Source organism: Terrapene carolina, unplaced genomic scaffold (assembly GCF_002925995.2).
Source record: "Terrapene carolina triunguis isolate 2854851 unplaced genomic scaffold, T_m_triunguis-2.0 Scaffold62, whole genome shotgun sequence".
Lineage (NCBI taxonomy): Eukaryota > Metazoa > Chordata > Testudines > Emydidae > Terrapene > Terrapene triunguis.
In genome coordinates, this window is record NW_020664413.1 from 36,857,447 (window position 1) to 36,929,535 (window position 72,089).

At 43.1% G+C, this 72,089-nt stretch overlaps 2 protein-coding genes across 2 annotated transcripts; both read left to right on the top strand.

The window, feature by feature from the left end:
- Window positions 1-3,675: 3,675 nt before the first annotated feature.
- SP5 (Sp5 transcription factor) lies at window positions 3,676-6,022 on the top strand. Its single transcript, XM_024201132.1, has 2 exons — window positions 3,676-4,227; window positions 4,973-6,022. Exons 1-2 carry the CDS (start codon window positions 3,676-3,678, stop codon window positions 6,020-6,022), a joined length of 1,602 nt encoding a protein of 533 aa, XP_024056900.1.
- A 9,881-nt stretch (window positions 6,023-15,903) lies between these two features.
- Window positions 15,904-58,623, top strand: ERICH2 (glutamate rich 2). Its single transcript, XM_029910517.1, has 13 exons — window positions 15,904-15,966; window positions 18,707-18,838; window positions 20,752-20,785; window positions 24,154-24,190; window positions 27,850-27,883; window positions 28,174-28,222; window positions 28,458-28,494; window positions 32,457-32,546; window positions 33,626-33,720; window positions 43,660-43,856; window positions 47,192-47,249; window positions 53,482-53,553; window positions 58,233-58,623. Exons 1-13 carry the CDS (start codon window positions 15,904-15,906, stop codon window positions 58,373-58,375), a joined length of 1,041 nt encoding a protein of 346 aa, XP_029766377.1. The 3' UTR covers window positions 58,376-58,623.
- The last annotated feature ends 13,466 nt before the right edge of the window (window positions 58,624-72,089 follow it).

Here is a 72,089-nt window from a genome sequence, read left to right on the forward strand (position 1 = left end):
TCTTTGGAAGAGGCTGCTAGAGCCCTGACCAACCTGCCTGGGCAGGGCAGTGCAGGGGCCGCCACTTAGGTTATTTATGAAGTACGTGGGGTGTATTGTTGACACATGGAGTCTCACTCCATGGAAATGCCTGCCCCCAATGTACTGTTTGAAGCTAACTCACTGCTGGTGTGCTACAGGACATTCCCCCACCTCTCCTCTCTTTCCACAGATCGCCTTGGTTCACGGTTCTCTCTGCTCACTGGGGAAGACGTGTGAATGCGCACTACCCCCACGGCTCCACTCTTCTGCTGGTCCGGGAGATCGCCTCCTGCAGGGCTCGCTTTGCTGCTGCTCTTTGTGGTCCCTACAGCAGGCTGCAGCCATCCACAGGGAGGGAAATACACACACACACTGGGACAAGTTACAGCTGCCGTCTCCCAGCTGGGTCTGGCCTTAGCCCTTGCTGCTTTAAAACTCCGTTCCACTAGTACAGCCTAGTCGTTATGCGGTGGAATTTGGGTTTACGTAGAAGTGTCATGTTTCATCTGCGTATATACCGCAGCATATGTATTAGCTCTGTAACCCAGATAATCACTGTTTGGATTGACCCTCTTCTACCCCCTCATTGAGTGGGTTTTGGTTTTTTGTGGTTGTGGAATCCTAGTCAATTCTGCCTCTTTTAAGGGCTGGTTCATGTATTGTTCCTGATCTTTGATGTCTCTTTACTTTACATTAGGATGTAGCAGCAGCCCATTTCTCATGAAAATAGTGCTTTGTGTAACTGAATTGACATTTGGCCTTGATACCTGTATCTCCTGATAACTGAAACAAATTTCTAAAATAAATATTGTACTTTGATCTTCCAGTCCTGCATTTTTAATGACAGCTCTGAACATCACTTCATTAAGAATACATTTCAGGAGACCGAAATGCTCCGAGAACACTAATTATTTGTACAGAAAATTACTGCTGCAACATTTCATTGTTCTGCCCATTGTTTGTTCCGGAAACTAGAAATTCCCCCTCGATTTTTTAAGTCAATTGCTTCCATCCCTGCAGAGTTTATGGCATCCGAGGTATGGATTCCGTATAGGAACTTAATCCAACTTTCTACTAACTGTTTTGCAATGTAACAAATCATTCTGGATATTCAAAATACGTGGAGGAATAATTTATGTGAACGGGAAAGGGAAACACCGGCGCGTTCAATTGCTTTAAAAATTGTGCCGTTGACTTCCATTTCGTTTCTGAATTTTATTATTCACATTACTCCTTAATCAAAGATACAATTCACGCGTGAAAAAGATCTCGATAAAAAACAGATCAAACTTTTTGTAAAAGTTTAGGGACGGTGAAAGTGACATAGCCTGACGTGGGTGGTTCGCTTATTACATCCCCAGGAAAGGTACGTGTCATCAGAATGGGCAGGAATGAGGATCCTATCCATCGTGTGCTGTGTCACGGCAACTCGAATCTCTTGTTCTGCCCTGGAGCTTCTGGAGTAAAATGGGATGCGCGTGCTTTTCTGTCCCTTGCCTAAACAAAACGGGAAGTAGGCTTACCCTGGCTGCGACCAAGGAGCCCCGGGCACTGACATGTAAATGTGTGTGTGTTCAAGTCACCCGGGAAAAGCCTTCTCTGAAATATCCCGGAGCCCCCAAAGCACCAGCGGGACGACTGGGGAGATTTCTAAGTGGCCCAGAGTGAGCGCCTTGCCCCTGATCTCCAGCGATTCGATGCCTCTATTGTTGGAGCGCTGGAGCTGCTGCATTCACTCGCATGTTTTCAATCAGATGTAAACATTTCGCAACTCTCTGGGAGGAGAGATCACACGCAAGGGACGGCCAGCATTTGTTTTTAAGTTTGCTTTGGAACTCATGTGTCCCACTTTACGGCGCTCTTCGATTGTTTGTCACAGCTGTTACCATCCTAACCATGGGTGCTGGAGACCAGTAATTACCAGCTCCTCCTCGCCCTCTGTTATCAAGTGAGGACAACAAGAAATGACTGCCCTAAAACCATACTCTACATTTCAAACATAAAAACAGACCCAGATGTCAGCTTCCCCGAATAATTCACCAAGTTGGACGCGTCTTTATCTCTAGGTTATACATGGCAGAGAAGTCTTGAACATCAGCAATGGGGCTGAATCGATTTAAAGGCTTGGGAGTGTTGTGCTCATTTCCATAGTATCGATCTGATGAAGCATTTACAAGTCACAGGGAAGAGCCTCAAGTGACTCATGCCTTAGGGGGTCAGTGTTACGGAGTGGGGGGAGCAGCGGGAGCCCATACTTCTCCCCAGGACTCAATATGGAGCCGTGGGAGAGGACTTGGCACTTTAATCCCTTCAAAGAAACCGATCTAATTCAAGCCCTACCACTCTTGGAAGTCGTTGAGAGGCCAGTGATTGTTTCTACAGGAAAGCCAGATAAAGATCTCTGTGTGCTGCCGTTTAAAAAGGCTTCCTTGGCAACGTGAATACAATTGAACCCGACGGCTACTGGGAGGATCGAGTTACCTGGGGAAACAGTTACAGAAATGTGAGCGAAAGGAGGGGCAGGGCACTATCTGCTCTAAAGTTTGGCCAAGATATTCATGAACGTCTTTGTCTGTCACGTGTCCGGATCGGCCGCTGTGTATCCCGGGGATGAGATCGCATCAGAGGGGCTACTTCTGCCGGCGGCGAAGGGATTGCGCCGTAGTGCCAAAGCACCGGGCAGAGCCCCGCGCAGGAGAAGGCGCGCGAGCGTGACTCTCGCATACACCGAACGGAGAGCGCGCGGCGCTCGGGTTCACCTCGCGCTCTCCGGGCAGCAAGCGCGCAGCTGGGAGAGGCGGTGGGGTGCCGCTGAGATCCGAGCGCCGGGCCGGGAGAGGCTCAGAAACCACTGGCGTGTTTGCTACGGAAAGTCTTCTCGCCCACGTGGGCCAAAGCCAGTTCGATTTTAAAACACAGACGGAGCCCCAGAGCTGGGAGGAACAGATTCAGTGACGCTGCGGCCAACTGCAGGAGGTCAACAAGCGGCTTAAGCGGAGATCTGAGTAATAGTTTCCAGTTTCCCAATGTTGCCACCCGTACCATAGTTCCAACAGTTTAACGGAGCCAGCCATACTGGGAGGCATTTTACACACAAACACACACAAAACGCTACCAAGAGAGACGCTCACCTTCATGTTTAAAAAAGTCACGTCTTTTACACACCTTTATATCACCCTCCTCCCCCCAGGAAAATGACACTTTCTCTGTTATTTTCGCAGGCTTTAAGTTTTAATACCGATTGCACAAAGTAATACCAAATAACCCATTTTAACTCCACTACATCGACCTCTGGCTTGAGCCCAGCGCCACAGTAATTACAGAAAACACAGGGAGCACAGATTGCTCTTCCTGAAACCAGCACCAGAGCGAAAAAAGTGTGCGTTTGTGGAGTTCGCTTTTCTCAGCTTCAGGAGAGAGAGAAAAAAACTGTAGGGAAGTTTTCCAGCTGGGATCTACCAACCTCGCTCAGGTGAACTTGCTGTGTTTGTATTGTTACTTTGAGTCATCAAACTCTAACAGCGGAATCCGCAGGCAGATTTCTCTGGGGATAACAAAGATACATTGTCACTTTAGGGCTCTGCTACAAATCCTTAATTGCAAAAAAAAAAAAAAAAACAGCAAGGGTGGGGGATCCAGTGTCTTGAGCATCCAATGCGTGGGTCTCCCCAGGCGGTAAGGGGCCCTTTGATCAAGAAAATCCAATTATTTGTGTATATACATTTCCCACATAGTGATTACTTCATTAATTGTCCCGCCTTTATCTCCTCCCTTCCCATCCCCCCTAATAATCAGTTCTTTTATCCAGACCAACAAACACACCATAGGAGCTTTGTGGATTCAAAGGATTTGCTTTCGCTTCTGAAAGAGCCGCTATTCTTTGATGATTGGGTAGCGGCAAACTTCAAAGCCATAAATCTTCCCTCTGACTGGCTGGCGGCCCAGCAAAGTCCTTATCAAATTCTTGGAGGTGATCCTGGTGCAGTCAGACAGTCCGCGCAGATCTCGCAGCGCGGGGGGGGTGGGCCGGACGCAGAGCAAAGAGATCAGAAGGAAGGAGAGAGAAGGAAGCTGGGCAGCTCCTCGTCTTCCCCTTGGCGTCTCCATGCCTCGGCACTGCCCCGGTGTCCTCCCCTCGCTCCGGGAGCAGTAACCATGGCCGCAGTGGCCGTCCTCCGGAACGACACCCTGCAGGCTTTCCTCCAGGTCAGTACCGGCGCCTCCCAAAGAGAGCCCAGCTGGGGTGGGGGGAGGCGGAGGCGGAGGATCGCTGTGTGTCTCACACTCTGACAAAGACGAACATAAGTTTGAAGTTATGAGGGAGACCGCTCCAAGTAACGCTAAAGCAGGGAGCAGCCAGGCTACTTTGATCTGGGGATCGCGGAGGCAGTGTCAGCCCCTACCCGTAAGAGGCTTGCTCCAGTTGAAAGGACAGGTCTCAAGTAAGCTAAAGAAATCTCCTTGGATTAATAACTCCCCACTCCGTTTAGAGTCCGGCTGGCCACTAGATGAAGAAGATCCTTGGGGGCTCAAAACATTCGCTTGCAGTGGGCGCTGTAAACAATCACCCCCGGGCTACGGAGCAGTGTCGGGGAGTTGAGTGGTGGGCATTCACTTTTGCATGCGGGACCTAGAGTTACTTGGAAGATCACACAGCACAGAGCGGGCGTGTGTTTAGAGAGCAGGAGAGACGCTTGTTGTGGCCTGCCTTGCTGCTGACTCAGGCTTCTTTTTACAGACAGCTCAGTATTGTTTGGGGAAAGTTTCTGCCCATGTGATGAGCGATCAGAGCTCTCCGGTTCCCTGGAGAACACACAGAAACTTTCCTGTTCCTTGAGCTGCAGCGTCTGCGGTGGGTGGAAACGGGAGATGATCGCGGGGTAGGCAGCGACAGCAAATGCTCTGGGAGCGGTTAGTGACCTGGCCTTTCTCCTCCCTCCCCCACATGCAGGATCGCACCCCCAGCGCCTCTCCAGACTTGGCGAAACACTCGCCCCTGGCGCTCTTGGCCGCCACCTGTAGCCGGATCGGACAGCCGGGCACCGCCCCTTCGGATTTCCTGCAGGTCTCCTACGACCCAGCTCTGGGATCCCCCTCCAGGATCTTCCACCCGTGGAGTAGCGAGATGCCAGCCCATTCCCCCGGGGGGCTCCCCCCTCCGCATCCCAGCCTGGGGCTCACCCCCCAGAAGAGCCACCTGCAGCCTTCCTTCGGGGGCGCTCACGAGCTGCCCCTCACCCCCCCGGCTGATCCTTCCTACCCCTATGAGTTCTCCCCAGTCAAGATGCTCCCTTCCTCCATGGCCGCCTTACCCTCCAGCTGCCCCCCGGCCTACGTCCCCTACGCCGCCCAGGCCGCCCTGCCTCCCGGCTACTCCAACTTGCTGCCCCCGCCGCAGCCCTGCAGGCAGCTCTCCCCCAACCCGGCCCCCGAGGACATCCCCTGGTGGAGCCTCCAGCAGGCGGGGGCGCCGGGCGGCTGTAGCCACCGCTTCCCTGCCGCCGCCCTGCCGAGGAGCCTGGTGCTGGGCCCCTCGGACCTGGCCCAGTACCAGACGCAGATCGCCGCCCTGCTGCAGACCAAGTCACCCCTGGCGGCCACGGCCCGGCGCTGCCGCCGCTGCCGCTGCCCCAACTGCCAGGCGGCGGCGGGAAGCGCCCCGGAGGCGGAGCCGGGCCGGAAGAAGCAGCACATCTGCCACATCCCGGGCTGCGGCAAGGTCTACGGCAAGACCTCGCACCTGAAGGCGCATCTGCGCTGGCACACGGGCGAGCGGCCCTTCGTCTGCAACTGGCTCTTCTGCGGCAAGAGCTTCACGCGCTCGGACGAGCTGCAGCGGCACCTGCGGACTCACACGGGCGAGAAGCGCTTCGCCTGCCCCGAGTGCGGCAAGCGCTTCATGCGCAGCGACCACCTGGCCAAGCACGTGAAGACCCACCAGAACAAGAAGCTCAAAGCCGCGGGCGACGGCGTGAAGCGGGAGGACACGCGGGGCCTGTGACCCGGGCCCGCCGCCCGGCCGGAGAGATTGGGGACCTACTGCCCCGCCTGAGGGGCCCCCGCTCCCGGAGGCCTGTCCCGGGAGACTGGAGGACCTGCGATGCGGGCCCCACAGCCCTGGGAGGGGCGGGAGCCGCGCCTGCATCCGCGGCCCTGGAGCCCTGTTCGAGGAGAGCTCTGGGTTTGCTGTCTTCTCCCAGGAGGTGCTCTAGCCCTGTGAGGGCGACCGAGGACTTGCTCCCGGCCCGGGAGGGCCTAAGGTCTGCACCCCGGTGGGGCTCTGGGAACTGGAGCCCTGCCCTGGAGGCTTACAGGGCCCCCCCGGCGGCACTGCCCTATATACGTCCCATTGTCCTGAAGAAGCCCTTGGACAAGTCCCCTTCTCTGGCTCCAGGGCAAAGATGCGGGAAATACGTGACTCCTTTACACCTTGCTACTGGCATCAGGATCTTTCTGGCTGCTGCTCAGTGGGAGTGAAGTGCCAGCTGTTTCCAGCTCTCTGTCCCGCTCCTTTCCAGGGGGAGCTCTGGACGCAGACTGGGCCACGGGGTCACTCCCCCACTTTGGAAACGGGGTTACTTACAATGGTCTGCTCTAAGACAGTAAATAGGAGCAGCAGCGTTAGTCTGGGGACCTGGCTCTTGGGTCCTCATTTCTTTCAGGGGAAGACTGAACTTTTGTGTACAGGTTATTTAATAACTTTGTTTGAATAAAAGTGTTTTTTCTTGTCCTTGGCTCCACGCGGGGGCTCCAGCATGAGATGTTTCTGTAAAGCGACCTGCAACTGCAGCGTGAAAATAAATACATTAACACTGGGTTCACATTGGGAAGATCCCACTGAGTCGGTTTCATTTGATCTTTTCTTCCTTCTGAAGGCTTTACAAAACGCCGCAGTTTGAAAAACTATTTTATCGTTTATTTAGTCTGAACAAATGCATCGGCCACATTTATTTGGTAAACACCCAACTGTTGCAATAGCTTAAGCCACAATCTGTTCCCCACATTTCATGCTCCCAGATATCTTTGCCAAAACAAGACAAAGTTTTTCATAGTATTCCGTGGTATTCTACAGTAATAGAAGAAAGACTAACTTCCGCTGAGTGCACTTTACCTATAATACGGATGTTAGTCCAAAGTTTAGCAATGTTTAACATTAAACTTTAACAACAGAGTACGAATTCACATTGATTTAGGAATACCAATTGAGAACTTTGTAAATGATCTAAAACATGGGGTCCTTTGGGCTGATGCTGCGTTCACTAGTTCTGGTAAAGCCAAGCCATAGGCATAAAGGGGGAACAAAAGATGAAAAAATAATTAAATCTTCGCAGAGCCGATGGTACAAACTATATTCTGAATCCCAGTAAAGGTGGGAATAGTCACAGTTAATACACCCTTCTTATATGAAAAGAAATGCATGACAGCATGATATTGTGGTCAGCTTTAACTAGCCATTTCCTGCCTTTTGTTGGACTATGTCACAGCACGATTAAAAATACTTTTGATATTTTAATTTTCTTTTTGTTTAACCATTGCACTATTTTGGGGGTAGGGTATATACAATGCTCCCTCTCCTATCCAAGAGGCCAAAATGACTGTCAAGTAACTTGAGTAAGTCAAGATCTAGGGATTTTTTTACACACAGTTATACATTTGAAAAATGGTATTTACCAATAAACTAATACAGCTCCAGTTGAGGCATTATCAGTCATGTATGTATGTATTTAGGCACTGTATACTGTTGCCAAATGTCTTTTAAAAGTACCGTAGTTACTGTATTTTACATTAGGCAGTTTGCTAATAAAAAAATTAAAGTCATTATAAAAAAAATCAAACCCATCAGGATCTTTGACTAATCACTTGCTAAATTTCACTTTTAAAAATAGGGACTAATATATTAACAATTCTCTACTGGATATAAACATAAACCTCCATTAATTATCTATAAAATAGTCAAAGGTTCTTTTAACAAATTGGTCAAAATTTGTTTTTAGGTTGAATATTACATGTCAAATTTCAGGCTCAAATAGACCTGCGAAGTGGCTATTGTAATAGAAGTTCTGGGACAACCTTAATTATAAATACAGATATTGGTTGCCAGACAGCTTTTAATCAAGTGTTGGAGTTAGCAATTGTAAAAATATTTATAATGTTTAATGATAGTAAATGTAAAATTGATGGTGTTATATATTTGTTAAGATTTGATCTCTCTATGAAAAGAGTTCAAAAGTACTCCAGTGAACCTTAACATCTGAAACACTTAGGAGTTCCTGTCTAATTTGTAATTCTCTGAAACTGCATATTACATCTATAGGAGAATATATTCATTTGTATGATCCTAAAATAATTTCTGCAGCAATAATTTCAGGGTTAAAGTATTAAATTAACGGGATATAATGAGCTATTGGCTATTAAAGATTCTTGCATATCTACTCTATAATATCTTATATGACAGAAATAGTTTAGTTTTAATGAATGAATGAAATTCTGTTGCTAAATATACATTTAGATATAACTTTAGGCTGCTGATACTACTTAATGACATTATTTATATTGTAAAGAAGAAAGCAACAATAACAGGGAAAATGATAGGCATACAGAGGGTCCAGATCCAGAGGTCCTCACTCAGGTAACACTTTCACTGAGACAAGATCAGGCCCTGAATATGTTAACTATGTAATGATTTTCAATTTTAAAAGATTTTCTGGTATGAAATGCCTTCTTCTCATCCTTCCTTTCTTTGGGATTAAGTCATATTAAGTGGTTAGTACAATTAACTCAACCAGACATAGAGAGCCTCAAATTTAGCCCTGGTTTAAATAGGAATTTGTTTCACAAAACAGGGAAATGACCAATTTTTAAAAAATCATTCAATTCCATGTACAATTCAATTCTATTTGCAAAGGAAACGGACAGTGCTGTTGTTGATAGCAATAGGGAGAAAGGACGTAAAGTTTTACAGTGTGAAAGCTCCACTCAAGAAATAATATAAAGGACTTTGATGTTGCCACAGTACAATGGCCTTTTGCTGCTAAAAAATGGCAAGACCAAAGTGAAGCACAAATATGAGGTGAATTAACATTGTTGTTGTTTTATAGCAGGAGTTTGGTCTGTAAGAAATGCAGAGAAGGGCTCCTATCTGTGACAGTGTTCCATTCCAATGCCTTTATCCTGTTATACTAAACAAGGCTAACATAAATAGCCTGATGATCACTGATGCAGCAGAGTGGCAGTTTCTAAACTAGATCATTATAGATAAAAGTGTATTCTAATTGAATTACAGCGTGGATTTGATCTGTATCTAGCTAATCAAAAGCCTTGCTATTTGTAACTGTTCATTTTTATAAGTTTACTTTTTTATAATTAAATTGGTCTTTAGTTAGCTGCCGTTCTTATATTTGTGGCTACTAATCAGATATATTACTCAGAGTGGGTGGGACACATTATTTCATTTGGTATAATATACTTGGGGCCTGATCTTGCTTCCAGTGAAGTCAATGGCAAAACTCCCATTGACTTTGGTGTTGCAGGATCAAGCTCATAGTAAAGTGGCATGTGCTGTTTTGGCTGGTTCCTGAAGACAAAACTGTTGAAGTAGATAAAGTTTCTCTGTTGACTTAATTGGTAGCAGGATCAGGCCATAGGACTTTCAAGTGGTAGAACGGGGCCAGATAGTGCTATCACTATGTCATTGGGGATTTCTGCTAAAAAAACAAAAACCCTGAAGGCTTGATGTAGGCCATACATTTTACATGGTACCCACATGTAAAACAGGAAAATGTGCAAATTAAAAATATAGAAAGTCAACTTTTATAGAATGTTTGTCAGGACAAAATATGCACTAATTTAAAACTTTATGTCAATGCTACCTAAAATCTTAATCTGTGTGGTGGTCAAAAAACCCAATCCAAAATCTGAAAATCTGGAATCAGTGACAAATGTAAATAATGAAGCCTCAAGAGTTATGTAGAATTTAACACTCCAATGAATTTTGTGATATAAGGAACAACACATTGCATACATTTCTAGAATTTATTTCTACCTCAAATTGTACACTACAATAAAAGTAACTGTATTAACTTTGCATTCCTAAAATACATTGTGCACCTATAATTGCTTGCAATCAACTAGCGGTTAGTTTTATAAAATTAAATGCTTAATATTCTTTAATTATAAATGTTGAGTATGTGTGCTATTTAAGGTCAGTTCAGCTCTGAACTTTAAATCTTAGTTACTATAACAGACACATCATATAGGCTAATTTATCTCACAGTTAATTCAAATTAATTTATAAGAAAAATACATTATATGGTCTCAAAAATTAAATCTTGAAATGTTTTCTGTACAGTGTTGAAAGGTGACTTTCACACCTGGGGAAACTTGAAAAAAGAGAACGTTCTATATTAAAAGAAAAAGATATATTCCCCATGACTATTATTAGCTATAGGGCCAAAACCTGCAATCCTGACTCAGGCCTTGAGCCAGACACAACTCATATGACTTCAGTAGTAGGACTCATGCCTAAGTGAGGATTTCAAAATGAGAATTTTAGTCTTTACAGATCACATTCCCTCTCTGCTTGATAATCCAACAAAACCATAATCTTGGGTTTACGAGGATCTCAGCCTGTTACTGTAGAAGTAAATATATCACAATTTCAGCTGCATAACTTGACTTCCGAACTGAGTAGAAGGAGAATGTAAATTATGAAGGGAAATCTCTTCTTTAAACACACATCTTAGGTAAAAAACAACAGTGACAATGAAAATTTTTTAAAAAATGAAAGGTAAATGATATATTTTTAAAATCTTTCAAGTTAAAGTGATGTTTATAAAGTTGTAAAACCATTGAAGGTGATGTAGCTAATCTAACAGATTATGATTTATTAATAGCATGACTGGTAAATTCAACCCACAATAGGAAGTTCTGCATAAAAATCAGTGTCGGAATAGATCCTGTGTTATAAATTATTCCTAGGCATTTTTTGTGTTGTTTCAGATGGATTCTATCTTATGAGGGTTAACATTTTATTACCCAGACACCTCTTTTTTTCTAAGCATAATATCAATTTTTTTCTGTTGTAAATTTCTCTTATACATTTGCTAGTTATACTGTGTTGCATCTGAATCAGATTAGTTGCTACAGGCAGCTATTTTTAAAAGTCTCTTACTGGATTGAGGTATCCAGTAAAATAATGTCCACATGTATGATTCTTCCCTCCATGACAGAAAACAAATAGATGTAATTTGTTAAAGATTTAATCACATAATTGGGGCGTACTGGGATTTTTGCAGATATCTATAGGTTACATTAATTTTAGAGTAACTCTAGCTCACATATTACAAATTTGAACATTGTCATTACTAATATCTCATCTCATAGACTGTTGAATATGGGAGAAACAGGCAATATTATATACTTGCTGTCATCTTGATAGCTTTATTTATTAGACATGATGTACATTCTACCCTTCACTTTATTATGCTGAAACATTATCCCCAATAGTATTTCAGGCTTTGGTATAATCATTAGACATGTGGCAGTCCATTTGTAGCTTAGGTATTATTCATTATATTCACTCCATGCAGAGGACCAGAACAGTACCTATGCACCTTTAAGTGAGTCTTAAGCAGTGCATAGGCATTGTGCTGGTCCTCATCTGGGTGAGTTTCACTCTATGTGTAGTTAAGTACACACATAGAGTATCCAGTTTATTGAAAAGAAAGTTTATGACTTCAGAATAGATCCTCTATTCTTTTTTTTATTCTTCCAACTATTTTAAAAGATGTAGGTTTACTCATTAATTATATACCCATTTTAGTGAAGGTTAATCTGAATTCTTATTTAAAGATACGCAGATTTCAGTTACCTCAGCAGATGATGAATTTACCTGCCAATCCACAGGTCTGGTAGATTTTCATGCCAAACTTGAGAAAAATATGTCATGCATCTACTATAAGAGAAATCCACTCTAGCTTCCCCTCCTGGCTTCTGGCAGTTCAGAATTGCCCTTAGCATGGGGTTACATCCCTAACCATCTTGGCTAATAGCTGTTGAAAGACCTATCCTCCATAAAAGTATCTAGTTCTTTTTTAACCCAGTTATACTTCTGGCCATCACAACATCCCATGACAATGAGTTCCACAAGTTAATTGTGCATTATGTGAAAAAGTATTTCTTCTTGTTTGTATTAAACCTGATGCCTATTAATTCATTGGGTGACCCCCTGGCTTTTGTATTGTGGGAAAGGGCAAATAACACTTCTCTATTCACTTTTTCCACACCATTCATGATTTTATAGATTTCTGTTATGCCCCCCTAATAGTCTCTTTTTTAAGATGAACAGCCCTAATCTTTTTAGTTTCTCCTTGAATAGAAGCCATTCCTATCCTTGATCCTCTGTTGCCTTCTGTGAACCTTTTCCAGTTCCACAATATCCTTTTTGAGATAGGGTGACCAGAACTGGACACAGTAGTCAAGGTGCAGGTGAACCATGGCTTTATATACTGGAATTATATATATGCCTTATTTTCTATTCCTTTCCTAATAGTTCTTAACATAATGTTAGCCTTTTTGACCGCAGCTACACATTGAGCTGAAGTTTTCAGAGAACTATGCACAGTGACTTCAAGGTCTCTTTCTTGAGAGGTGACAGCTCATTTAAAACCCATCATTATATGTGTGTAGTTGGGATTATTTTTTCCAGTATGCTTTTGTGATTGGGTGGACAAACCCCACACTAGAGAACAAGGAGTTAAGAAGCAACTCTGGGCCCAGGTGCCCCCAACAAGCCACACCTGCAAAGCCTGCACAAGTTGGAGATGGTGCTTAAAAGGGGAAGCAGAGCTAGTCAGAGGAGAGCAGGCAGTGGAAGGAAGTAGATCTCTGCTCTGAGCAAGTACTGTCCCAGGAGTTCTCGTAGCCCGAGACCTGGATAAACAGACCTTATACGACCTACAAAGGAGAGATGGTTGACTGATTGGGAAGGTTAGAGACTGTGTTTGTTGTTCTATAATTTACTCCATAGGAAGAAGGGAAACATGGTTAGTAAATGGTTCCGGGGGTAGGCAGCTGCATAGCACCCTAAGGTGCAGAACATGACTGCCCACCAAAAGTCCTAGGGGAAGCTGAAGGACAGGACTATAAGTGAGAAGGAGTAACCACCTCCTGCACCCCTGTCTGAGCCCTAAGTGGCACTAGTGGTGAGCATTCCCATTTTACAGCATTACTTTGCACTTTTCAATGTTGAATTTCATCTGCCATTTTGCTGCCCACTACTTCAGTTTTGTGAGGTCCCCTGTAATTCTTCTCAGTCAGCTTTGGACTTCACTATCTTAAATAACTCTGTAACATTTGCAAACTTTGACACTGTTCACTCCCTTTTCCAAATCATTAATTAATCTGCTGAACAGCATATGTCCCAGTACCGATTCTTGGGGGATCACTCCCCATTGTTTATCCCTTCCCATTGTGAAAACTCACCATTAATTCCTCCTCTTTGTTTCCCATGTTTTAACCAATTACTGATAATTGAGAGAACTTCCCTGTTATCCCATCACTACTTAGTTTCCTTAAGAGCTTTTGGTGAGGGACCTTATCAAAGACTGTCTGAAAATCCAAGTACACTATATTGACTGGACCACCCTTATCCACATGCTTGTTGATACCCTGAAATAATTCTAATAGATTGGTGAGGTATGACTTCCTTTTACAAAAGCCGTGTTGACTCTTCCCCAACAAATAATGTACATCTCTATATATCTGATAACCCCATTTTTTGCTATAATTTCTACCAGTTTGCCTAGTACTGAAGTTAGGCTCACCAGTGAGGATCGCCTCTGGACCCCTTTATAAAAATTGGTGTAAAGATAAGGCAGCCTGAGGCTGTCCAGTGGGCATTCTGTGCCATTTCTCAGGGAAGGGAGGCAATGGCCCCACCTCCTCTCATCCCCTTCTGGGTGATTTGCTCCCTAGAGAGAGCAAGAACAGAGCACTCTCTTTTTGCAGTGACTGCGCTTGTACTTTGCCCTTGCAGGGCAGTGGTGGAGAGAAGGTCTTTGAAGAGCGCAGCAAGGGTCAATCAAAATCTTGACACCTGATTACTTTACACTTTAAAAAAAATTGCATGTTGGCTTGATTCTTTATTATACATTATTTTACAACAGTGTAACTCCATTGACTTCATTGGAGTTACTCTTCATGTACATGATAACACCCTGGCTATGATTCTCCTCCCAGTTCTGAACATTTTTCAGTAGTCAAAGGTAATCATCTTTTCCATTTTCCCCAAATATTAACCAAATCTTCTTATATGTGCCTAATGAGACCAAATCTTATGAGCTTTTTAATAAAAAGATTGTCAAGGTCATTATACAGCTTATTAAATCTACAGTATTTGCAAAGGAAAGGTAATAGAGGGTATGTTCAGTGTTTGAATAGTTAAGTTAGCCAGAGATAACAATCAGACAGAACTGTGAGCAGTGTTATCAGAGTAATTAGACTGACTGATACCATGGGGTACTATAAGTAAAACTGACTTTGGAGCAACACCATAATGTATGCAAACTCTAAAATTGCTACACTAATATGTGGCTCTACCCCAATCAGTTCTTGGAAATGACATGGAGGACTGCAATGAGCATGCTCAGTGCACCCCCAACATCCCACCAAAGGCAGGTTCTTCCCTCCCCCACCCCTGTCAGCTGAAGACATTTCTTGAAAAGGGTCACATACCTCAAGAAGAGAGATAAGAGAGGCAGGGGTCTGAGGATTATAGCCCCTCTAATAATCCAGAGGGTGATGGAAAAGAGAAGGAAATAGTTTTCATTGGGGAGCGCTCACCTTTGGACAAGAATCCCCCTACCTAGCTCCCTGCAGGATCCAGTAGAGATGAATAAAATAATCCCTCAGCCCATATACTCACAAGTATGGTTCTTAATAAACAGTACAGAATGAAGAATCTCAATTCTCTTCTCTCCCATCCCCTTGGATCTCACAAAAGGCAAGAGCCATACATCTGTAGTAATTCCCAGTCCCTTGTGTAGCTCTTAGCATGAGAGAACACAACCAAGAAAATGTAGGAGGTCTGACTGGAGTAAGAAAGCTAATTTGTATGAATTACTTGTTCCCTTTCAGAAACCAGGTGAATTTCAGGTAGGATCCCATTCAATAAAGCTCACCAGTGTGCAGCTGGCTTATGTTGTTTTCTAGGGCTTATGTGCTCCCAAAGAATGCAAAACATTATGCATTTAGGCTATTGTGAGTTATAGATACATATTGAGAAGACAGATCCCAAAATCTGAAAGGTAATCTTAGTGAAATAAGTGTCCACAGAGGGGTTTATACTGGTTTAACTAAATCGGTTTAAAATCACATCTGTAGTTTTCATCGGCAGTGTAACCCTCTTGTGTAGACAAGGCCCAATTTACACTCATGCTTCTCATGGCTCTGGGCAGTCAAGAATAGCTAGAATGCAGCACAACATGTTCTGGCCATGCAGTCTGTTGCTAGAATCTACAATGGGAGGATGCAGCATAGAGCTAGCTATTCCACGGGACCTTGAAGAAGCTCTACCTTGGCAGAGGAAGCAACTTATAGAAAAGACGTACCCTACCTTTCAGTCTGGAGATAAGCACATTAAAGTTAAGCACATATGTAAATATTTGCAGGGTCAGAGTCTCATTATTAAGAACAAGTATGTTGCTTTTCTAATTTGCTCATGTGCCCAGAGAATTAATGTTCTATTTCTTCTGTCCTGAGCTTTGAGACTTACAAAGTTTGGCTCTCTTGTAGTTGTCCTGACGGGGCGTGACAGGGAGTTATCACACAACATATAATTTATTTTGTTTTTGCTTTTGAAAAATGTGTAGTCACTCTATACCGATGAGAGAGAGCTCTCCCGTCAACGTAATAAAACCATCTAAACAAGCAGCAGTAGCTATGTCGGTGGGAGAGCGACTCCCGCCAACGAAGCACTATGCACACAAACGTTTATGCCGGTGAAACTTATGTTGCTCATAGGGTTGCCAACCCTCCCGGACTGGCCGGGAGTCTCCCGGAATCAGCCTCAATCTCCCAGTTGCTATTGAAATCCGGGAGATTTTAATAGGCCAAAAATCCAGTCGGCAGGGGTGGTGCAGCAGAGCTAAGGCAGGTTCCCTATCTGCCCTGGCTCCATGTGGCTCCCTGAAGCAGTGGCATGTCCCTGTGGCTCCTAGGCACAGGCAGGGGCGGCCAGGGTGTCTCTGCGCGCTGCCTCCATCCCGAGCGCCAACTCCGCAGCTCCCATTGGCCGGGAATGGCAGCCAATGGAAGCTGCGGGGGCAGTGCATGCAGGCAGGGGCAGCAAGCAGAGACCCTCCTGGGTGCCCCTGCCTGCGCCTAGGAGCTGCAGAGACATGCTGCCACTTCCAGGAGCTGCCCTAGGTAAGCACTTCCCGGCTAGAGCCCGTACCCCACACTCCCTCCTGCACCCAAACTCTCTCTCAGAGTCCACACCCCTGTCCCAGCCCTGAGCCTCCTGAACCCAAACTCCCTTTCAGAGCCTGCACACCACACCCCAACCCCTAGCCCCCTCCTGCACCCAAACTCCCTCCCAGAGCCTGTCCCAGACCGGAGCCTAGGGTGACCAGATGTCCCGATTTTATAGGGACAGTCCTGATTTTTGGGTCTTTCTTATATAGGCTCCTATTACCCCCCACCCCGGTCCCGATTTTTCACACTTGCTGTCTGGTCACCCTACCGGAGCCCCCTCCTGCACCCAAACCCCTGCCCCAGCCTGGAGAAAGTGAGTGAGGGTGGGGGAGAGAGAGCGAGGGAGGGGGATGGAGTGAGCAGGGGCAGGGCCAGGGCCACAGAGAAGGGGCGGGGCCTCCCACTGATATAACTGCCATGCTATGCTGAATTAATAACTCCATCTTCAGGAGAGGCATAAAGTAGGGTTACCATACGTCTGGATTTCCCCGGACATGTCCGGCTTTTTGGTACTCAAATCCCCGTCCGGGGGGAACTGCCAAAAAGCCGGACATGTCCGCGGAAACAGGGAGGCAGCATAAGCCAGGGTCCGCCTGGCCCCAGCACGACCCGCCGGGTCTGCAGCGCAGCCCAGCCGCCCGGCTACATTGTAGCGAGCTCGGGCGGGGGAAGGGGGGGCGCAGCCGCAGAAGGCGGCGAAGGGGCCGCTGCTGCCCCCGGAGGCCGGGCGGACCGCGTGCCCCAGCCGAGCCCGCAGGACCATGGGGAGGCCGGGCCCAGCCAACGGCTCGGGCTTCCCTCACGGGCGGGGACTCCCCGGCCACTGGGGGACCCTTCCTGCGGCCCCATCACCCCGCGTGGCAGGAAGGAGGCTGCGGCGCGGGGCAGGGAGTGCGGCGTGTGCCGGGGCTGCAGGGACCCGCGCTGCCCTGGTCGCCGCTGAGCATCCGAAGCCCCCGCCAGGCAGAGGCTGCCGGGGGAGCTGGGCAGGCGGGGGGGGTGCAGAGGCTGCAGGGCGAGGAGGAGCAGGGCAGGCAGGGGCAGGGGGGCGCAGGGGCAGGGCAGATGGGGGCACAGAGGCTGCAGGGGCGGGGGGGTGCAGGGTGAGTGGGGCACGGGCTGCAGGGCGAGGAGGAGCAGGGCAGGCAGGGGCAGGGGGGCGCAGGGGCAGGGCAGGCGGTGGGGTGCAGAGGCTGCAGGGAGAGGAGGAGCAGGTCAGGCAGGGGCATAGAGGCTGCAGAGGCAGGGGGATGCAGGGGAAGGGCAGGTGGGGGGCGCAGAGGCTGCAGGGGCGGGGGGTGATGCAGGGGATGCAGGGCCAGTGGGGAGCAGGGGGCACAGAGGCTGCAGGAAGGGGGGGTGCAGGGGCTGCAGGGCGAGTGGGGAGCAGGGAAGCACTTAGCAACCCCCAACCAAGATCAGAGCAGGAGGGAAGAGGGGGAATGTGGGGTGCTCAGAGGAGGGGGCAGAGTTGGGGCAGGGACTTTGGGGAAAGGGTTGGAATGGGGGTGGGGAAGGGGCGGAGTTGGCCGGGGCCGGGGCGGAGTTGGGGCGGGGCTGGGGGCAGGACCGGGGCCCTGGAGTGTCCTCTTTTTTAAATGTTTGAATATGGTAACCCTACATAAAGTCACTGTTGATGTAGTTAGATCGATGCAGTGCCAGTGCAGAAACCGCATTGCTTACACTGACTGTTACTGGCTTTGACACGTGACATAATGTTTAATTAAAAATCCATCTTTAATGCCTAGAGACTGCAGGACAGTCCTAGAGGTTGGGAACCTAGCTGCACCCTGCACCTATTCACTGCTGGCGGCCGGGCGGGGAGCGCGCTCTCTCTTGAGCGGACCCCCACCCACCGCGCGCCTGCCTTCTGCGGGGCACCCTCGCTGCTTTGCCGCCCTGAGACAATCCGGGCCTGTCTGTTTGGGGACCGGCTGCCACGCGGGCCCCGCAGGCGTCGGGCTCCCCGCTGCCCGCCCCCAGGGAGCGCTCGCCGGCAGCTGGGAGGCTGCGGGCGGAGCAACACCGCCCCGGGCCCCTTCGTTCTGCCGGAGCGTTGCAGGCCGGGCCCTGTTCTTGGCTGTTCTTTGCCTTGGCGCCGCTGTTGCCATGGCCACGCTCCGGCAGCCAGGCCTGGCTCCCGCGCTCTGGTTCTAGCTGGAGGGAGCCGGTCATCCCGCCAGCGAGCTCGGCCTGCGACATGAACAGGTAGCGGGTCCGCTGCTTCTTCTCCGGCGCCTTTCCGTGCCTGGGGAGTGCGGCCCTTGCTTCTAAACACCCTGCTTTTGTCTTCAGGTGTAATGCGGTCTGGGGCCCAGGGACTCCCAGGACGACAACCCCCAAGGTAAGAGATTTCTCCTCCCCCCACCCAGGCTGCCCACTGCAGCCCCCTAGGTAAGAGATTTCCCCCTCCCCCCACCCAGGCTGCCCACTGCAGCCCCCAGGTAAGAGATTTCCCTTCCACACACACCTCTCTCCCACTGCAGGCACCAGGGTAAGAGAATTGGGGAGTTTGGTGCCTAACCTGCTTAGATGCTTTTGAAAACCCAATAGACACCTTAATACCTTTAAAAATCTACGCCGAAATCTAGTCTCTATGACTCAATTTATTCATCTGTTAACAGGTCTAATATAATTGCCCAGCCTCATAGGTTGTGAAAAACACATCATGGACCATGAAATCTGGTCTTTTGTGTGCTTTTACCCTATACAATACAGATTTCACAGGGGGGACTGGCGTTTCTCAAATTGGGGGTCCTGACCCAAAAAGGAGTTGCAGGGGGGTCACAAGGTTATTTTATGGGGTCACGGTATTGCCATGCTTATTTCTGTGCTGCTTTCAGAGCTGGGTGGGCAGAGTGGCAGCTGTTGGCTGGGCATCCAGCTCTGAAGGTAGCACCCCCCCAGTAGCAGCGCAGAAGGAAGGGGTGGCAATACCATATCATTGCCACCCTTACTTCTGCACTGCTGCTGGTGGCACCTCTGCCTTCAGAACTGGGCTCCCGACCAACAGCCGCTGCTCTTCAGCTGTTCAGCTGAAAGCAGCACCACCAGCAGCAGCAGTGCAGGAAATTTCACTGTGAAATTTCAGATTTAAATAGCTGAAATCATAAAATTTGCAATTTTTAAAATCCTATGACCATGAAATTGATCAAAATGGACCGTGAATTTGGTAGGTTCCTACTCATAGGAGTGATTTGTGGCTTAATTAGTGTCAAATTCTGCCTTCTAATGCATGCACATTATGGGCATTAGTAATTGCTGTCCTAATCGAGAGTAGAATTTGTCTTTTACTTTGATCTTCCTGGTTGTGTAAGGCACTATATACTTTATTATATGAATTATTTATTGTTTTCTGTTCTTTAAAGTCTCCCCCCCACACCTTAAATGTAGTCTTGGTAATACTCCAATAATTGATGGTACTTTATAAATGTAAATGATCAAATTTCATCTGCTTTTGTGGCATGCATGGCTGTTCTATTTTCAAAAGTTAAGTTCCCCTTTTTTGATAGACAGGATTTTCAAGAATTAAGCACAAGACACTTGATGCAAATATCCTTCATATCTCAGATGTGCATATAGCAATCAGGATCGCAGGAATGCATCCTGCACAGTTGTGATTCGTACACATAGTTACTCAATATCTCTTTGGTGAAAGCCACTTGACATCAAGACATTTTTATTTCAGTGTCTTGTTAGGCCTAATTTTGTTGTTAGTATCTGGTATTATATCATCACAGTTCATGTTGTTGAGAGTTAAGATTGTGTCAGCACTTCCATTAGAAAATCCTATTTTTCAGGACTTAGGAAATTTTCTGTAAAATCTCCTCTACACCTAGGCAGAAATTTGGTATACCAAGTCTAAAGAAGCTATTTTTTCCTTTGTTAATAGAAAACTTTTTAAAACTGAGAATGAAATATATGGGTTTGCTGGTTTCAAAAGCATATAAAAATATGCTTGTATAACTTGAAAGCTAATTTAGTTTAAAATACAATCTGACATGTGAATAGTCCCAACTTCACTGCAATCCCTCTTTTGTATATTAAAACAAAGGTAAAAGTTGTTAATGTGAGTGGTAACCTTTGTAAAGGTGCTTAATTTCTATAAGAAACAGACTGATTCCATTTAAAAGAGCATTTTGAAGAATTATCTAGTTGGATGAATATCGAGATGCAGCTAACAAATTTGTTTACTGTCCCCATAAAAAAAAAATTTCTTAATGATAACTTGAATTATTTTCCTGTCAATTTTTTCAGGTCTCTGGAATGCTGGAAGTGGTTGGACCAGATGGTATTTGTTATAAGTTATCCATTAATATAGTTTTTTTAAAAGAGAAGAATTATGTTATTTCCAACATTCGAATTAAAAAAACTGTAGCTATTATATTTGCTTATAAAATTATAAGTAAGCATATTTTTTTTCATCCAGCCATTTTTATTTTCTCGAACTTAAGGTTTTTTTTTTTTCATTTTTTAAAGAAACGTCCCTCATATTTGCAGCTTGTCTTTCAGAGTGGCCACATTCACACTTTTTCAAAGCTAATAACAGTGTAGCGATATGGATCTACCTAGTGGTGTTACCCTGTGAATTATGTAGTTCACATCTCTGCTTTCCAGGAAATTGCACAGACCAAGGAGTAAGAATCTGCTAACAAGCTTAGAGACCTAGTATGGAAATATATATGAGAATTCCCAGTCCTGTTCCCAAGTTCCAAATTAAAAATGAAGGGAAATCTTTTCAACACCTCGCCTCACAGTAAAAACATACATTCAGATCATGAATTTGTGTGTGATCCGCGATGGTACTTAGGCAGTTAAGTCGCATTTTCAGGCACCACTATTATCCATAAAACTCCTGCTCAATTGCCTTCTAACCCTGTAGGTGCCTCAACTCATTCAGTGCCTAAGCTTTTATCACTGGGCATGTGTGCTGCAGTCTCACTAGGTAGCTGGGCGCCCATTTCCTCCTTGAGTCAGGCTTCAGTGCGCATGCTTTAGTTACTTGGGTGTTTATCTCCTGCTTAAGTCCCAGAGCAAGTCACAAACTGGGGAAGATAGGCATTCAGCTGCCTAAGTTGCGTGTAGGGTCCTGATCTGGTAGGCGTGGTCAGAGGCCGCCTAACAGATCTGGCCCCTCAGGCGAGTTCACACAAAACAGCCAGGAGTTGGGGTCAGAGGAGGACTTCCCTTATAAACTATAGCCTAGTGGATAGGCTATTCACATAGTCCCCTCTCCTGCTGAGGGGGACAGCGGATTTGAAAAGGGATTGTCCACCTCTCAGGTGACTGCCCTAACCACGAGGCATTGTAATTCTTTCACTGGCCCAATTAATATTTAATTATTCAATTATTTAATAGAAGTGGAACAACTTCAACAGGCAAGATCTGAGGGAGACCCACATTGGAATATTTCATAACACACGTCTGTTCAAATCACTTCTACTCAGAAGGAGGGTGTACTTGAACTGAGGGCCTCCCACATCCTGGGTGAGTATCCTATCTGCTAGGCAAAAGGGTGTAAGGGAGGTGGTCCTCCTCTCCCCCCCGCCACCCGTCTGTTTTGTATTAACTCACCTGAAGGGTCCGATCCAGTAGATAGTCTCTGAGTAAGTCTACCAGATTGGGCCCCCGTGCATGATTTAGGCATCTGAATGCCTGTCTTCCCTGGTTTGTGGATTGCAAGCAGAGATTGGCACCTCCCTAGACTTAGGCACCTATCTCCATGATAGGGACAGGTTTTAGCACACATCTGGTTGATGATGCCCACTGGCTGGCTTTGGTGGCTCCTTACCTAGTATGCTGGCTTTGTAGATCACAGTCTAAGGCTCCTCTCTGTCCCCATTCATTGTATAGGAGCTTAGGTGCTTAACTCAGGCTTTGTGGATTGCAGTGCTATTCTTGTGATGTTTCTAGAAGCCTAGAAGTTAGGTGTTGCGATGCTGAGCATTGTAGCACTTAAGTCCCTTCCTGCATCTGGGCCTTTGAAACTGTACTGCACAACTGGCTGTGTCATAAAACTGAAACTCCGTGTACCGTATGCAAACTTTGGAAATTAATTGTCTCACAATCTGTATTTATTCAGATAATTGCACATACCTCTTACATTTATAAAGTCATCTTGCTTTAATTTTTTTGGTTCAGTGATCCTAAAAGGTTTTTAATTGTCTGTATTTATTTATATAATTATACAATTTTTTATAAAGAAAACTGGCCCTATTTCTGGTTTATAATTATTCAGAAGGAAAAAAGGTTGTTAAAATATCCTCTTTTGGCAGTTGCTGAATACAATGTTAGATAGTCTATACCATGCATGTTCTGTCCTTTCAGCATAGAGTCAATGGTTCGGTATAACGTGTTTGGAATATACAGCAAGCCATTGAGCAAATGCCATTGATGACCAGGGACTCCATTGAGTATGCTTAGGTAGATGTTACTCTAGAGTACTACAGTATTTCACATTTCTAAATGTGAAATGGCTGTTTTCTAAATTTGATCTCCATTCATTCACAGGAGAGTGTTAATGAACGAATAGTTCTAAAATCTTTAGAAAGGAAGGAAGACCATACAGAATAACAGGACTTCACAAGATTTTAAAAATCCCCTTTAGTCTACTGAATAAATGTTCCTTGTGAAAAATACTTTAGGTCTCCTCTGAGTGATGTCAATGAGAATTTGCCATTGATTATATGGTAGCAGGATTTGGTCTTTAAACTTTCCAGAAAAACTGAATATAAATTGGCTTTATGCACCCAAATTGTTTTACAATAACATTATGCAGAACAAGAAAAATTAGTGACCATTATGCACTCAACAAAGATTCATATTACCTTATACTGTACACTTAGACTGTTTTATAACTGAGGAAGAGAATGTTGACAAGACCATGGGATTTATCCCTGACTCTGAAAGTTCTGTGTGAGTGATTAACTTCCACTTGGATAGCCATGTGATATAGACAATATGGACCCGGTTTAATGTCTCATCAGAGGTACAGTATCCTTAATTGCATTTTCAGCACTGGTTATAAGCCCTAATTCTAGTATGAAATTTGGACCCACAGTCTTCTGGTCCAAGGATGAGTGCTACCAACTGAATTATAATGGAACTAAGAAAATTGTAATTAAATTTTTTTTAAATTATATTTTACAATAGTTTGATATCAAAAAGGGAATGTACAAAGAGAAGATTCTAGAGGTACTCTCACATCACCAACATTAAGTCTGTTCTGTGTAACATTTACAAGTCCTCCATATATAAAGGCAAAGAAGACAGATAATACAGAAACATTTTTAAAAATGGCATTGTATTAGAGATTTTTGAACACCCAGGTAATGTCAAGAAGAAAATTAATATCTAAAATGAAAAGTACTAATGTAATTTATAAACTGACATCTTAGCCATCCGTTAATAGCTCAGTGTTTTGAAATATTCAGTGCTTCAAAAATTTTCTGTTGTCTGGTTTTATAAACCATTTTCTTATAAGTTCACTAATAATTCTCAAGTGCAATCTACATTGGTAAATATATAGAAACTTTGACAGCCCAACATTAACTGTATACTTTGATAATGAACTAATTGTGAATAGAAAAATATACAGTTTAAGAAAACATGGTTTGTTCTGTGTTGTGCTTAATACATCATGTACATCTTTCTGTTTAGATGGATTTATTCTAGAAGCCTGCTTGACAATGTCAAGGTAAGAAAAGAAAGACACAGTCTTGGCCCCAAAAAATTTCCAGAAGTTTTCTGTTGTGTGAGGCAAGCTGTAAAGGAATGTGAGTTGGGTGAATTTGGGGAGACCTGGTGGTGGAGGAAGAGTCAAGGCGATCTGCTGATGACCTCCCACATCCACCATTTATTGGTCTATTCTTTCCTTTATGTGTATTTAAAAGTAAGTGAAATGAGTTTTCATTGGATCAGTATATAATAATATGCAATCTTTGGGGCCAAAAAGCTTCCTTCTTTAGGTTTTGGAAGTTTGTACCAAACCATGATACACCTCTACCCCGATATAACGCGACCCGAATTATAACGCGACCCGGGAACACGAATTCGGATATAACGCGGTAAAGCAGCGCTCCGGGGGGGTGAGGGGGGCGGGGCTGCGCTCCGGCAGATCAAAGCAAGTTCGATATAACGCAGTTTCACCTATAATGCAGTAAAAATTTTTTGGCTCCCGAGGACAGCATTATATCAGGGTAGAGGTGTATATATAAAATAGATTGTTTTATTTGTTTACTGTGATTTGCAATGATACAATACAAAGTGTTACATTCAACTATCATTTCATATATTAAAGGTTCTTCTATTGCATTAAATTGATCAAGCACAAGAGGAGTCATGCACAGTGGTCAAATCAAAATTTTAATACAAAAAGGGCACATTGTGAAAGATAAAAAAAGGTTAAATATAGCATTTATTATAATTGTTGTGATATGACTGTAAAATGTCATATTTTCAAGCACTTTCTTAACAGTTAAATTCACATATTGTACTTCAAATATTATAGATTTGTACTAGTGATACATTTTTCTCAACCAGAACTACCAGTAAGCATCTTTTCAGTTAACTCATGCTTGTTCCTGACCCAAAGGAGACTTTTTTCTTCTATTTTTTTTAAATATTTTGAGACTGTCCCATATTGATTAAGTCCCTATCACGGTGCCTTCTGGCCAGGATGGATAAAAAGCAATGTTTTTTTTTTTTTTTTAATTATTGTTTTTTATTTTTGATAGGTTTTTTCCCCAAAAAGCATTTTATCTAAAGATAGTTTTAACTAAGATACATTATAGCTCAAAGATATCTCATCATGGAATAGGGATTATAAATTCTAATTCTATAGTATGAGACAATATATTCATGTTATGTTTAAGAAAAGTTTTGTAAATGACTTCTAATAGTTCATGGATTAGGGACCCAATCTTATGGGGTTCCACAGGCTTCTGTATAGATTATTTAGGTTAATCTTTCTATCCACCCAATGGGACTCAGTGCTCAGTCTAGAAGATACCATCAGAGATACTTAGTTTTGCAGTTCTCAAACTGTGGATTTGTGTCTCCAGAGGTAACATGCTTGTTAACAGCAAAAATGTTTTAAAATAAATAAATAATATATAGAGGTGAGAAATAACAGACCTCAACTCTATTGTCCCTCTGCAAATTTGTGTACACAGAGTCAGTCCCTTACCTCTCTCTAAAAGTGCAAAGTTTCAAAAAGTTCAATGAATAGAAGATTGTGGGGGGTGGAATAGATCTGGACAAGGAGAAGAAGTCTGGAGATAAATGCGAGAAGCGAGAGACATATGCTTATTTTGTTAAAATATTGTATGTTTGCTGTTGAAGAAAAAAATCCAGAATACTTAACGTGGTGGTTTTAGTTAAATAAAATAATTTAAATGTCTGTCTGGTGATGTTCTCCTCCTAATACAGCATGGCAAGAAAATCCTCCAAATATTAGTGATTAACCTGTTGAATTGGAGACAGTTCACCTCCCAATGACTTCCTAAATATCTCTTCAGTTACCTTTGGTAAATGAAATAACCAAACAATCATTCATTTTCTGATATAGCTGTAAAACTAATCTGAAAAGTTTTCAAAATAAATCACTGTTTAAAAATGTATAGTGTGTACCTTCTAAAAATGAAACCTACATCTATCTCTGAGTTGTGAATATGTGTTAAGGTTATAACAACCAACAAGAATGCACTTTTATGTAGAAAACCATGATTAAATTGAGTCTTCCTGACTAGTGATTTAAATCATGATTTAAATCAATTTGATTTAAATCATGATTTAATCAAATCCACCCTGCTTCTGGGCCACAATAATTCTCTGACCTTTCTGTGTTGCACGGCTCCAGAGGCTGCTCCTGAATCTGTGAGCTATCTCCTCTATTTGTCAGAGATAGAATGCCACGCAAGCTTTCATAGGAGTAGAGTGTTGTATATATTTGTTCTTGATGCCAGACAGAAGAAATATTATTTGACTCCTCTTGCTCCCTCCTCCCTCCCACGCACCCCCCCACCCCACTAGTTTAATGAACAGGAGCTGTCTGCCACCTGTTGTCTCTTAGATAAGTTTTAGAAATGTAAAGAAGATTAAAGAAATATTCTTAGCCATTAATAGAGACCAAAGATATGTCTCCCCAGCTAGTTCTGGAGTAATTTTCTTGTGTAGGTCCAACCACATGTCTTTAATAGGAATGGAGAAAAAAGATGACTAGATGGACCCAGAAAAGGGAGTCGTAGAGCATAGGCGCCGACTCCATGGGTGCTCCGGGCCTGGAGCACCCCCAGGAAAAAATTGGTGGGTGCTCTGCACCCACCGGCAGCTCCCCGCTCAGCTCGCCTCCGCTCTGCCTCCTCCCCTGAGTGCGCCACGTGCCTGCTTTTTCCCCCTAGCTCCCAGGAGGAATGCGGCGCGCTCAGGGAAGAGGCAGGGCCGGGGCGGGGATTTGGGGAAGGGGTCCAATAGGGGCAGGGTGGGGGCGGAGTTGGGACTTTGGGGAAGGGGTTGGAATGGGGGCAGGGCAGGGGCAGGGAAAGGGTGGAGTCAGGGCCAGGGGCAGGGAGACTCGAGCACCTACTGGTGCTGGGGAAAGTTGGCACCTATGTCGTAGAGTGCAGGGCATGGCAAATTTATTTTAATGAATCTCTAATGGTGAAAAGACTGGTGTAAATTGGACGTTTTAAAAAAATCACTCTGTGGGTTAAAATGCCTGAACCTGGTTACATCATTGCTGTGTGGTGGTGTACTGGTGCTACACAGTATAAAAAGTCCTAGCATAGATAAAGGCTAACCTATACTGAGGAAAGTTGGCTCACAATGGAGACACAAGGTTTTCTGAAATCATATTGAAAATGGCTGTGCCCTGTCTACACTAAATAGCTTACTTACAATATTAGTAATACCATTGCAGCTGAAAGTGTTTTGTACCTACTAATATTCCAGTTCAGCAAAGCTCTTAAATACATATTTAAGTCCTAGTGAGCTCAATAGTAAAAACATAAGGGATTTACAGAATAGGGGATAGACTTCAGCGTGGGCTTAAGTGTTTTGCTGAATCAGATCGTAAATCTGGTTATAATTCTTTCTAGTGTGGGCACTAATGCCAAAGCCACCATCCAGGGCTTGTACAAACCCGGGAAAAGGCCTGGGTATTTTTTGTTGAGTCAGACCTTAGAGTCCAGATTAAGTAATTGTTTGCAGTAATTGCAGTTGTGTAAGAATTCGGTGCCTTCTAGATTTATTTTATTTTGTTTTGTTTTGTTTTGCTACCACATGTCCACTTGAACAAACTGAAATTCCAGTGTTCAAGGAGTATTTGTTCATACAAATGTCTGTGTTTTCTACTAGGCAGAACTGTTTAGAAAGGACAGATGCCATAAAGGTAAGACTTAGTTTTCCATAGGATTTACTTCGGCATCTTTTTAATGGGTAATTGATGTGTTTTGTTCTTTATTTAGCTATTGTTATTGGAAAAACAATAGCTACTGCTGTTTGAAATTTTCGTATGTGTGGTGAAGAAATTTCAAAGCTCCAATTCTGAATCCTGATGTGGAATTCTGTTGAAGTTACTGGGAATTTGCATCACTGCAAGAACCCTCATTAATGCGGGATGGGTATCTTAAGTAATTACAGTGGTTTTCATTTTTAATGTTACTATTATTGTTATTTTAGGACCAAAAGAATGGACAAAATGGCAGATTACATGTGTTTGGTCCAAAAGGTAAGTGACCTAATAATGATTTAGTATTTGGAAGATTTTTATTATATGCTAGCTTTCCCTGATTTAAAAAAATCCAGTAAGCAAGTTTTTGAGTTGTTTAGCAGTTCAAATTTTAATTGCAACTTTGAAACATTTTACAATATCTGTCACAGTCAAAGAAAGTTTAGAATTGAAAATCAGAATTTGTACTAAGTATATCAGAACTTTAAACAGCTGTTGTTCATTTGTTTTTTAGAAGAAGTGATTATTGAACCAATTCAAACAATGCCACGGTAAGATGATCTCTTTGGTTTTGCAGCTGATCTATTACATGCCTTTTTAAGCAATTAGAGATAGATAATGAAATCATTTGTCACCCAATTAATTTTGAAAGGCTGGAAATGCATGGATTAACACTTTAACCTTTGGTTCAGTTGGCACCATTGTTATTTAGATGGGGTATTTAAAATAGAATTTAAATTTTGATGATATTGTAGAAGTACATATTGTTTAAATTAAGGCCTTTACATTTTGAGTTATTGAATAGTTATTTTCTTTCAGTTTGATGTTTTTACTGCTGTAGAATATACTTACATAAAATTTTCAGAAGCTATGAAAACATTTTCTGTTGTGCATAATCTTTTGGTTTGAAAATAATAATAGAATTCATGTATAAACTAAAATTAGAAATATTGATTAAAATTAATGGAAGATTTATCTAAGGGCCAGATCCTGTATCACTGAAGTCAGCAAGAGCTTTGCCATTAGCCTTAATGAGTGCAAGTTCAGGCCCTGAATGATCTCAATTGCTTTGAAAATATCAACCACTATATTTAAGATTCTTATGAGGTTAAGTGAAAACTGTGAAAATTTTTCCAAAATAAGTTACCATGGCCATTAGACTGCTCCCATAAAAGTCCATAGAAACATCCCATCAACTTCAATGGAACAGGATCATGCATCGTGACAAGATCCCTTCATCCATGTAAGCAGTCAAAAGGCAGGTGTCGCAGTACAGTAAATGATCTAAGGTCACATTTTTTTAGAAGTGGTTTGTAAATTTGGAGTGTATGTTTTGTACACATGAAAAGGTATGCATGAAAAAATGTGAATATTCTTGTTAAAGGCTGTCTGAAAATTTGGCCCCTGGTGATTATCCAAGATTGCTCCAAAATATCATTCCTTGCTTTATCTGTCATGTCAGTAAAACTCAACTTGGGGTGCCAGTTTTTTATCTCATTTACACAAATGTAAACTTGGAGTAACTCCAAAGACTAAATGGGTCACATTGTTAAAAGGGAACTCTTGTTCCTGGATATATGCATTTTCACAAATATTTTTGTGCATGCAAACTGTATTTGCACGTGTAATCTGGTAGGTAGTAGGCAGCTGGACTTTTGACCTCTCAGTTTTCACACAAATATAATTTACTTGGAAATTGTAAAATAATAAATAATAGAAATAAACCAGTAAATTTTGCATGGGTATGGAAAAGCTTGTAGATGCAATTTTTTAAAGCCACTTTTTAATACTTGGTCTTAAAATTCCTGCCAAGTGGACTGCTCTTGATGTTATGATACTTCTCTTACCATATGACTCTATAAAATTGCTTTAGTTACTAGGTTTTTTTCATTGCTGGAATTGGAATAAATTCCATTTGTGATTTCCCCCCAACAATCATTATGTAAAATATAACTGCAATTCATTACAATGTGTATATTAAATAAATCACTAAATCAATATAAAAAATTTGGAATATTCATCTCTAGTAAAAGAGTAATTATATTATAAGAATGGGTATTGTCTCTTTTTCTAGCACTGAGCTTTATTACAGGCAGTTAATTGAATGGAGGTATTTATTATATGAATATGTAACCCCTAGTTTGTATAAGTATGTTGAGACTGTCTCCATATTTTACTGAAGTTTGAAAACTCTTATTCAGTTAAGGGTACTCTGTAACACCTAACACAGTTGGAAGAATTACCTGTACATTTTCAAAGTCAGTTCACAGCTGCTTGTTTCCTGTGTTAGAAAATGGGTATAAAAGATATGAGAACATCTTCCCTGCAATCTGGATGCGATCTATTTATTTATTCTCATTCAGTTCCATGTAGACTTTATCTGGTGAATCTTCCAAAAAGTTCTTTTGGAAAAGTCATCTTAAATTAATAGAAATACTACATTATAATGGTCTTGAACAATCAGTGTAAACTGGTTAGTACCTGTAGTAATAATCACAGGCATAGAACTTATTTTAATATTTAATTAAAAGGAGAAAATAGGAGTTAACTGCTATATTGCATTTGATTCATTCTCACTCACTAGAAAGGCCTATTCCTAATCAGTTATGTATAGGCCTTCTTACGTTTTGTATGGTATGAATTTGCAAAAGTGATTTTTGGGTGTCCACTTTAAGATACTTTAAAGGAGTCTGATTTTTCAGAAGGTATTAAGCACCTGCCCTTTGAATATCAGACACCTTTTAAAGTGGTTCAAGTTGGGCACTCAAAATCACTTTTGGAAATTTGGTCTAGATTCTTAAGCAAAAGCATTAGTTAAAGACAACGTCAGGCTAATGAACCAAGGTATATAGGAGTTATATCATATATAAGATATGCCAATATATAGTTTGTACAGACAACATGTTGCATTTTCTCCATTTGTATGCATCTACTCTCATTTTCTCAAAACTAAGTAATACTTTATTATTTAAATCCAAGAGCGCCTTATTCAGTTTAATTCTTGTTTTTAGTTGCATACTGTCTATATCAATATTGTTGAGGAATAGATATTAAACTCCATCTGTCCATGGATTTTTTTGTTGTATTCCGTGTCTGAGTAGCTTCATCACCTATGTGAGCTAATGTAATTGGATTTTAAAAGTGTTTGGGATTTTGAAAGGTAATAGGAGGTACTAGACAAACATTCCCTTAGACTTTGTAACTGGAGAAAATACTTTTTTCCAATGAACAATCTGTCATTATTTGTTAAATGGTGTCTACTGGAGTTTCTATTTTCTGAAATAAAAATGAAGATAAATAATGAACTTGGCACTCAGTTAGCTGGCAGCTTCATATGTTCACTGACTTAATCATGCTGATGATGATTTGGTTATTTGTGGAGACTATTGATGTTATTGATCTACTTTCAAGACTTCAAATGACATGCTGTTTTGGGGATTTGAAGATTCAAGATGCAAAAATCAATGTTGAAAATGAATTTCTCTGTGATCCCAACTTTATATTTTTGTGCTTTAATGTAGAAAGCTACATAAACTCTTTTTGGGAAGCATATTCAGTTGCTTAAATCAGTTGTCATTGTCATTCTGAGAGAGTTATTAAAAAGGTACAGTAAATGTTTGTGAGCTGTAAACTAGGGATGTAAATACAGTTTAAAAAGTTAACCGTTTAAACGATTTAAAAATATTTTATTTAAATGGTAAACCAGCTGGGGCTGCTCTGGCCGGGCGGTGCGGCTGGGGCCGCTCTGGCCGGCCGGCCTGGGGGTTAAGAGTGAAGGCAGGTTAACGTTTTAGATCCCTACTGTAAACACACAGGGAAGCTGATGATATATCTGAGAACTGATAATCAATAAATGTGATTTCCACTACTAATTCATTTAATCAGCACATGCCATTAAATAAAGTATATTTTTTTTCATTAACTACAACATTTAATATGTGTAGAAGAACATGGGAATATTCTCAGCATGGATGGGGAACTAATCAGGTAAAATTTGTCTTCTGTGGCTTAGTGAGGCTAGTTGCTAAAGATTGTTCTTTACGGAGATTGATATGCTGTAGGATGGTAGTCTTGTACCACAAAGATGTGAGGATAAAATAATTTACAATTTTAGCCATTTTATTGACTGTCAAAGTTTGAAACAGCTATTCAGCATTTCTTATACATAAACAGAAATACAGTTATCTCTGTTGTATATAATCTATATTAAGAAAGACGTAAATATTCAGGTTAGTGACTTGCCTCCAGTGAGGGCTAAATTCAGCACTGGGTTTTTATATCACAATATACATTTAAATGAAAGGGAAAAAATAGCATCATGTATTGAGGCCATTGTACAGATCACAGCCTTTTTGTTTGTTTTGATTTTTAGTGGGGCAAAGGGCAGATGGTACAAATCTTGGATAGCCACAAGTTCACAAGTATCAATGGAATGAACATAATTGTATTGCAGTTAATGGCAATATTTGATTTGTGTTTCTTTATGTGAAAAACCATTTTAATTTAAACCAAGGCCGCATGGATTTGGACCAGAATCTACAAACAAAGTTTATACCCCAACAAAACAAATCTCATTATGTGCAGCTAAATCAACTTTTGGAAAGTAAGTCTTTTATCTTTGTAGCTCGCTAGGTGCATTTAAGAAAAATGGGCTATTAAAATATTAACGTTGTGCTTTTTAAATAAATAATTTTAACCCTTTGGATTAATGCTTCAGGTACTGGCCAGTCAGGAGCACTCTGACAGAGGAGGATGGATTTATGGTCACTGGGAGGAAATGCTGGGCTGGAAATCTTGCTAAAATGAATATCAAATGGCCCTGTGTCCCCCATCACAAGTTAATGACCACTTCCTTGGGCTGGAAACTAGCAAGATTTGGGGGGATGTACATCAGAAGGACAGAAATTCTAATATGAAGCCTAGGTTGGTTTGGTGTATAGGCAAGACAAAAGCACGCTGATAGCACGAGCATTGGTTAGGCAGCTCAGATGACTGCAGCCAGCGTGGATTGTCAGTGCGTAGAGTGAGCAAGAGTGAGCTGGGCAAATAGTATCCTGAGCTGCCAGAGAATAATCAGAAAACATTAAACAGTGCAGTGTAAACACTAAGCAATGTAAAAACACAGCACTGAACAAGCTACTGACATGGCTACCAAAAAGCCCTACTATACCAAACCTGAATCAACCTTAATTTTTTTGTTGGAGACCCAAACTGAGCTCCAGGTTGTCCTTGGATTAATTATCTTAAAACAAAATGGGTGTAGTAAAGTCCCTGGAAATCCAAGGCAGTGGAAGGAGACTTCTTGGGATGAGAGCTGAAGCTCCTGCTGCTGTGGGGAAGCCATGGCAGAAGAGAAATAGTAACTAAATTTCCTTTGCTCCCTTTTGTTAATTTATAATTTTTATTAGGAGAATTCTTAATCTCACCATCAATTAAGGAATATATCTTATGTCTAGAAATATCCATCATGTCCTTCAAAAAGTGCACAGTCATCCAGCAGGCAAATCACTTTTCCATAAGAAGCAGTTATTAACTATGACAGGGTTATCATAACTGTCTTCTTATTTTGGTGCTGCTGCTGTTACATATCTGAAAAAATTGGCTTAACCTAGAGATGTTATTTTTAGTCTTTTTATGATGCTTATTTTATTTTTTTTACTGTAAATAATATCCAACATGTAGATGGGACGCTTCTGCAAAAACTATAAAAAAGAAAAATTCATCTAGGATTCAAGAGACTAATTTAAGATCACCCCAGTACATACAAGAAACTACAGGTAAGATTTGCACTTTCTTCACTGAGTTACAGATAGGTCTCTTATTCAACCACCCACATCCCCAAAAAATGTGTAACAAATGGGTAAGGACTAGAGATTATAAAGTGATATTAGTTCCTGTGCTGTATGATTGTGGAAAGAATAGGATTTTCTTGTAAGGACTGAATGTGATATCTTAGGCCTTATGCTCCAGCTTTTTTGCTGCCCCAAGCGGTGAAAAAAAAAAAAAAAGATAAAGCCCCAATCAGCGGCACTTCAACAGCAGCTCAGCCGCTTAATTCTTCGGCGGCGGTCCTTCGCTCCGAGAGGGACTGAGGGACCCGCCGCCTAAGACCCGGACCCGCTGCCCCTTTCCATTGGCTGCCCCAAGTAGGGTGACCAGACAGCAAATGTGAAAAATCGGGATGGGGGTGGGGGGTAATAGGAGCCTATATAAGAAAAAGACCCCAAAATCGGGACTGTCCCTATAAAATCAGGACATCTGGTCACCCTAGCCCCAAGCACCTGCCTCCTTCAGTGGAGTTAACTTGTTCCGCCACTTGTGCAGGGAAAGCCCCTGGTGGGCTGGGCTGGTTTGTTTACCTGCCGCGTCCGCAGGTTCGGCCGATTGCGGCTCCCAGTGGCTGCGGTTCGCTGCTCCATGCCAATGGGAGCTGCTGGAAGCAGCGTCCAGTACATCCAGGAGCTCCCATTGGCCTGGAGCAGCGAACCGCGGCCACTGGGAGCCGCGATCGGCCGAACCTACGGACGCGGCAGGTAAACAAACCAACCCGGCTCACCAGGGGCTTTCCCTGCACAAGTGGCGGAACAAGTTTGGGAACCACTGCTCTAGAGAATATCTACAGTGTTCATGGAAGACACTGTTCTCAGTTAGATTGAAAAGGGGCTATAATTTCATGGCTATGACACAACAGAACAGCACATGCCATCATAGAGCATGTATAATATATTATCTGACTTTGGAGGTTCTGAACTTCTAGAACTCTGTTTGCTTCAGTAATATTGTATTGCATACAAGAAGACTTGACCACATGTAAAGTGGTTCTGCAAAGGAAACTCCACATTAGGTTGTGCAGATTTTTCTTTTGTTTAATAAATGTCTTCATAGAATACCATATATTATCCTTTCTCTTTTGGAAATAACATTAATTGCACAATAACACTGCATTTTTTTTTATCCCTTGTTTGTTTTAATTTTATAGAATTTTATACACATGAGCAATTAAAAATTGATTTACACAAACTACATCATGAAACAACAATCAGTGAAGCTAGGACAGATAGTATCAAATCAGAAGTCGTTGGTTGGTTCAAGTGAAATGTATCTCTGAATCCCTGACAATTCTCCATGCAAATATTTTCTATTCAAAGTTGCCTTTTATTATTTCAAAAAATGTTTTTTGCTTAGGAGATTGGTATGGGGAAAGTGTAGTAGTCTGAGGCTTAATTTGTACCTTTTAGACACAGCCCACAATAAGGGATGGATCTCAACCACACTACCCCAAAAGGAGCACTGGTGGCCTTCTGTCTTTGGGGAATGCAGAGGCTGCACCTCTTGCTATTGCTCTTTTTCTTTGGGTGCATCTGTCTTTTCCTCCTGCAGCCAGCTACTCTGTGTTTTGGGTCTGAGGAAAGGGACTGATTTCTGCTTTGCCTTTAGCCCTGGTCTACACTACAAAGTTTTGTTGGTATAATTATATCACTCAGGGATGTGGATTTTACCAACCTAACTCCCAATGTAGATAGTATGTCAACAGGAGGGCTTCTCGCATCAACATAGCAGCTGCCTCTTCGGGAGGTGGAGTACCTGTGCCAATGGAAGAAGGTCTCCCGTTGGCGTAGGCAGCGTGTTCGCTAAGTGCTACAGCTGCGCAGCTGCACCTGCTGCTGCAGCGCTGTAACTGTAGACAAGTCTTGATTTAGGGTGGGCAAGGGGGTTATGCATGTGCGCAATTGCATATGCTGTGCACTCATATCAGGGCCAGGCACAATTTGGCCCAAGGTTTATAAATTGCCTCCAATCCTCTACAGACACTTCAGGCACTAAAAAAACAAAATAAATTAATCAAAATAACATTTAATAAAATACCATATAATGTTAAAGTAATGTTAAGGTTGCATAGTTAGAAATACAAGAAGTCACAATATGCAAAAGTTAAGATTCCAGCAATGTGACTGTATTAATATTGCTGTTGGGACCCATAACTTACACTTTTTCTGGTGGTTTTTTTTTTTTTTAAATGAAAATAATATGGGAAATCTTTAAGGTCAGTAGAGAATATAAAATACTGTTTCTCAGCATGGTTACAGATCTACTCTAGCTCCACTCTAGCAGTAAAAAAGTGTTATAACACAGACACCACTAACTGTGGCAGAGAACTATGTGCCAGCACTATGCTTGTAGGGTATATGGGCCATTAAAAATAGATCCATTGTGCTGTTCACTAAATGCTAAGCTAGCAATTCAGGTTTTCAGAATAATCTAGAATCAACCAAGAAAATAATACTTATTATAATTGTAAGTCTATTTTTTTAAAAATATAAAGTAAACCTTACAAAATAGCAAAGTTATTTTAATGATTCTTTCAGTGGAGTTAACATCCTGTTCACATTGTCCTCTGTAAATTACAAGCTGTTTCACTTTCTGCAAGCCTCATTTCTTGGCTGCAATGGCAGCACAGTAAGCAGCCTTTTATTGTGTGGTTACACAGAATGGGAACATAGGATGCAAAAAATAGATTTAAAAAAACTTCATTTCTAATCTCTATTTCTAATGAAATAATGTCTGCTCAGATGTATGCAGTTAGTTTAAATAGACCTATAAAAGATCTTTTTTGTAGAAAGTTACAGGGCACTAAAGTAGCCTGAAATAAACACGGTAAAGGAGTAAAATTAGAAACCAAGAGTAGAAATCCCTAGTTTTTAATGGGAACTGTTTTATAATATTAACTATAGCTGTTGCTACTAGTGCAATTGCTGTAATATAAAAACTAAACAAAGTGAAATCAGTTACTAGTAAGTGTAACCTATTCCTGCCATTTCTTGTCATCTGCCAACCAGTCATCGGGCGGCACTTTGTCAGAATGTTACCTTCCTTTCAAAGACATACTGTAAAACATGACTCAATTGGTCTGATCAAAAATAAAATATATTAAGTAGAGAGAGAGAGAGAGAAAATCCAGTTTTACTCCAAAGAAACAGCCTGCATAACGTATTTATTCTTAATTTCTAAACAACATACGTAGGTACAATTAAGGACATTACATTTTATGAAGAACACATCCTCTCTGGTGAGCTTCTCTCTTTCTCCTCTGCCGCTTTTGCTGAGCAGGTTGGCAGTGAAACAGTCTTTCCGCTCCAGATAACTGTCATCCATCCTTCCTTCCTCCTCAAGTATCTCCAATCCCCCAAATTTTAGTCAGTGATCCTTTTGATGTTCCAAGGTGTTAGCCTGTTCATCAATCCCAGGCAAGCAAACAAAGATGTTTACAGACATCCCTTTTGAGGGCATATGACACGTTCTTATAGAAAGACCTATATATTTTAAAGACATTCACTATTATAATGGTTGCCCTTGTGTAAACAAGTTTGGGTTTTTGTTTATGCTGCTGTTACACTTATTTTTCCAAATGTTCCTTTGAAGGTATAGTCACACAACACATGACTCAGCCCACATTTGCATCCTCATCAGCTCTCACGTGATTGTTGTTGGAAGAAGCCATTTTGGCATGATAATTTGACTTCTTTCAAATGTGTCTGACAGAAAGTGTTAACCTTGAAAACTGCTCACTGTTTACTTGTTAGAGTTCTTAGTGATAAAGTTCCTTTTTACCAGCATTTCAATTCCGTATCAAATATTAATTGACATAGTATGTAGCACAGTTTTACTGCCCTTTAAGGGAATCTTGGTGATTAATATACAATTGCTCTGCTAGCACTTATACTCCCTTTTATGAGCTAGCATATGATATCATAGTTAAGTCAAGGCTAGTTAATAAAGAACTAAGTTGATGCACACTTGAAACTCTCTCAAACCTGGTGAGAAGGCTACTGAAAGATTCTATGGAGCTGCAGTCAGCAATAGAAACTGGGATAGTTGGTGAGCTAACCCCAGTATAAAGTTTAAGAGATCTTGTTCTGTCTTGGGGCCTGAGCCAAAGTCCTCTGAAGTCAACATATTCCCATTAGCTTCAATTGGCTTTGGATCAGACCCTAACAGCATTCCCAGACAAGCTAGTGCTGCCCTTCAGTGGCTCTATGCATGCTGTTAAGGCATTTTAGTGTCAGTGATCTTAGATTCTATTAAACTGACTTTTAAAGACATTCTAGATTTTTCACACACACACACCCTCGTGGTGTCACTACAGGGCAGAATTGAGGTGCCTTAACTGCATTTCCATAACTTAACATGTTTGGCTTTCTTTTAAATTTAACTTTTAACTCTGAATTTCCTGGATTTACAACAATTGGGTTGGTAATAATTACAACATCCTTTAATGTATCTTACCCTAAATTACTGATATATACTCTTAACCTACTTAATATAATTTTTTCTGGAATGTCTGGTTTTGTTTTTTTAAATTTCATACATTAACTCCAACCAAGAAACTCAAAGATAATGCTATGTGATACTTCATATCTTCAAATCATTAGAATTACCAGCTTTAAATATTTTTTTTAACAATTTTAACTTTTTATAGTCAGATGCACTAGTATGTCCTGATTGCTTTACTCTAGTCTGCAGCAGTAGGATGCAGCCAGAGCATCCTGGCCAGTTAAACTGTGTCTACAGCTGCTTTGTTTCACCAGAATAGCTCAAAGCAAGTGGGGAATTACATCACAGTTTCCTTCTTCTTCCTATCCTCCAAATTCCCCCTCCTCTTCTACTTCTCTATGTTCCTCTGCACATGTGCACACACACCATTTCTCCCTCTCTCTGTTTACATGTGTGCCTACTTGCACACAAACATGGTTCCCTTTTCACTCCTGCCCTCTTGCTGGGTAGATCTTGAAAATAAATATTTAGCATTAAAGTTCACTTTTTGCCGTTGTATTTCATAACTGAATGTTCATTTGTCAGCAGAGGCTTGTGCATAATATCTTGTCCTTCAGAGAAATACCTAAAAAATTGCTCTCTTTCAAAATGGTCAGTGCATCCTCTTATGCTGAGTGAGAGTGAAGCCAACCTGCCTTCAGCTGGTGGCCCTGAGCTGTTAGGAGATGGAGAGTAGGATTACCATATTTTAATATTCTAAAAGGAGGACACTCCATGGGCCCCGCCCCCGCCCCAACTCCGCCCCTTCCCCACCTGGCCCCACCCCAACTCTGCCCCCTCCTCTGAACGCTCCGACCCCCCCTGCTCCTCCCCCTCCCCTGCTTCCCGCGAATCAAATGTTCGCTGGAAGAGTGAGGCAGGCAGGCAGTAGGTAAGCTGGGTCGGGGACGGGCGCGAGGAGGCGCGGCCCAGTCCGGCCCCCCCGGCCGAGCGGCTCCCTCCGGCGGCCGGCCCCGGCCAAGAGGCTCTGGCCCCGGCGTCTCCGGTCCGGCTCGGGCCCTGGGGCGCCGGCCTCGGTTCCGGCCGAGCGGCCCCGGCGGCTCCGGCCCTAGCAACTCCAGCTCGGCTCGGGCCCTGGGGCACCAGCACCGGCCGAGCAGCTCCGGCGCCGGCCAGCGGCCGAGCACCCCCAGCCCCAGTCCCAGCGGCTCCGGCCTGGCTCGGCTCGGGCCCCGGTTCCGGACGAGCGGCTCCGGCCCGGCCCCGGCCCTGAGCGAGCAGCGCCGGCCAGCGGCCAAGCACCTCCAGCCCCGGTCGCAGCGGCTCAGGCCCCGGTTCCGGTAGAGCGGCTCCGGCCCAGCCCCGGCCCTGGCCGAGCGGCGCCGGCCGGCGGCCGAGCATGGCCGGTCCCAGCGGCTCCAGCCCGGACCCAAGCCCCACGACCCCTCCCTATTTTCCCGGACATGTCCGGCTTTTTGGAATTTCCTCCCAGATGGGGATTTGAGGATCAAAAAGCCGGACGTGTCCGGGAAAATCCATATGTATGGTAACCCTAGTGGAGAGGAACACTTAGAGCTTGTGTATGCTGCCTCAGAGTTTGGACTTTTCAAAGAGAACTACATTAATACAAATTATGAACCTTTTAGTTTGCACCCACAGTGTCCACATGGGGGAGTTGCAGTGCAGCACTTTGGGCTGGTCATGCCCCTTTTCTTCCAAACTGCAGGGCAGTGTAAACACAGCCTCAGTCCTGTATAGATACAGTCTCAGCCCCATTTGAGAACAATGGGAGATAGAGGTCTATGTCAAAATGGCCACTTGAGGGCAGCCTATGGCTTCAATCCCATTGAGAATAGTGCAGCCATTTTGAAAGAATGCAAAGTTTGTGGAATAATTGGGGTGTGTGATGGGATCCCTGGGGTACAACCTGGAACTGGGGTACTGCTGTGCCCCCTTAACTCTCCAGTCTGGGCTCTTTCTCACAGTGCTTTGCTAGTGACAAGACACAAACCCCTCCAGGTGCTGTTATCACGCAGTACAACAGCTTGTGGAGCCTGACACCTAGCTAAATTGCGTGACTGCTCCCTAAGCCATTCATGAATCACACAGAGAAAGGCACCAGCAGATCTCCCAAGCCCCCAGCCTTTTACCCAGAACTGGACCATCTAGCCCTGGTCAGAAGCCTGACTAGTGTAAGTTCATTACCCAGTCTGCCCCTCCCTCGATGTGGAGAGGACACACACTAGCTTTTGTAAACTGAGCTGAGATTTCCCAAGCACTTCTACCATAACACACTGTTTTAGGTAAAATATAAAACAGATTTGTTAACTACAGAAAGATAGATTTTAAGTGATTATAAGTGGTAGGCATGAAAGGTCAGAGATAATTACCAAAGACAATAAAAGGTAAGCATGCAGTCTAAATTTTGAATCGTATTAGACTGAGCAGTATTTGGATCAAGCAGTTTTTCTCACCTCACTGGATGTTGTAGTTTACAGTACTTAATACACAGACTTTCCATTTAAGCCTGGGACCAATCTCCTCAGTTCAAGTCTTTGTCTTCCCAGCATTCTTGTTGCTTCCAGCCTAGGTCGGGGAGGAGAAAAGGTAAAAAGCAAGATGTCACTGTCCTTTATTTTATACCCTGAGTCCATGTGCCGGGAAAATACTAGCCCAGACATGTCCTGGTGGGCCTTGCTGAGTCACAGTGTTGAGCAATCCCCCATTGCTTGTGGTGCTTGTGCAACTCTCTTACAGCATTGTAAATCCCTTGTTTACAATTCCCCTGCTGATTAATGGTCATTTAACAGCCACCGGGCTGTGGATCACCTCCTTTGTTGTTACTGGAGAACTAGCAGTGGAGGACTCCCAAACTTACAATATATTTTAATAACAACCATACAGCAAAGTCTCATGACTTCATACACACTAACAATATGCATATTTTGACAGAACCATGGGTTTCAGGAGATCATGACCTTTAATATGATATCTTACATGGCATGCTTTGTATTGAAATATCATAACCATATATGAATGATGAACATGGAGATTACAGGGTGCTATTTTGAGGAACAGTGTATCACAGGGGCAAATGACCATTAATATTAAAAAAAAAACATTTTTTCAAATGTAGCCTACACACAGTGAAGATTTCAGTAAGTAAACCATAGGGGAAATTTTGAAAAATATGCATTATTCTGTTCATAAGATCATTTGGGACAAAAAGTCTGGCAGCAGGTGCTGAATTTCTTATCTTTAAATTTAATTTTAATTCCTAAACTAATTATCAAAGGAATGTAAATTAATTCTATAATCAAAGAGTAAGTCCTGGTAAATTTGGTTAGGATACACAATTTTTTATATACATAAGCAGTTGAATCTCTGATTTAAGTGCAAAACAGCTCAGCCTTAATAATGGAGCTGCAACTGCCCCCCCCCCCATAACAAACTATTGGCATTCATTAACTTTATGAATTCCAGGGTTTTTTTCTAATTAGAAGTTGTCTTTTCTTCAACTTTCATTTTTCTTCCTTATTACTTTGTTCTGTGATATCTGCTGTTAGCTAGATTGCTCTATAGGAGAACCTCTTAAGGATAAAATTGGTACAATTGATGTCCCTATAAGACTCTCGTTCTGTAAAACAAAAATGTACTGCATTTTTGGCTTCCAGCAGATCAAACATTGTTATAAGCACCACCAGTACAATGATTCTTCTTTCAGAATATTTAGCTGAAAGAATGGTATTACAGCTGAGGTAAAATTTTTGTACCAGAACCCATACTGCTTTTATGATCCTGATTCAGAGCCCACTGAAGTCAATTAGAGTCTTTGCATTGACTTCAACAGGACGTGTGTTTGTATATGTTTCTGCACTTTGTTAATTTGAAATCTCAGAAAACTTTCAGACCTGTTACCACAATTTCATAGTACTTCTCCTCAAACACATTAGCTTGTAGTTTATGTATTTAAGCTGAGAGATTTGGCTAAAGAAGGGCATATATTGCAAGCAGGCACAATCCAAGCTTTGCCATCTAGTCTGCCAGTAGCTCATGCCTCCTTATTTCAATCTTGGGACTTTGCAGGAGAGGCTGTCAGCTGGACTCCATTAGGTCATGGTTCAATGATGTGAACAAATACCCATTAGGACTCAGCCAAGACCAGCAACCTTTATTGACCTCTCACTGATTTTAAACTCAAAAGATTAGGCACTAATCTGTGTGTTCATTTCAACATATAGTCCTATATATGAGACCTGAGAAATGAATTCCTTCATTAGTGAATAAGTCCTTGTAAAATTATGCATATAGATGTGCTTATTTGAATGTGCATTCAATCACAATTCTTATTTTCTTTTCATTCTAAAGCACCTATGTGTTCAGCCAGTAGATCATTTGATTAACTGGACATTCTAATACCTCTTAGGGAAAAGAGATATCATCTTATGCACTTAAGCCTCTGTGGACTGTTCCATTGTATTCGTGCTGGAAGAGAGCTTTTATCTTTAATAATAATAATAATAAAAACACCCTCCACACCATGGCGTTTCAGACCAAGACAGCAGCTTTTTCAAAATTGCCAGGCTGTATACTCCTCTTCACTAGAGGAATGGTGTAAACTTACTAATGCTTTATAATACTTAAAAGTGACAGATGAGGTTGTTTTTGTTTTGTTAGGCAAGTCCAAGAAATGCTAGTCTGCAGTTTGTGGTATTAGGTATTACTCATATATGACATGGCAGCAATTTAAAATACCCAAATTGTACTCATGGGAAAACCTTTACAAATATAATGAAGAAGAAATTAAATGAAAGAAACAATAAATACTTAATGCACTGTTATGATTGAGAATATAAATGGAACAAAAGTTAGAAAGGTGAGAGTTATGGTTCCCAAAGCAACTATTACTTTCTCAAATTTTGCATTCTTTTTAAGGTAAAGTAGTTATTCTTTAGTGCTTTTGAAGACATGTAAGACTCTCTTTCTGTGAAACAAAAATATACTTCCTTTTGGCTCCCAGCAGATCAAACATTGTTATAAGTACCATCAGTACAATTACTCTTCTTTCAGAATATTTAGCAGAAAGAATGGCATTACAGCTGAGTTTCTGTAATATAACACGTTTTAAAATGGAGTTCCAGGAAAGAGACGTTACATTCAGCGGGCCTAATTCTTCCCTGAGGGGAGCACCATATAATTCTTATTTTCTTCAGTGGTAATTATCTTAGTGTATATGAGGGCATAGTTGAGCTCAGTAATGTAAGCATTAACTTTTTGATGTAAGAAGATAAATATTTTCTGTTTTTCAACTGTATGCAAAAATACCTTGTCAGTGATCCTCATTAACTAGTTAATGCTTATGAATCACTTTGAGCACATAAAATGCTCTGTAACTGCTAAGTATTTTGTTTTTATCGCTGATATAATATTAATTTTGAATTTAGATGATAAAGAAAAAAATTCCAGAAATGTAGAAAAGCCAGCAAATAATGAACTCAGCACTGAATTTCAGACAAATAGTATTGAGGACCATAATATTGATGAGCAGCTGTCAGAAACTACAGATGACGATGAAAGCAGCAATGAAAATAGTGAAAATGAAGATAGAAAAATAAATGCACCAATAGAGTTGCTGGGAGAGGTAAATTTCACCTTTCCCCTCCCCCCGAACAATGTGAACATAGACTGAGGGACCCATGTACTCTGCAGCACAGTGGGACCCAATTCTGTAGCAAACACTCCATAATTCTGCCTAATTCTGCATCAGTGTTGATTTATTGTATCTGTCGTGCAAACATGCTTGCGACCATGTTTCAAAATTGAAAATACTCATTGATGCACAATTCATCAATGATTATTTTCAGCAATGACTATTTTTTATATATTTTTTGTTTTGTCCTCCAGATGACCCAAGTCAGTGGGCTTCAGTGGTTACAATGTTGTCTGGGCGTCTCAGCTCCCAGTCTCTTTTCCCTTCATCATGCATGCCATCAAAAATGGAGAGCTTATAGTCCGATTCAGTGGTTCATCTGAGTTCCACAGGCCTCTATTCTTTAGACAGTATAGCTGCCCAACCTGGATTCTGGTTTTCCCCCTGCTCCCTGGCAGCAAATTAGGGTGACCAGACAGCAAGTGTGAAAAATCGGGACGGGGGCGAGGGGTATATAAGAAAAAGACCCAAAATAGGGACTGTCCCTATAAAATCGGGACATCTGGTCACCCTACCGCAAACTGGTCTCTAGCCCTTGCTCCCTGAACCTCTCTTGTCTTTTCTGTAGAATAGTGATGCACTATAATCAATTAATTCACCTTTGTGGATAAAGATGCAGAGTGAGAGGTAGCTTCAGGCAGGTCCCAGCAGGACAAGATAACAAAAGAACTCAAGATGCTAGGCATCTGGCTACAGCAAAATAGTATTTTTGTTGCAGAGTTTACTGAATTCTGTGATATCTTGGAAAAATGCCAAAGCCCACAGTTGTACAATCAGAGTCCCTGGAGTCCAGAGTGAAATGACTGGGGCCATTCACATCTCTCAGAAGTATTGTTTTCAGGCTTGTAGACTCAGATGGCCACGGTTCACCCTTGGCTTACATTTTTTAGATTTGCATACCCATAAGGGCTAGAAACATAATTTTTTAATAGAATTCTAAACCACAGTTGTGCAGCAAGTGGTGAATTATGGCAAGTTCTGCAGTTGTGGAATACTTGGGGCTCTGCGACTGGCACTGTAATGGTAAATACTCTGTTGAAAACTAGTCTTTTATGTATGTACTATGCAAACAAAATCACTGCTGATACTGTCAAAAACAATTTTTCAAAAAATATTCCTGTGTAAAAGATGTGTGCCTGTATTTAGTTGTTTGAAGAGGGAAAACAGTTTAGTCAGTTTGTATGACGGCTTCTGTTCTAAGGCCTGGTCCACACTACCCCCCCCCACTTCGGACTAAGGTACGCAAATTCAGCTACGTTAATAACGTAGCTGAATTCGAAGTACCTTAGTCCGAACTTACCGCGGGTCCAGACGCTGCAGGCAGGCTCCCCCGTCGATGCCGCGTACTCCTCTCGCTGAGCTGGAGTACCGGCGTCGACGGCGAGCACTTCCGGGATCGATCCGGGATCGATTTATCGCGTCTAGACAAGATGCGATAAATCGATCCCAGAACACCGATTGCCTGCCGTCGGACCCGGAGGTAAGTGTAGACGTACCCTTAGTGCTGCAAGAGATCCTGAGTGCCCACGGTGTGTTTAATACTCATTTGGAGTACGCAGTGTATATGGAGAAGAGTTTTGTTTTTTTTCTTTCCTGTTACCTAGACTTGAATATCAAAATGTTTGGGAAGTGGTAGATGGTATGTTTTTTTCAGCTAATTGGTTGTGTTTGCTCAACATCCAGTTCCTCCTTTTTTAAAAAACAAAAAACAAAGCATGAGATATGTAGAGTTGCTGTCAAATGCCCCAATGGAGCAAAGTACTTAAGCATATGCTTATGTCCCATTGATTTCATTAAGAGTTAAGTATGTGTTTTAAAGTTAAGACTGTGCTGTCATTGTGATACTAATACGCTTACAGGTAAAATGACAGTGCAGTAAGAAACGTTCTGGAATAAGATTTTTGCACGGCAAGCTGAAGAAAACTTTACTCAGCTCCTCTCTTGGGGGGACTGAGTATATCTTTGCAGTAGCTGACAAAGCCTTATTAGTTGCTATTGAGAGTACAAAAGGTGGGAAGGGTCAGAGACTTAAATCTAGATCCTATGCTGTATGAGAGGCATGGGCAAAACTCAAGTAGTGTAGGTTTAGGCTCTGCCAATTATGAACATAGCTCCAAGAATTTAAAGAGAACTGTTGACTTTAACAACTCTCAGACTGTCTACTTGACTTCAAATGAAAGAACAGTAATAATATTCATTATTAAAACAATATCCAGCAGTTACCACACAGTGCTGTCTGAGATACTCTGTTGTCTAAGAAGAGAAAATGATGATACCTCATAACTTTTTGCCAATGTTGATTTTTTTTTAATTTTATTTTTTTTATTTTTTAGTGGTGACCACTGTATATATCATGTTTGCTTATGTGGTAATTAGTTTTTAATATCCTGTCATTAATTATATAAGTAGATTTTTATACTGCTTTTAACCATTGTCTCACTATTCTGATAATGCCACCTCAAACATCAATTAAATGAGTCTGTTGTGGATTTCCATTTGTTAGTTTAATATTACTACTTGTAGGTCATTGAGATCTTTGTGGATTTATGTTTGGTTTGGAGTCCCCCTCCCCTTATTTGATAGCAATGAATGATAGCATGTTTGAGATCCAAGACTGTTCCATCTGATGCCAAAAATAAACTGTGGACCCAACAGGTGTTGTCAGGGCTTGATTCAAGTCCCTTGTCCACACTGTGCCATACTGACAGTGAAGCCTTGTGTTATTTACTCTTGTCAAATACATCTCTCGGGGCTATTAATTTTTACCTTATTATGTGAGCACAGGTGTTACTTAGGATACCTGTTGTAAAAAAAAAAAAAAAATCAGTTCTCACATCAAACTTAGGCCACAATCCTGAAGACATTTAAGAGCGTGCATGACTTTACTCATGTGAGTAGTTCCACTGGAGTCAATTGGACTACTCATTTGTAAAACAACACACGTACCTAGATGTTTCCAGAGTAACTTGGCTGTGTGCTCAGAGTAACACACTTACACAGAAATATAATCCTCAATTCTAAGATGTAGTAGCTGAGATGGAGTTTGTACAAGTAATGGTGGGACTAGCAGTTGTCCACTGTCCCCTGGTGGATCTACTTAGAACAATAGAAAAATTCTGCACTTTATAGCTGTTGGGAAAATTGATCAAAGTTCTCACTAAAGTATTTTTATATAAAAACTGACCAAACTTGGAACTAATTCTCAAAGTGTGCACATCAACAATTCTCTATATTAACTTTCATACTAAACTGTATTGTTCTTTTAGTTCCTGAAAGCAATTATGGATCAAGACTACAGTCTCTCAAAAAAACTTTGTCAGATGAGTAAGTACTATATGTATAGATAGATAGATAAAACTTTTTTACATTTTACCTGTTTCATTTTATTATTTCTCCTCATGTCCATTTTCTTAATTGCTGATAAATACTTGGTCACCTTGATCGATCAGTCCATCAGCCCTAACAGAGAGAGAGCCAATCACAATACATCATTCTTGTTGTTCTAGCCATTCCTTCAGCCACCTGCTGGCCAGGCTGTCAGTGGCACCGGACACCTGATTAGCATAGCGCACTGCAGCCCAGAACCCTTGAGTCCAAGTGATTCGCCAGCATCAGCCTCCCCAGTAGCTGGGATTACAGGCACGTACCATCGTGCCTGGTGCTGATAAATAAATTTCTTAATTGCTCAGGTGGCTTTCATTTTGGATTTGGCTTACATAAAGTTGCTTTGTTTTCAGTAACATGTGCCAGCTTCCTCCATGGAAAATAATTCTTCTTCTCCATGCAGGAGAGAATTCTGATGAGTATAGACAAGACCAGTAATAAATTAACAAATAGTGAAGTTATGACACCACAGTTGACAGTTGCTTAATAGTCAAGTAATTGAGAGAGGGGTTGGGTTTTTTGGTTAACAGCCATTTAACTTAAATATCTAATGCACATTTTGGAGAAAGGATGTCTTTGTTAAAGATTCAGGCCTTGTCTACACTACATAGTTTTGTAGATGCAAGTTATGCCGACAGAAACTGGTATAATTACATCACTTGTGCATGTTCACACAACGCTCCTTCTATTGGCGGAGCGCATCCACACTTGGTGCTCTAGCATCGAGAGTGAGAACAGTGCACTGTGATTAGCTACCTCACTGAGCTACTCGCCACCTTCTGCAGCTAGAAGTTGTGGGAAGGCAGATTGGATCGCAATGCATCATGGGTGTGGGTTCAACATCCCATGATGCAGTTCTTTCCGTCCCAGCATTCCATGGGCTTCCAACTGCATTTTGCTGCATTTTTCAACAGCCCATTTACTGTGCGCCCGCCATTTCTGGTTGAAAGCATGTATCCCACACTGCTCTTTACTATTGTGGTCACTGTTATGAACACCTCGGGATGGTCATGAGCTTCCAATTTGAACAGGAATCAGAGTTGCCTGACCTGCTATGTGTCCTGGAAAGAAACAACACAAGATTACTTTGGACATTCATGGAGTAGCTGAACACGGTGAACTGTCACTTTTGGGCTCGGGAAACAAGCATTGAGTGATGGGATTGCATAATTATGCAGGTCTGGGATGACAAGCATTGACTGCCAACTTTTGGATGCGGAAAGCCACTTTCCTGGAACTGTGCAGAGCTCGTCTCAGCACACCAAAATGAGAACTGCCCTCTCGGTATAGAAACAAGTGGCAATTGCTGTGTGGAAGCTGGTGACTCTGGACTGCTACCGCTTGGTCGCGAATCAGTTTGGAGTGGGGAAGTCCACCGTTGGGGCAGCATTAATGCAAGTTTACAGGGTCATTAATTGCATCCTCCTATGAAGGACTGTGACTCTTGGAAAAGTGCATGAAATATTGGATAGCTTTGTGGCAATGGTATTCTCTAACTGTGGAGGGGCAATAGATGGCACGCATATTCCAGTTTTGGCCTGGACCATCTTGCAATGGAGTACATCAGTAGAAAGGGGTGCTTCTCTATGGTACTGCAGGCGCTTGTGGATCACCCTGAGCACAGTGGGTTTCACTGACGTCAACACGGGGTGGTCCAGGAAGATGTATAATACATGCATCTTCAGGAACACTGGTCTATACAGAAAGCTGCAAGCAGGGACTTTCTTTCCAGACCAGAAGTTTCAAGTGGGGGATGTTGAGATGCCCATAGTGATCCTGGGAGACCCAGTGTACTCCTTACTCCCGTAGCTCATGAAACTTTACACAGGACACCTGGACAGTAACAAGGAGTGCTTCAACAATAGGCTGAACAGGTGCAGAGTCATAGGCGCTGACTCCGTGGGTGCTCCGGGGCTGGAGCACCCATGGGGAAAAATTAACGGGTGCTCTGCACCCACCGGCAGCTAAGCTCCCCCCACCTCCTCCTCCCCCGAGTGCGCCGTGTCCCCACTCCTCCCCCTTCCGCCCAGTGCTTCTCACCGCCCCACCACTTAACAGCTGTTTGGCAGCGCTTTGGACTTTCCGGGAGGGAGGAGGAGGAGCGGGGACGTGGCACGCTCAGGGGAGGAGGCGGAGAAGAGGTGAGGACTTTGGGGGAGGGTGGTGCAGGGGTGGGGCCAGAGCGCGGGGGGGTCGAGCACCCACTGGGCAAAGAGGAAGTCAGCGCCTATGTCCAGAGTGACCATAGAATGTGCCTTTGGCAGATTAAAAGCGCACTGGCACTGCCTTTATGGCAGGTTAGACCTAAATGAGGAAAATGTTCCCATGGTCATAGCAGCCTGCTGCACACTCCATAATATATGTGAATCTAAGGGTAAAAAGTTTCCTCCCAGCGTGGAGCGCAGAGGCCAATCAGCTGGCTGCAGAATTTGAGCAGCCAGATACAAGGGCTATTCTAGCCCCGTTCCCCTCTTCGAATCAGGGAGGCTTTGAGGCAACATTTTGACAATGAGCATCAGTAATGTGTCTTTCTATACAGTGCTCATGCTGCATTATCTTGCCGCCTTGCATTAAAGTTGTGATAATTCCTGACCAGGATTTGTAGTGAGCAAATGATCAAATTGCCACTGTGTATTTCTACCAGCCGCAACCACATGTGGGACAGTTTGCTTTTATTAAATAACAATTAACAACACACACAAAAGGATTGGTGGGAAGGGAGATAAGAGTGCAGAGCAGTGTATGCTTTCATATCTGTGTGTAACTCCAACTATCATTTTGGAAGCTGTCTGAAGGGGTGGAGTGAATGAGGTACCGAGACATTCTGGGAAGTTGCAAGAAATGTGTGGGAGGAGTTTTGGGGGGGGGGCGTGGAAAACAGTTCTGTATTGGCTGCGGGTAGGGGGGCAAGCATGCATCTGTTCTGCCTGGAGCATGATTAGGGACTTCAACATCTCTGTTTGCTCCTCCATCATTTTTGTCATCTGCTCCTGGTCCTTTACAATTCGCTCCTTGCTCTCCTTTCTATCCTGCCTTTCTATTTTAAATTTTTCCTTCAGGGTCTCTCTCCACTCCCTGCGTTCTCTTTTTTTTTTGAAATCCGAGGATTGAAGCACCTCCTGGAACATGTCCTCCTTGGTGCACTGTGGTCGCTTCCTTTTCCGGCAGAGGTGCTCTGCCAGTGTGTAGGGGGTTCCCTGGAAGGCCCCATCTGCAAAAGCACAAGAAACAATACACAGAAGCATGATTGTTAGTTCATGCACAACACTGAATCATTATAGTAAAATATACCTCTTTTCACATATGAATCACTTTCTCGCTGTCCCTTGGCAAGCACGCATCTCGGTGAACACTCTAAACATGGTGAGTTTGGCCCAGGGAGGGAGGGCGGTGTTGGATGTTGAAGATGAGGCAAAGGGTCTAGGTTTTTTTTAAGGGAATAAGTGCAGGAGAGTATGGACAATATTGCAAATTCTGCCCCCATTTTCCACAAACAGGGATAATTGATGCCGATATCTCACTCCTGAGGGTATGCAAAGGTGCATCTCCTGCATGCTTGCAGGTTCAGACCCGGTTCCTATGCTGCTCGCCCATGTGCCGCTTTGGTCCCTGCTCAAGGAATTGCCGATTGGTGCAGGAAAGTTTCCTACAATGTGGGAAGGAACAAAGCAGCTCTGCCAAGGAACTTTCAGCAGAGGATTGCCGGGTACCTCCAGGAAAGTTTCCTAGGGCATGGCTACACTTGCAGATGTAGAGCACTGTGAGTTAAACCCGCCTTCGGAGAGCGCAGTAGGGAAAGCGCTGCAGTCTGTCCACATTGACAGCTGCTTGCGCACTGGCGTGGCCACATTTGCAGCACTTGCAGCGGCATTGGGAGAGGTGCATTATGGGCAGCTATCCCAGCATGCAAGTGATTGCAACGTGCTTTTCAAATGGGGGGGTGGGGTGGAGTGTGACAGGGAGTGTGTTGTGTGTATGTGGGGGGAGAGAGTGAGGTTTTGGGGGGCTGAGAGCATGTCAGCATGCTATCTTGTAAGTTCAGACAGCAGCAGCCCCCCATTCCCCCCCACACCTCTCTCTCTCTCACAGCATTCCACACTAATGGCTTGCATGCCGGCTGTCAGAAATGGAGCTTTGAAAGGGCATTTCCGCCTTCCTACAGGAGTTCAAAACAATGACAGAGTGGCCACTTGACTTAAGGGGATTATGGGACGTTTCCGGAGGCCGATCAGAGCGCAGTAACCCAACACCTCGTTCACACTGACGCCCGTGCGTTGTAGCCAAGGCGCAGCCAACGTTACTCCTCTCGCCAAGGTGGAGTACCAGCAGCGCTGTAGCCGCGGAGTCAGAGCACTCTACGTGCCTTGCCAGTGTGGATGGGGAGTGAGCTAGTGCGCCCGGGGCTCCTTTATTGCGCTGTAACTTGCAAGTGTAGCCAAGCCCCTAGAGATCTCGCAGGAGGATTGCCATGTAATCTCGGTGTGCATTAACACACTGTTCCACTGCACTACTTAGCTGCACAAGGCTATGTGGAGCACACGCAAACACAGCTAGTCTTGTACATTTCTATCCCTTCACCCACTTTTAGAATATTCAGAGCAAAGGACAGCTCTACCTCATATAACTGAGCAGCATCAACTCAAAAAGATCACTTACCAAGGCTATCCTCTACTGCATGCATGCGCGCCAGAGACTGGCTGCTGGGACTGGCTAGACCCCTCAGGAGTGGAAAAGAGGTCCTGACTCGCCACACCACTGGACGACCCTGGCGTGTGCTCCATGTCGTCCTCAATCTTGACTTTCTTGTCCATAACCTTGTCCACAGGGTCGAATCCCCTGTCCGCTGCCTCCAGCCTCACTGAAGTATCCATGGGGCTGTTGGCAGTGGAGGTGGCGTCAGCGCCGAGAATGGCATCCATTTCCTTATAGAAACAGCAGGACTGTGGCGCAGCACCAGAGCAACGATTTGCCTCTCTTGCTTTCTGGATGCCTGCCTCATCTCCTTTATCTTCGCTCAGCAATTCTGCATGTCCTGTTTGTAGCCCTTCTCCAACAAGCCACAAGAAATCTGCCCATAGGTATCGAAGTTCCTATGGCTGGAGTGGAGCTTGGACTGCACAGCCTCTTCTCCCCACACTGCCAGCAAATCCAACAATTCAGATGTGGTCCAAGCAGGAGAGCGTTTGCTGTGTGGCGCTGCCATGGTCAGCTGTCCACGCCGAGCAAACAGGAAGTGGAATTTCAAAAATTCCTGAGCCTATAGGGGCGGATGCCTGTGTATCTGGGTGCAAGGCAGCGGAGTTTGAACTGCTGACCAGAGCCATCAGGATGGGCATTGTGGGATACCTCATGAAGGCCAATTATAGTGACATAACCAACCGCGGTGTCTACACTGATGATATAACTTTGCCCCAAAAAGCTCTCTCGCATCGAGGTGGTTTTATTTTGTTCGCAAAGCAAGAGAGTTTTGTCGGCAGAAGGAGCATTGAAGTGTGCACACTTCCACTATTTTGTCTACAAAAGGCAGCTTAATAATCATTTCATGTGTTTACCTATTTATTTTTAAATTGTGAATGAATTTAGTGCCCAGAAAAGTAAGGGGCTAATAGTACTGATATGACTGAATGTGGTATAGTATGGCAAAGTGCTGTTGTAACAGGGATCAGTGAATAAATGTTTCCTGTAGGTTTCCATACAGTAACTGTGTATGTGGTTCCAGATTAGATTTTACTAATTTTTCAATAGATTAGGTTTTATAAATATTTTTTTCCTCGTGGCATCGCTACAGGGCTCAGTAAAAGCATCCAAACAACATTAACTCAGCAGCTTCATGCCTGAACATGTTTGGGTTTATTTTATGTTTAACTTTATATCTGAATTTCTTGGGTTTGTTATGCCTATTTCTTGTGTCATTAATAAATTTTTTGTAAGTTACATATTTACTGATATGTACTCAACGTTAACTCTAGCTTAATATAGTATTTCATGAGGAAATATAAATACAAATAACCGAGAAATCATTATTTGCATTTTAAGTCTCTGAAAACAAAATTATGCCACTATCTGACAGCATGCACTTTAACAATATGCCTTGAAATTGTTCCGCAGTCTGACTGTGAGTTGCTATTGTCACCATATAGAATTATTAACATATCCTGTTGTCAAATTTCAGTTCTAATCTATGAACCAGAAAATACTGAGGCCAAGCAGTTTCTTCCACTTCTTGAAGAAAAGTTGCTGATGGGTGAGTTTGACAGCAGTAACCATTATATGTTGTAGAAGCATTCATGCTTTTCACAAGTGAACAATATTTGGGATTGCTGTAACTACATGGATCCTATTTTATTTTTAAAAACTATAGGGTGAGAAATATTTTTATCACTTTTGTGTTTAATGTGTCTTAAGTGTGATACATTAGGCCAGTGGTTCTCAAACGGGTCCAGGGCCCTCTGGGGAGGCTGCAAGCAGGTTTCAGGGAGTCTGCCAAGCATGGCTGGTGTTAGACTCAATAGGGCCCAGGGCAGAAAGCTGAAGCCCCATTGCATGGGGCTGAAACCCAGGGCCCCGAGCACCACCATCCAGGACTGAAGCCAAAGCCTAAACAACTTAGCTTTGTGGCATGGGGCCCTGGGCAATTGCCCTGCTTACTACCCACTAACATGTCCCCTGGCTTTTATATGCAGAAAAACAGTTGTTATGGCACAGGTGAACTGTGGAGTTTTTATAGCATGTTGCGGGGGGGGGGGCTCAGAAATAAAAAGGTTGAGAACCCCTGCATTAGGCTATAAAATCACATTAAGCAAACATTTCCTAATCTCAATGTTCAATTTCAAGCACTGATCCTGTCTTTCAGTATATTAAGATATCCTTACTGTAGACATTTGAGTTGACTTAAACAGAGAGTCATGTCTGGGAATCACATTTGCTCAGAAAATGCATACTAGACTGAAAAATGGTAACCCCATTGTACAAAATCCTCTGCCGAGGCATAGGAGAATACAGAAGAACTTGGAGGAAAGGAGTTGCAGAGATGGCTTTAACCTGTCATTGTCCTACCCCAGTGCTAGTTCAGCTGTGCCAGCCCCCCAACTTTAGTTTGAGTGGCCTGAAGGCAACTCTAACTCAGACCAGATGCTAGTGCTCCCCAGGCGCTAATACAACAGCCTAAGGTTGTCTGGGGTGTCCTTTAAAACCCAGATGATCTCAGGCTGTTGTTGTGACCTACTGTTCCCCATATACCCACATATTCACCACCGTTATATGATTGTGATATGTTTTGTACAACGTATGCCTTGTGAGGTATCATTTGAAAAGTCTTGATTTGATGAACCTCATTATCCTGTTGAAATGTATGTGTCATCAATGTATATGAAGTTATTACATTTTGCTATATGTTTGTTACTGAAACATGTTGAGTCTGGAAAACTCAGAGAGGACAAAGAAATGGAAAACAGGCCTTAGATGCTGTCTTTCTCTGCTTCCACAATGCAATCTTCACATAGACAAAAGGTGCAAGCAATTCATAATGAAGGATGGTCAGCAGCTCATGTACACCATGAGTGCTGCCTAGTCCCATGACACAGGATGGATTTTTCCAGTATCTGGAGAAAAGTATAAATCAGGGACAGTGATGTCACCACAGGGCCTGCCTCTTACCCCCATTGCTATACAAGGAAAACAAAGAGATCTCCATTTACATTTTGGAAGGAGCTGGACCTAACTGGAACGTGTTCCAGTTAGCATGAAGTTTTGGATGAGAGAAATCATCTTGATTTTAGATTTATTAGCCTGGTAAAGTTTAAGATTTAGATTGTGGTTTTGCTATTTCATTTTGTAACCAATTCTAATCTTCTGTGCAAATTCCGCTTAATCACATAAAATCTATCTTTGTCTAGTTAATAAACTTATTTTGATGTTTAATCTAAACCAGTGAATTTGTCTAAAGTGCTTGGGGGATCTGCTCAGATTAGAGGCTGGGACATGTCCACTACCCTTTGAAGGAGCAGCAAACTTTGATCAAGAAGGTCTTGAGCAGTGTAAGATGCACATTTCTGGGGTGCCAGGCTGGGGGAATTTGCTTATGTCTCCCTATATACAGTTCATGAGTGGCTTGTGAGAGCCTTCGTGCAACTTAGCAGGGTGTGCCTCTGCATGCTGATGGCTGAGTGAACAGAGCTGGAGGGGTTTGCTGTTCACTAGCATAGCAGTGTAGGAGACAGCCTGGGCAGGAGAGTTAAGGGGCCCTAGGGGTTCCACTGTCTGGATTGCACCTCGGGGCATGTCACAGTTGTATTAGCCTCTTGGGACCAATGGCATCTGGTGTGAGTTACAGTTGCCTTCAGGCCACTCAGACTAATATTGGGGGCTGGCACAAACACTCTTTTTCCCTCCTATAACTGCTGTGCGGGCTGCAGGGAAAGAGAGTGGCATAGGAGTTGCTATACTGGCTCTACTCCTCTCAGGATCCCCCTACATTGGAGTGATCCTGTGGTGGCCAGCTACTTTGTGCCAATACTATAGAATCATAGGACTGGAAGGGACCTTGAGAGGTCATCTAGTCCAGTCCCCTGCACATATGGCAGGACTAAGTATTACCTAGACCATTCCTGACAGGTGTTTGTCTAACCTGCTTTTAAAAATCTCCAATGATGAAGATTCCACAACTTCCCTAGGCAATTTATTCCAGTGCTTAACCACCCTGACAGTTAGGAAGTTTCCTAAACCTCCCTTGCTGCAATTTAAGCCCATTGCTTCTTGTCCTAGCCTCAGAGGTTAAGAAAAACAATTTTTCTCCTTCCTCCTTGTAACAACCTTTTACATACTTGAAAACTGTTATATACCCTCTGTCGTCTCTTTTCCAGACTAAACAAACCCAATTTTTTCAATCTTCCTTCATAGGTCATGTTTTCTAGACCTTTAATCATTTTTGTTGCTCTTCTCTGGACTTTCTCCAATTTTCCACATCTTTCCTGAAATGTGGCACCCAGAACTCGACACAGTACTCCAGTTGAGGTCTAATCAGTGCGGAGTAGAGCAGAAGAATTACTTTGCGTGTCTTGCTTACAACACACCTGCTAATACATCCCAGAATGATGTTTGCTTTTTTTGCAACAGCATTACCCTGTTGACTCGTATTTAGCTTGTGGTCCCCTATGACCCCCAGATCCCTTTCCGCAGTACTCCTTCCTAGGCAGTCATTTCCCATTTTGTATGTGTGCAACTGATTGTTCCTTCCTAAGTGAAGTACTTTGCATTTGTCCTTATTGAATTTCATCCTATTTACTTCAGACCATTTCTCCAGTTTGTCCAGATCATTTTGAATTTTAATCCTATCCTCCAAAGCACTTGCAACCCCTCCCAGCTTTGTATCAGCCACAAACTTTATAAGTGTCCTCTCTATGCCATTATCTAAATCACTGATGAAGATATTGAACAGAATCAGACCCAGAACTGATCCCTGCGAGACCCCATTCCTTATGCCCTTCCAACATGACTGTGAACCACTGATGATTACTCTCTGGGAATGGTTTTCTAACCAGTTTTGCACCCACCTTATAGTAGCTCCATCTAGGTTGCATTTCCCTAGTTTGTTTATGAGACAGTCAAGCGAGACAGTGTCAAAAGCTTTAGTAAAGTCAAGATACACCACATCTACCATTTTCCCTCAATCCACAAGGCTTGTTACCCTGTCAAAAAAAGCTATCAGGTTGGTTTGACACGATTTGATCTTGACAAATCCATGCTGACTTACTTATCACCTTATTATCTTCTAAATGTTTGCAAATTGATTGCTTAATTATTTGCTCCATTATCATTCCGGGTACAGAAGTTAAGCTGTCTGGTCTGTAACTCCCTGGGTTGTTCTTATTTCCCTTTTTACAGATTGGCACTATATTTGCCCTTTTCCAGTCTTCTGCAATCTCTCCTGTTTTCTATATTGAGAGCAAAGTGATCACAGCACAGAGATCTGGGCCAGCTTCACAACGTTAGACCTGTAGCTTATTATCTCAAAATGGATAATTGCCTTAAGTCAGTGTTTAATTTAAGTATGTTATTGTATTATGAGAGTATTCCTATTTTAAAAATACTGTTCTGTGGCTAAGAACCTAAAATATTAATAGCATGTATTCATTTTTTTCTTTACTTTTAAATTTGGTTTTGAAATGGGAAATTTCAGTCAAGTTCCATGTTCCCATAGTAGTACAGGTTGGAGACTTTTGTTTTCCTTGCAGACGAGATCAATTTCAGCAGTATCATTTTTATGATTTAACATGCTCTTGCTCTTCCAAACTGGCTATCAATCCTGTAAAAACAAATATGAGTAGTTTTACTCACATGAGAAGTCCCGTTCACCTTCATGTTGTTGAAAAGCTGTGCATATTTTATAAAATAAATATTTTGGAAAAGTCTGTAAAATGGGTGTTGACTATATAGACAAAAAATTGGTGTAACTGACAAAAATAGTCCTCCTATCACTATAAGACAGTTGCTGAAAGTTTCCAAAACCTGCACATCTTAAACAAGATACAGATTTGGAATATTTGTGAATATATGGACTGTTTACTAAATTCTCAGGAAAAACACACACAACCACTGCATAATTTTCTTCCTGTAATAGAAAGGGGAAAATGTTTGTTTAGATATTTCTTTGAAAATTAGACAGCACTAGCAAGCAAAACAATTGTATTAATCCCTCACTGTACAAAGCAAAATGCAATGACGATTTAGAATACAATTATTTTCTTCAGAAAAATACCCCAAAACACCATGTACAACCTATTTATTTTGAATATGTAATTTTGAGTTTATTTGGAATATAATATCAAATATTATGTATTTATCACATGCCTGAAATAGTCAGTTTTTTACTAATCAAAACTTAAGACTTACCTAAAATGTATATCTTGTACATGTATGTCTTAGAAAGTACACAGAATTTTGGTGATGAAGAGGGTGAAGAAACGGATGAAGGAAGCAGTGAAGACAGTGAAGAGGATACTAGCAGTTCAGATAGCGGTGATGATGAAGGAGAAGAAAGTTCTGATGATTCTGATGAAAACGTATAGCAGTTTGGTAATTCTGCTATACTCCCTATAGGTTGATTATTTTGATTCTTCTGTACAGTCACTTTTTAAACACCATATTAAAATGCACTGTTTAATCATTATAACTTTTCTCCCTCTTAAACTGCTACATTCTTTTGCATATAGATTGCCTCCCCACTCACACACAGCCCACCATACCAGTGGTTCTCAACCAAGGGTACATGTACCCCCGGGAGTACACAGAGGTCTTCCAGGGGGTACATCAACTCATCTAGATACTTACCTAGTTTTACAACAGGCTACATAAAAAGCACTAGCAAAGTCAGTACAAAGTAAAATTTCATAAACACAAAATGAGAGAGCAAGCAATTTTGCAGTAATAGTGTGCTGTGACACTTTTGTATTTTTATGTGATTATGTAAGCAAATAGTTTTTTAAGTGAGGTGAAACTTGGGGGTAAGCAAGACAAATCCGACTCCTAAAAGGGGTACAGTAGTCTGGAAAGGTTGAGAGCCACTTCACCAGCCTAGCCTTGTTCCATAACATATTTGATGATATAGACAGAATTGATCTCCTTAGATGTAACTCCTAAAAAATGTTCCTGTTGGAGCAATCAGGTAGATGAAAAACTAGGGTGCTTGTCATCAGTTGAGCAAAGACATGAATTTTTATTGAGGAATTTTGTGCTTTCAAAATTCATTGACAGCAGTTCAGCAGGGCAATAAAATCTTCCTAAATGATTGTGCAGAGCAAATGATTTCACACAATGCTGGTAAGACTCTGAATTAGGGTAAAAAGCCTCTTTAAAATTTAAAGATAAATATACAGCTTCTTGGAAGAAATCAAACAAATATTTTGTGTTACAAAATGTTGTCATTAAACCATATCTTTGGAAATACCTGCTAAAATTCTGTTCATGCAACCTGTCTTCTCCCACCTCACTCCCCTTCCACTCCCCCACAATTTAACTTAATTACAGTAGCCCTGACATAAGGGGGTGCAACTTCAGTGGAAGTTTCTTGGCCAGATTTGGAGACAAAACTTACATTACTGTTTAAGATTTGTCAGGTATAAAGTTAATCAGAAAATGTATGTAAGTAATAAAGTAGAGTAAATTGTACCAATTTGGCATTCAGCGGGTGTGCAAAGTGAGGATAACAAACACAGTCAGGTGGCATGGAATGCAGCAGAAAAAGCAGTAGACAGCATGGTGTGAAAAAATGCATTCAGGACTCGGACTGAACACTATTATGTTTTCTGTAGTCTAACCATGAAAAACATTCATATTTTTAATACAGCATTCTGGTGTGCAGAAGACATGTCACAGTAAACATGTAACTGTCTTGTGTTTCTTGCACCAGTACACTTAAGTATAGTGTTGCTTTTTCGCTCCTAACATTTCAGGACCCCTTGTTAATGTCAGTAACTATATGGCACCATGGTTCTTGTTGTAGCGCCTAATTGTTATTTGCTTTTTCTTCAGTGTAACAAATGTGTTGATTAATGAAGTTATTAAATATAACAGAATAAATGTTTTGCTTGTTTATTTTGGTACACATGTTCAAATCATTATGGGAGCATCACCTCTTATAAGTAAAATCTGATAAGTGAGAGAAATCAGTTGGGTAAGATATTTTACCTGTGCGTGTAGATAAGTATGCATGCATAATATCTGTTACTGTTGGTGTTGTCTTATTTATGAGCTGTTTCATTTCTTTTGTAAGTTTATTTTTCTTAAGCTTTCAATATGAAAATATGTTTTGGCAAATAAAATATAGAAGATACTTGTCAAATATTTGTAGATATTTGTAGGCCCCTTTGTTGTTTTGTATTGATTTGGAAGCACAAAGGAGCTGTAACCCAAATTTAAATGAACCTGGGAGGATTTTCTCTGCATAGGAAAATCTTCCCATGGCATAGGGATAGCTTAGCAGCTCCTACAGCACTCCCATCGTGGCTTTTGGTGCAGGTAGTACCAAGGGGAGAGGGAGCATTGCCAGGGTGTCCCTACACCTCCTGGAGTCTGTTTGTAGCTGGCCTAAGATAGCAGCCTTCAGACTCTGGACAGAACTGGTGCCCACTGGTCCCAGGCCTGGGAAGTCACTAGGGATGCTTAAAGACATGTTTGTCCCCATACCTGGACTTATGCCAAGCACATATCAGCTATTCAGCAAAGCATAGGGTGTAGCCTGTAAGTGGGGTTTTACTCTGAAAAATGACTTTAAGAATGGCACTTTCTTACCCAGGAGATCTGCTTGCTATGTGTTGAGAATTAGATCCATCAACTTCAGTGGCTGAAATAACTATGTATTCCTGTTAGTTCTGCAGAACTAATGCGGCAAAGAGAAAGGGAGTGGAATTCTATTCTTTGTATATCAACATAATTGTTTACTAAGCTCTACTGATTGAGAGCAAAGTTTTGTCCTGCAGAATTTTATTTTATTTCTTTTTATTGGTGCTGATACAGAAGAAGAGAATTCTGCTTGTTTCTCAGAATCCAGGTTGAGTTTGCAGGGCTGACAGAACAGATTTTTATTTGGAAACTTTTGGTATTTAGACTGCATTGAGCACACTTGTGATAAGGAATTTATTGAGAGACAATAAGGGTATGTCTACACTACGAAATTAGGTCGAATTTATAGAAGCTGGTTTTTTAGAAATTGTTTTTATACAGTCGGTTGTGTGTGTCCCCACATAAAATGCTCTAAGTGCATTAAGTCAGCGGACCGCGTCCACAGTACTGAAGCTAGCGTCGACTTCCGGAGTGTTGCACTGTGGGTAGCTATCCCACAGTTCCCACAGTCTCCGCCGCCCATTGGAATTCTGGGTTGAGATCCCAATGCCTGATGAGGCAAAAACAGTGTCGCGGGGGATTCTGGGTACATGTCGTCAGCCCCCCAATCCCCCTCTGTGAGAGCAACGGCAGACAATCGTTTCGAGCCTTTTTTCCTGGGTTACCTGTGCAGACAACATACCACGGCAAGCATGGAGCCCGCTCAGCTCAGCTCACCTTCACCATATGTCATCTGGGTGCCAGCAGACATGGTACTGCATTGCTACGCAGCAGCAGCTAATTGCCTTTTGGCAGTAGACGGTGCAGTATGACTGGTAGCCGTCATCGGCTATCTGGGTGCTGGCAGACGTGGGACTGCATTGCTATACAGCAGCAGCTCCTTGCCTTTTGGCAGTAGATGGTGTATTACGATTGGTATCCATCGTCGTCGTACTCCTCAGTGAGTTCGGTCAGAGGCGCCTGGGCAGACATTTTTGTCTCCTGGAGACTCAGTCCTGCCGGCAGTCCTATTGCACCGTCTTGACGATGATGGCTAGCAGTCGTAATGCAGCATCTTCTGCCAAGCACCCAGAAGATGCCGATGGCTATCAGTCATGCTGCACCGTCTGCTGCCAGCCTAAGATGTAAAAGATAGATGGACCAGATTTGTTCTGTATTCATTTGCTTCCCCCTTCCTCCGTGAAATCAATGGCCTGCTAAACCCAGGGTTTTGAGTTCAATCTTTGGGGGGGCCATTCTGTGTGACAGTTGTTTGTGTTTCTCCCTGATGCACAGCCACCTTTGTTGATTTTAATTCCCTGTAAGCCATGTCGTCACTCGCCCCTCCCTCCCTCCGTCAGACAATAGTTTCGCGCCTTTTTTCAGGCCAGACGCCATAGCACTGGGATCATGGAGCCCGCTCAGATAACCGTGGCAATTATAATCACTATGAACACCACGCGCATTGTTCTGGAGTATATGCAGAGCCAGAACATGCCAAAGCAAAACCAGGCGAGGAGGCGATTGCAGCGCGGTGATGAGATTGATGAAGAAATTGACATGGACATAGACCTCTCAAAAAGTACGGGCCCCAGCAATGTGCAAATCATGGTGTTAATGGGGCAGGTTCATGCCGTGGAACGCCGATTCTGGGCCCGGGAAACAAACAAACAGACTGGTGGGACCGCATCGTGTTGCAGGTGTGGGACGATTCCCAGTGGCTGCGAAACTTTCGCATGCGTAAGGGCACTTTCATGGAACTTTGTGACTTGCTTTCCCCTGCCCTGAAGCGCCAGAAGACCAGGATGAGAGCAGCCCTCACAGTTGAGAAGCGAGTGGCGATAGCCCTGTGGAAGCTTGCAATGCCAGACAGCTACCGGTCAGTCGGGAATCAATTTGGAGTGGGCAAATCTACTTTGGGGGCTGCTGTGATCCAAGTAGCCAACGCAATCAAAGACCTGCTGGTATCAAGGGTAGGGACTCTGGGAAACGTGCAGGTCATAGTGGATGGCTTTGCTGCAATGGGATTCCCTAACTGTGGTGGGGCGATAGACGGAACCCATATCCCTATCTTGTCACTGGAGCACCAAGCCACCGAGTACATAAACCACAAGGGGTACTTTTCAATGCTACTGCACGCCCTGGTGGATCACAAGGGACGTTTCACTAACGTCAACGTGGGATGGCCGGGAAAGGTACATGATGCTCGTGTCTTCAGGAACTCTGGTCTGTTTCAAAAGCTGGAGGAAGGGACTTTCTTCCCGGACCAGAAAATAACCGTTGGGGATGTTGAAAAGCCTATAGTTATCCTTGGGGACCCAGCCTACCCCTTAATGCCATGGCTCATGAAGCCGTACACAGGCAGCCTGGACAGTAGTCAGGACCTGTTCAACTATAGGCTGAGCAAGTGCAGAATGGTGGTAGAATGTGCATTTGGACGTTTAAAAGAGCGCTGGCACAGTTTACTGACTCGGATAGACCTCAGCAAAACCAATATCCCCATTGTTATTGCTGCTTGCTGTGCGCTCCACAATATCTGTGAGAGTAAGGGGGAGACATTTATGGCGGGGTGGGAGGTTGAGGCAAATTGCCTGGCCGCTGATTACGCGCAGCCAGACACCAGGGCGGTTAGAAGAGTACAGCAGGGCGCGGTGTGCATCAGAGAAGCTTTGAAAACCAGTTTTGTGACTGGCCAGGCTATGGTGTGAAACTTCTGTTTGTTTCTCCTTGATGAACCCCTCCCCCCCCCAATTCACTCTACTTCCCTGTAAGCTAACCACCCTCCCCTCCCCTCTTCGAACACCGCTTGCAGAGGCAATAAAGTCATTGTTACTTCACATTCATAGATTCTTTATTAATTCATCACACAAATAGGATAACTGCCAAGGTAGCCCGGGAGGGGTGGGTGAGGAGGGAAGGACAAGGACACACTGCACTTTAAAACTTTAACACTTATTGAAGGCCAGCCTTCTGATGCTTGGGCAATCCTCTGGGTTGGAGTGGCTGGGTGGCCGGAGGCCCCCCCACCGCATTCTTGGGCGTCTGGGTGAGGAGGCTGCGGAACTTGGGGAGGAGGGCTGTTGGTTACACAGGGGCTGTAGTGGTAGTCTCTGCTCCTGCTGTCTTTCCTGCAGCTCAACCATACGCTGGAGCATATCAGTTTGATGCTCCAGCAGCCGGAGCATCGACTCTTGCCTTCTGTCAGCAATCTGACGCCACCTACCCTCTTCAGCCCGCCACCTCTCCTCTCGTTCATATTGTGCTTTTCTGCACTCCGACATTGTCTGCCTCCACGCATTCTGCTGTGCTCTGTCAGCGTGGGAGGACATCTGGAGCTCCGAGAACATATCATCCTGAGTCCGCCGTTTTCTCCTTCTAATCTTCACTAGCCTCTGTGAAGGAGAAACATTTGCAGCTGGTGGAGGAAAAGGGAGAGGTGGTTAAAAAGACACATTTTAGAGAACAATGGGTACACTCTTTCACGTTAAATTTTGCTGTTCACATTACACAGCACGTGCTTTCGTTACAAGGTCGCATTTTTCCTCTTATATTGAGGGCCTGCCGGTTTGGTGTGAGAGATCACTCACGCAGTGCCAAGCAACAGGATTCGGCTTGCAGGCAGCCATGGTAAGCCACAGTCTTTTGGCTTTTTTAACCTTCATAACATGTGGGAATGGTTTCAAACAGCAGCGCCCTCATTTCCCATACCAAGCACCCGTTGGGTTGGCCATTTAAAATGGGTTTTCAATGTAAAAGAAGGGGCTGCACAAATCCAACTAACCCCCCTTCCCTCCCACACCCAATTCTCTGGAATGATCACTTCACCCCTCCCCCCACCGCATGACTAACAGCGGGGAATATTTCTGTTCAGCTGAGCAGGAACGGGCACCTCTGAATGTCCCCTTAATAAAATCGCCCCATTTCAACCAGGTGACCATGAATGATATCACTCTCCTGAGGATAACAAAGAGAGATAAGGAATGGATGTTGTCTGCATGCCAGCAAACACCGGGACCATACGCTGCCATGCTTTGTTATGCAATGATTCCAGACTACGTGCTACTGGCCTGGCATGGTCAAGTGTCCTACCATGGCGGACGGGATAAGGTAGCCCTCCCCAGAAACCTTTTGCAAAAGCTTTGGGAGTACATGAAGGAGAGCTTTCTGGAGATGTCTCTGGAGGATTTCTGCTCCATCCCCATACACGTTAACAGACTTTTCCAGTAGCTGTACTGGCCGCGATTGCCAGGGCAAATTAATCATTAAACACGCTTGCTTTTAAACCATGTGTAATATTTACAAAGGTACACTCACCAGAGGTCCCTTGTGTGCCCTCAGGGTCTGGGAGCACGCCTTGGGTGAGTTCGGGGGTTACTGGTTCCAGGTCCAGGGTGATAAACATATCCTGGCTGTTGGGGAAACCGGTTTCTCCGCTTCCTTGCTATGCGCTGTCTTCATTGTCTTCATCATCATTATCTTCCTCATCCCCCAAACACGCTTCCGTGTTGCGTGATTCTCCATTGATGGAGTCAAAGCACAGGGTTGGGGTAGTGGTGGCTGCACCCCCTAGCATGGCATGCAGCTCCGCGTAGAAGTGGCATGTCTGCGGCTCTGCCCCGGACCTTCCATTTGCCTCTCTGGCTTTGTGGTAGGCTTGCCTTAGCGCCTTAATTTTCACACGGCACTGCTGTGCGTCCCTGTTATGGCCTCTGTCCTTCATGCCCTTTGAGGCTTTTTCTAATGTTCTGGCATTTCGTTTACTGCTACGGAGTTCAGCTAGCACTGATTAGTCTCCCCATATGGCAAGCAGATCCCGTTCGGTCCATGCTGGAGCTCTTTTGCGATCCTGGGACTCCATCATGGTTACCTGTACTGATGAGCTCTGCGTGGTCACTTGTGCTCTCCACGCTGGGCAAACAGGAAATGAAATTCAAAAGTTCGTGGGGTTTTTCCTGTCTACCTGGTCAGTGCATCTGAGTTGAGAGTGCAGTCCAGAGCGGTCACAATGAAGCATTCTGGGATAGCTCCCGGAGGCCAATACCGTCGAATTCCGTCCACACTACCCCAAATCCGACCCGGAAAGGCCGATTTCAGCACTAATCCCCTCGTCGGAGGTGGAGTAAAGAAATCGGTTTAAAGGGCCTTTTAAGTTGGAAAAAAAGGGCTTCGTCGTGTGGATGTGTCCAGGCTTAATTCGATTTAACGCTGCTAAATTCGACCTAAACTCGTAGTGTAGACCAGGCCTTTATGTGGAACCCCACAATACCATTTTTACAGTTACGTTTCAGAGAAGAACCAAATTTCAAAGTGGTGAGCAATTAATATTACAAAGATCTCTTGGATTGTCTACCATGACTAGTCATCTTTACCTAAGGCGGTGATAGAACTAGCTACAAAATTTCATGTTAATTTTATTTTATCAAAGCCTTGTAGAAAATGGCTTAGATCCAGCCCAGGGCAATAGTGATTGCAAATTATCACATTCTTTCTTGGCCTTTGTGAAATTAAGTAGTGGTGTCAGTTATTCCTTGTGGACAGGATAAGGTTGTCCATATCACAAAAACTCATGTGTCCCTACTTCACACCCGTTTTGGACCACTCAAAAGGAGGTAAAAGACTGAATGGGCATTAAGTCTGAACTACCCTCTCTTCTCTAGAAGTTTTCCCCTAATTTAGGCTTGGAGCATATTGATGGGGTAATGTGAGGAAGTTTGCACTACAACTGCCCAGTTCACCACCTCTCATCATTCAGTTGCATATATTACTTAATAACCATAAAAAGGAAGAGAAAGGATGCCTCTGTACACACCCCAGCAAGGATGAAATAGGTGCTTAAGGTTTTGATCAAATGTTTGTTGATCTGAGTTTTGATATTGTTTCCCCTTAAAAACATGCTTGTATGGCCTGATGGTATAGCAAAGAATATTTCAAGAAGAGGAAATCTGCTCATTTCTTAATCCTGAGGTAGGGCAACAGAGATAGGGCAGAAGAGCCAGATGCAGCATGAGAAGTCCTAAAATATGGCCTGTAGCTGCTCTCTTCTGGAGGGCAAGGGCAAAGTCAATTAATTGTACATTTTTATTGAACTCTGAAGTACAGAAGCAGGGGCGGGAAGCCAGGTACACCAACCACTAGGCCATTTGGCCCTCCAAGCCCCTCATGTTACATGGAGATTAAATCAAATTTTGCAGGGGGGGTTCTCTAAAATATGAAGACATTCTTTCTTATGGTGTCAGCGTGCCAAGTGTTGGAGATGACTGGGCTGGATTTAATCTCCTTTACAAGTGTTCAATGAGAATAAAGTGATTCCTTCTACCATTTCCACCTTTGTCCTTAAATGTCCCAGTTTCGATCAAGATATTGTTTTCTTTCCTGGGTGTTTCTTATTCTAATGCATCTAACATGCTTTCGTAGCTTAGATGTCAGTGTATCATAAAACTTCACATAAACAGAATGCAGTAGTTTTGGGTGAGTGAGGGTTTGTTCAGCTATTTCGAAAGACCAAAGTAGGGCCCAAGAGTGAATTGCACAAATAGATCTGAATGTGTCTCAGTTATGCCTGTAATGCTTAGGGTCAGACTTGCTCACTTGGGCATTCAGCTAGAATCACCTCTGACTCTTGGCCTGAGAGAAGTAACGATGCCCTAAATCTGCATTATAAAGCTGTGGCATTGTCTTCCACACTAAGCACTGTAAGGTACACATATTTTAATAGGTTTGTGTTAATGGGATTCAGCAAGTATTCTTGAAGCAGATTGGCTTTGGGCTTTGATAGAGTGAAATAACCTTGCAGACAGTTCTCCAGTTTCCCAACTGCACTAACAGTTCTGTAATTTCTTAATGTGCTCTCTCACATGAGGTCTCTCAGGTCTTGAAAAAGTGTAAGCATCAGATGTGTTAATGAATAAGAAACAATGACAACTTTTCTATTTCAAATGACAATGGATCGTAAGTTTAAGACCAGGAAACTTGCCAGCTCCCAATGGCTAAGAAGCCATTTATGAGCCCTAACTGTTCCCCCAAATAAGGGGAGTTGAAACAATTTTGGTTAACAGCATCCACTCCTGTTGTTCACCTATTGCTTGCATGAGATAAACATGTGAATATGTGGACATTACAAAGAAACAGTCCCCTGGAAAGGAGGGCCTGACGTATAGACCAAGGGTCAGACTGACCACACTTGACCAGGATTGGACAATGCAGCTGGGGTGCGAAACCTGTAATCCCCGGATTTGCTCAGAGGTTCTCTGGGGGAATGCCCTGTGAGATGTTACCAACTTTAATCTCAACCTTAAAAGACCAGGAAAATGAGGAAGAAGTGTGCTCCTCCTGAGGTCACCACAGGCCTTGAACCCAGGTCCAGAGGGGTCATCAAACTCCAATCCTCCATTCAGCAGCTCACAGACAGCAGCTGGGACTGCAGCCCATAAAGTCCAAATGGGACCTAAGATCTGCCCCATGCTCTGATTGGGAGAGCTCCAAGACTCCTGATTGGGCTGCAGACCATATTGAAGCCAGAAGAGGTGGCAGGAAGTTGTCTGAACAGCTGGTCTTCACCCTTCCATGAACTTCTTCCCTGGTGTTTTCCTGTTCCTGACCTTCTGGTATCCTGCCTAAGCCTTACTCTTGGTAACTGCCTCCTGGTTCCTGCTATCTTGTATGATCCTGACCTCCTGCTAACCTGACTCAGCCTGCCTCTTCACACCTGTCTCATGGTTCTGATCCTCTGGCTTGTCACTAGTCTCTGAGCTCCCGTAGTTCTGACCCAGCCTGGTTCATGGTAATTGGCTCCTGGATCCTCGGCCCATTCCTGCTGTAACTCCTAGGCCAGGCTGCCCATGCCCTGGCCCTAACACAATTGGATGTCTAATGCTTCTATTTCCCTTGCGCTGGTCCCAAGGAAAGTGGAGACAAAAACACAGCAGGTTGACTGAAAGACAGTACCAGCTAGTGTGATAGTACCTGAGCCAGAAGACATTGCCTGATTTACCAAACTGCAGTTCCTGACTGACTCTAAAACTCCACGAATCCAGCAAGTCAAACAACAGGTCTTTTTTCTTTTCCTAAGTAATTCTCTTCTTTTTCTTTCTTTAACAGAATAGCTGGGCAGGACTACCTGCCAGGAAAAACTTGTCCTAGCCTGTTAGAGAGGGGTTGGGGGTGACCAATAATAACATGCATATAGGCACATAGTGTAAATTAATGTTGGTGCAGAGGAAATTTTACCCCACATCACTAAAAATCATCTTGGGTTGATAAGGTAAAAATGTAATTAAAGGGCCTTTAATTAAACATTAATCATTTGATTTAAGCCCTAACAATCCTATTCTTACTATGGATTTGGTGAGTCAGTCAGGAGCCTGTGTCAGTCATTTGGAGAGAAATCCTTTGAAGGTATGATAGAGGTGTTTTTGAACAGTGTACCTATATATAAGATAGGTTTGTAAAGAGTTAACAAGCTGAAAGTTGCTCAGTAAGAGAAGAGAGGAAGTTCATTTCCAATCACCTGTACTCCTAAATTGACACTGTGAGGAATTGAAGTTTCCTGGTTGAAAGAGGAGAGAGGGTGAGGTCTGGCACACTGGTCAAACAAACCAGACAAAAGTCAGAATAGAGGATTTCCTAGGAGTTTTGATAAAGCTGTGAGATAAAAAGCTTCACACATTGTGTTTTGCCTTCACCTGCAAGAAATCTGTTAGAGACGCTGAACTTTGTTTCCCTCAACTCAGAGGAAGACCTGTTACCCAAAGCAGCCATGGAAAAGACAGCTAGCCACCTCACCCGGAAGAATCAAATGGTGAGTGTTAAGCATCTTTCAGCTGTCCTTCCACCTAGTGTCCCCACCCGTATTCAACACCACAATGTGATAGCGTGTGAATTAATTCTGGCCCATAAACATGTCAGCCAGCTCATTAGAAACATGAAGCTAAGTCCCTTCCTTATAGACTGTTTGGCAAGAGAGGTCAAACTCCATCTCTCTCTCTCTATCAAAATGGGAAAGACAAGATTTTGATCAGTTGCAAGAGACCCTCAGCTGGATCATCAAAGGCACAGTGGCAGGCTCTATATTGCAGGAAGATGCCTCCTCGTATTCCCTATGGTTCCACCCTATTGAATAGAAAGTTGATGGAGAACTGGTCAAAGAAAGCAAGACTTAGACAACCTAGGGATAGAAATAGATAAAGCAACTCAGGCTTTCAGAGGGATGAACAATAGGTTGAATAAAAAAATGCAGAATGTAGAAAGGTGGAGGAGGAGAACCATGAGTTGTTGGCAGACAGGGATACTCTTAAGTGGAGGTTAAGAAGAGCTGTGGCAGCTTCTGGAGCCCAAGGCAACCCAGATGCTCATGAGGTGGATCTAGCCCTTCCCTTGGATGGGTACATTTCAGCTCAAGTCCCAGGTAAAAAAATTTTAAGGAAGCTAAACATATTGATAAGTTCAATTCCCCCATAAGAAGGGAGCTCAAATTAACAAGCATATTACTTCCCTAGCTTCTTTAGAAGGAGTTTCAGAAAACAATAAGATGAGGTTTTTAAGAAGGACTTTAACCATAAACCCCAGGTCTGGTTATCCACTTTATCCCCAGGCATCAGCCAGAACTTTGAAAAGTCATGTCTTGAGCTAATCAATCACTACAACGAAGTAAGTCCCACTGCTCTGATTTATAAGATTGTTTTGTAAGGATGATGCACCTTTTTATGATGAAATAAAGCTACTTTGCTTAAATGTTGGTGGATCCAGACCAGCACCCTCATTTAAAGATGATGTATCTGGGAAAGTTACCAGCCTATGTCAAAAAAAAATGAAGTTGATTATAGATCCAAGCAAAACCCCATGAGAGAAACAGTCACTCTGACCCAGAAGGTATAGGTGACAAGAGGTACTGTCCAAGGAGGCAGAAAAAAGACCTTTGATGTGCCAGGCAGTGTTTATGCCCTAGAGATTGGAAAAGCTGAGCTATTGTTAGAAGGTAAAATGCCAACCTCCAACAAGAAACCATTCCCCAAGAAACAGGGACAAGGAGGTAAAGTCTCAGCCAGTAGGGGCCTCCCCAACTGACATGGCCAAAGAAAGGTCAGAATACAGGTGATAGGACTTGGAAAGGCGAAAAGAAACTATTAAAGGGCATGGTGCCCATGTTAAGTAGATGATCCAAGTGATGGATGACAAACTAGAGCTTATGTCCTTGTTTCTATCCTCTAGCCACAAGGAGTATGGTAGGAAGACAAGAAGCCCCCAGATCTAAAGTGGCCACACAGGAACCACCTTCCCAAGATAGTTGACTGGGACCTGATAATACAGGGTAAATTCCATGACTGAGGAAAACAAACTCCTAATAGTTCAAAAATGCTCACAGGAGGACTTGTGTCAGGTGAATCCATTTTTTGTCTTATTTTTTTTCCCCCTCTACTGCTAATAGGGAGTTCAGGGAAGTCTGTCTCTGAGGCCTGGTCTACACTAACCCCCCAAGTCGAAGTAAGGTACGCAACTTCAGCTACGTGAATAACGTAGCTGAAGTCGACATACCTTAGTTCGAACTTACCGCGGTCCACACGCGGTCCACACGCGGCAGGCAGGCTCCCCGTCGACTCCGCGGTACTCCTCTCGCCGAGCTGGAGTACCGCAGTCGACGGCGAGCACTTCCTGGTTCGACTTATCGCGTCCAGACCAGACGCGATAAGTCGAACCCAGAACTTCGATCCCCAGCTGCCAAACTAGCGGCTGGGTGTAGACCAGCCCTGAGAGTTTATCCCAAAAGGTTCTGCCAGAAGATAGTACTTTCGGACTAAAGTGCAAGATGCTGTGATATGCACAGAGCTCCTTAATTTGGGAGCAGAAGTAACCCTCATGACAGAGGGAACATTGAGAAAAGTAGGACTAACTTCACTAGCTATACCCAATATGCAGTGCTGTGGGGGTTTGCTTAATTTCAAAGCTTTGTGGACACGAAAACAACACACCCAGTTTGTCATCTGTGTTAAACTAAGAGTCTGTTAGTGAGTAATGACCTGTTAGCCTGTTTAAAATTGCTAATAGATTGCAATTCCTGCAATCTGTGGGCACAAGTTAAAAAGCCTCTGGCATATAAATTACTCACATGGGAAAATATTATGTTGATAGGGTTGTGCACAATAGTCCACAGTGCTGAAAGTGCAGGTTGGACCCTAGGAAGAAACACAAATGTTAATCCTCGGAGAACTTGAACTGCTACAAGAGTAGGAAAAACAACTATCAATGCAAAATCTGGACAAAGAATTAAACATGGAGTTTATTTAAAAAACTGGCAAAGAGGCAGATGAAATCCTTGCTTCACAGAGTGGTAATCACGGGGTTGTTGATTGCCTCACAAACATCCCTAAAGATCCAAACAACTAGAGACCATATAGCTGCCCCATGCCCCCATATAAAGGGGAAGAGGGTTTGGTAAATGAAGCTTATGCTAAATCTCGCCTTTGAAAA

What these genes read in the sequence shown, in the direction of transcription:
- SP5 (XM_024201132.1), top strand. Translation starts at nt 3,676, where the DNA reads ATGCGTGGGTCTCCCCAGGCGGTAAGGGGCCCTTTGATCAAGAAAATC. An exon ending in CCCTGCAGGCTTTCCTCCAG is followed by an intron (nt 4,228 to 4,972) that starts GTCAGTACCGGC and finishes CCCCACATGCAG; the next exon opens with GATCGCACCCCCAGCGCCTC.
- ERICH2 (XM_029910517.1), top strand. Translation starts at nt 15,904, where the DNA reads ATGAGAGAGAGCTCTCCCGTCAACGTAATAAAACCATCTAAACAAGCA. An exon ending in GCCTGCTTGACAATGTCAAG is followed by an intron (nt 24,191 to 27,849) that starts GTAAGAAAAGAA and finishes GTTTTCTACTAG; the next exon opens with GCAGAACTGTTTAGAAAGGA. An exon ending in TGAAGAAAAGTTGCTGATGG is followed by an intron (nt 53,554 to 58,232) that starts GTGAGTTTGACA and finishes TGTATGTCTTAG; the next exon opens with AAAGTACACAGAATTTTGGT.